At 42.1% G+C, this 62,563-nt stretch overlaps 3 protein-coding genes across 6 annotated transcripts; 1 reads left to right on the forward strand and 2 right to left on the reverse strand.

Moving 5' to 3' along the window:
- Positions 1 to 453: 453 nt before the first annotated feature.
- On the reverse strand, positions 454 to 15,331 carry TNFRSF4 (TNF receptor superfamily member 4). 2 transcript variants are annotated; one of them, XM_073316919.1, is made up of 7 exons: positions 13,457 to 15,331; positions 8,775 to 8,897; positions 8,187 to 8,303; positions 7,703 to 7,769; positions 6,571 to 6,785; positions 5,413 to 5,538; positions 3,733 to 4,400 (listed from the first exon to the last, which is right to left on the reverse strand). In XM_073316919.1, the coding sequence occupies exons 1-7, from the start codon at positions 13,605 to 13,607 to the stop codon at positions 4,321 to 4,323; spliced, it is 879 nt and encodes a 292-aa protein (XP_073173020.1). In that variant the 5' UTR covers positions 13,608 to 15,331; the 3' UTR covers positions 3,733 to 4,320. The 2 variants fall into 2 exon arrangements, with proteins under 2 accessions (XP_073173019.1, XP_073173020.1); XM_073316918.1 differs by lacking the exons at positions 3,733 to 4,400; positions 13,457 to 15,331 and adding an exon at positions 454 to 3,693 and having other exon boundaries at positions 8,775 to 9,998.
- Positions 15,332 to 18,342: 3,011 nt separating this feature from the next.
- On the reverse strand, positions 18,343 to 52,102 carry SDF4 (stromal cell derived factor 4). 3 transcript variants are annotated; one of them, XM_073316915.1, is made up of 9 exons: positions 51,963 to 52,102; positions 50,819 to 51,229; positions 49,123 to 49,197; positions 47,601 to 47,970; positions 37,506 to 37,642; positions 35,883 to 35,996; positions 26,478 to 26,636; positions 22,071 to 22,246; positions 18,343 to 18,617 (listed from the first exon to the last, which is right to left on the reverse strand). In XM_073316915.1, exons 4-9 carry the CDS (start codon positions 47,906 to 47,908, stop codon positions 18,441 to 18,443), a joined length of 1,071 nt encoding a protein of 356 aa, XP_073173016.1. In that variant the 5' UTR covers positions 47,909 to 47,970; positions 49,123 to 49,197; positions 50,819 to 51,229; positions 51,963 to 52,102; the 3' UTR covers positions 18,343 to 18,440. The 3 variants fall into 3 exon arrangements, with proteins under 3 accessions (XP_073173016.1, XP_073173015.1, XP_073173017.1); XM_073316914.1 differs by lacking the exon at positions 50,819 to 51,229; XM_073316916.1 differs by lacking the exons at positions 49,123 to 49,197; positions 50,819 to 51,229.
- Positions 52,103 to 53,757: 1,655 nt separating this feature from the next.
- B3GALT6 (beta-1,3-galactosyltransferase 6) lies at positions 53,758 to 60,008 on the forward strand. Its single transcript, XM_073316552.1, has 2 exons — positions 53,758 to 53,870; positions 54,963 to 60,008. The coding sequence occupies exon 2, from the start codon at positions 55,463 to 55,465 to the stop codon at positions 56,501 to 56,503; it is 1,041 nt and encodes a 346-aa protein (XP_073172653.1). The 5' UTR covers positions 53,758 to 53,870; positions 54,963 to 55,462; the 3' UTR covers positions 56,504 to 60,008.
- The last annotated feature ends 2,555 nt before the right edge of the window (positions 60,009 to 62,563 follow it).

Genomic DNA, 62,563 nt, shown 5'->3' on the forward strand with positions numbered 1-62,563 from the left:
ACATCTCAAACCAATTGCTGATTATCTCTCTTAGGTACTTACATGGCCCCCAAATATCATGATAGCTGAGTACCTCACGATCATCATTGCATTTATCCTCACAACATCCCTGTCTGGTAAAGAAGTGCTGTTATCCCCAGTGAAACTAAAATGCATGACTTTCAATGAGACGTAGGCTCCCAAGTCATGTAGGAAGTTTTGAAAAATGTTATCCTATGTGACTTTGGAGCACAAATCCTAAAGTCAATGCTCAATACTCTCTAGGGCCCAGGTCCTCAAAGGTAACTACATGCCTAGCTCCCACTGGAGTTAGGTGCCTAAATACCTTTGAGGACCTGGACCAGGGCTTCTTTGAAAATCCCTCCCTTGACCTTCATCGTGATGACTTGCACCAGGCTACACCAGGCATGTTGAAACACCCTAATTCCCCTGTTTTGTCTAGCCAATTATACAGATTACACACACACACACTTTAGACAAACGTTTTATTTTAAAAAAAATTCCTCCATTTACGATAGACTATAATACAAAAGTTTGTATACAACGTGTATTTCACTGTAGGAAATATTAATTACACTATATGTATAACATATAACAATACATATTTTTTAAAAAACATGTTTTCAGGCAGCTGTTGTGTTCTGGAATACATTTGCCACATTTTGGCACATGTGGTGACTATTTTGTATACAAAATAAATATTTCTTTTTAACTACATATTGAAGAGGCATTTAAAATGAAAGACTTCTCAGCTTTGCTATAGCATTTGGATTTTTTCCCTTCATCTATTTTATACACTCAGGCATACGAAATTACATCTGAAGCTATTTACAGGAAAATATATTGCAAAATCGTGTAACACATTATGGGTAGGCCAAACTCACTCCAGGTACGTCCACGCTGCAATTAAAAATCCATGGCTGGCCTGTGCCAGCTGACTTGGGCTTGGGCTAAGGGGCTGTTTAACTGTGGTGTAGGAGCCGGGGCTCTAGGACCCTGTGCAGTGGGAAGGTCTCAGAGCCCAGGCTGCAGCTTGAGCCTGAGCATCTACACCACAATTAAACAGCCCCTTAGCCGGTGTCGGCTGGCACGGTTCAGCTGCCAGTGTCTAACTGCAGTGTGGACACACCCTTACAGGCATGTTAAATATTGTGATCATATATATAAAAATCACGTTTTACATGATTGTGAGTATACATGTAAAATATATTATAATATATACACAGAAGTACATACACACACAGTAAAGCCCTGATCCTGCAAACACTTATGCACATGCTTAGCTTTAAGCACAGAAGTAGTCTCTCTGGAGTCTAGTTTGTATATGTAATAAATTATACCCATTTATATTAGACAAACCAAAATATGTAGGGCATAATTAACTTATTCATTTGTACAGTGCAAGGGCAGATCCTTTGCTTTTGACGCTGTTGAATGCCAATAACAAAACTTGTCACTCCTCAGTTTTCAAAGAGCTCTGAAAGATTTTTCAGAGTACTTCAAACATGAACCCTCACCCACACGGCCAGGAGGGAGGTAAATATCACCACTCCCGTTTTACGGACAGACATACTGAGGAACAGAGGGATTCAGTGATTTGCCAAGACCAGTTTCACAGCTTGTATTTAACAGGGCACTTCCCATTAACTTTAAAACCCATTCACCCCCTTGAAAATATGATGAGCCAACGAGAAGACGCGCAGCATCTCCATTACAGATACACTTGGCAACCAGTGTACCATTTGTTCCTGCTCCAACTGAATTTAATTGCCAAACTCCTATTTATTTCAACCGGGAGCAGGATCAGGTCCAGTGCTTGGTCAGTTCTTGAGTGTGAACTCCCGCAAAGCGTTCAGATACAGGATGGCAGCCTGTGTCTGGATTGTCTATCCATTACCGGCAGGATTCTGCATAGTTGTACTGTAATGCTACCTGCAGAAAGCCCTGGGTGTCACTACTGGAATATCAATCCATTGGCTCTTCCCAGCCAACGCCACATTTCAAGAAGAAGAAATATATCTAGGAGGCCTTGTGTTTTCTGCATTGTTTACATTGTCATGTTCCGCCATGCTAGCAAGACAACACCTGCATTCCGAGTGGGGTTTGCGGAGGTTACTTAGCGAATAACGATAATCCTGTGGGCCCAGAAAGGGGTTCAAAAGCAACAGCGGAAAGGGGCAAGAACCAGTGACAGGGGAGCCTGATGGTTTGTGAACCTCCAACTATTTGGAGCTTTGAATAGTTGGCTGGAGTTTGATTGTAATTTCGTTCCGCATGCTGATTCAGTTTAATTGTAATGTCAGGGCCAGGAAGGCCTTGAAAGCTACGCCGTACCCATGGGGACCAAACACACAATGTAGATATAGGCAGTAGGCCAGATCCCCAGTGGCACACACGTAGTTCCACTGAAGTCAGTGGGTTAGGATCTGGCCCAATAAATACTATCTATGCTTTCATTGGAAGTTCTCTATTCCTTCCGCTCCCCTCCCTTTTTTCATAGTCTCTGCATTTGCTTTTCATGCCGTCTGTTCCCACCTTTCACCTACTTTTTCCCATTTGCAAACACTCATCTTGACAGGATGTTCATTGTGATGCACATGAACATAAATAGGAAGCACAAGAGTGGGTGTGCACTGGGCATGCAGGTAAAGTAGCGGTGCAAATGCCGAGTCCTAAAGTCTGAAATTGAGACAAGTTGCATGCTTGTTCTCTTTGAGCGGCCGTCTCTTAATCTTCTCCTCACGTATCTGAATTTGCTTTCTCTCCAGGCTGTGAATATAAAAACTCTGCCCTTATACATAGACACACAGATTTGGACTACCCTCTAATAAGGGCTATTGGGATGGTATGAACACACTGGTTTAGCTTAACAGGTGTCTGACAGGCAGAGAGGAGCAGAATGGCTCCAGATCAACACCTCTCAACAAATGCTTAAAAACGGTTAAGAGGCATTGCTGGAGTTATTACCTTCCATGATTCTGTTTCCATGTCTCCAGACGACCTACAAAATGGTTTTGACCAGGAAAGGCCAAGGCCCACAAAACACAAGACAAAAAAAGGATACTAGCAAGGTTTAAAGGGGGCCACTCTCTCAGGAGGAGGGAGAGCCAAAAGGGAAACCAGACTGGAATGAGACTCGGACAGAGGAGCCACTTGGGGGTCTGCAGAAGCTAGGCCTGCCTAGGTCACCAAAGGATGGTAGGGGTAGACTGTTGTTTTGAAATCCTTTCTTGAATGCATTCTACTATTGCTAAATACAGTATTTTGGGTTCTAAAAGGTCTGCTTACCTTATACCATTGGTCAAACTCCCAAAGGGAAGAACGGTAGGTGCCCAAACTCAGTTGGACCTGCTCGGTAAGCTCAGTTGATACCCATGGTACTATAGCCCACGTCTCAGTCTAAGAGTGGGAGAATCACAGATTCCACCCCGAGAGAGGAACAGGCATGAGGCCTAAGACCTGAATGGGTGCACTCAGAGACCAGAAAGGAGACAGAGGTGCAGTCAGCCCTGGAACGAGCACCAGCACATACAGAATATTCCTTTACATGGGGAGTATTTGTTGCATTGCTAGGTTCCTACTGTCTGGCACAGATGACAGTACACTGTAGTATAACAGGGAATCAGTTTTTGATGAGGCTGGAATTGGAGTCGACTTGCTCTTCCTGGATAGGAATTCGAAAGCTCTTTCCATCTGAAAAACACAGAGTACAGAAACTTTGTACAGAGCAGGAGGGGAAAGAGAAGCAAATGGCTCTTCTGGTTCCACACACACACGGGCGCACAGAATTACTCCGGCAGGGAGCGACTTCTAGATTACTGCTTGCTGGTCTAGCCGATATGGGGTATCTAATAGAAGTGGGATGGGTTAAGGGAACAATGGGAACCTATTTTATTGGGGCTGTGTAACGAGAGGAGCAGGCAGCAGAGGGCTGAACCAGAACCACGCGTATAATTGGCTTTGAATTGAGTGCCCGCCCCCTGGCCAGTCAAACAATTCAGTCATTTGGAAGAGGTGAATGAAAGACCCTGCAGCAGCTCATTTGTACATGGACAGAAAAGGGTCACACCTTCAGCAGGCATCTTATAAGGTTGCCCGGCAGAGTGGCAATTTTTTATTATTTATGTATTATTGATTCCCCTCTCCCCAAGTAAGGGGGAAAGTAGAAAAGAGATAAAGAAAAAAGGAAGAGGAGTACAAAATTGCACATAGAGGGGGAAACACACGTGCTGATGGCGTACGCAGACACAGTATATTTCAGCCAGGCTGGTCCGGTGTCACAGATTCACTCAATGAGTATATGAAGCTATGTTATTTTTTTCAGCATGCTGTATCAATCCAATCCTTCTCCTCCGCGAGCTGATCTCCGTGGTGCGGGTATGTGTCAAATATTTTGGTAGCTATAAAGCCATACAGAAAAGAGAATAACGAAGTAAAGAGAAAAAGGAAGGAAGGGGGAACGGTAAGCAAGGCAGGAGGAAGAAAAGATAAAGGACTGGGAAGAGAAGGAAGGGAGCAGAGAGGGGAAAGGAGAACATCTCAGTTCCTATCCACTAGGGGTTTATTAAAGCCTTCTAAAAAGTTAAACCAAATCTCTTCAGATTTGTCTGAAGTCCCTCCTCTCTGAAATACTGTCTGTCCTTTAGCTACCAGGTCATCCCGATCACTAAGTCAAGCTTTTACCCCTGGAGGCAAATTTCTCTTCCATCTAAGCAAGCCATTTAGCTACAGGCACTGCTCTAGAAAGCCAAGCTTTCTGTGAGCTGCAGAGTTTCCAGGGTGATCAGATACATCCCCCAAAACAGATCTTAGCTCTGGCAGACCCGCACCTCCAGCAACTGACTGCACTGGCCAGACCCATGCATTATAACTTATGCAGGGACCAATATAAAAGAAAAATCATTTTCTGCTGGATCAGCCTTAAAACATAGACCACAAGCAGAGTTTTTAAATGTTTTTCAAGGCACTCTCCCATTGGCTAAGGGCCAGGGATGTATGCCAATCTTTGTTCAAGGCCCACCACAGATCATTTAAATTAGAGAGTCATGCAGCGAGAGAAAACTTTACTGTTCACCAAACTTGACTGTCCAGAGGACAAGCAAAGTTGATCAGTAGGATTGTGAAATATTTTTGGCAGACTCCAATGGGGCTGTGTCTACACTGCTAAGCAATAGGGTTGGAACCCTGGGTCCCGGCTTGACTCAGGCTCGGACACTCTACCCCATAGAGTCCTAGGATGTGAGCCCTGGGTTAGCACAATGTGTGTTTAGTTGGAAGGGGGATTAGGAATTGAGCCTGAGTTTCAACCCTGGGCCTACTCTGCAGTGTAGCCATACCCTGAGAGACCCAGGTTATCCACCCATTCTCTCCAAATTAATAGTGTAGAACAGCAAGCTTTTAACAGAGACTCACCGAGTTGTCCATTCACAGGAGGCCTCTTTGTCTTATCCTTTTTGGTCGTCTGGATAGTCAAGAGGAGGATGGACATTCCAGATACCATGAGCAACGTTAAGCAAATCAGAATGAGCGATAAGGACCCTAGGAGAAAAATAAAGGAAGAACATTACATATGCACGAGAGAGAGAGAGAGAGAGAGAGAGAGAACACACGCACTGCTGAGCCCCTGCGTTATTACCATCCCAAGTTACATAAGATGTAGGCACTCTGATGCCATGATGATGAGCATTACATAAAAACTTGTTAAATCAAATAAGATGAGGAGCATGGAATCTGGGAGACTGAATGCATGAGAAAGTGATGATTCCAATAAGGATAATGACATAACTGTGGCAACCTCACAACCATGAAGGGAACCTATCGCCCTACAATTAAGGCTACATTCATGTCACAGGAGTCAGAGTGTCCACGTTTCCCATAGTTTTTAAAAGCTAACCATGACTGCAAGTGGGTAGGTGGCTACGATGGTAAGAGATTAAATCGTTTCACTGAGTTGACAGTTCATGTGAGCTGCCAAATTCAAATCTAGCACGTACATGAAGCTAAGGAAGAGCAGGAACCAAATCAACTGGGGAAGTGGAAATGAGCTCATTCTTCCTGCCTGAGGAGGGAATACACATGGGAGGTTATGGGATGCCTGGGTGGTACAATCACCTTGTTAATGCCTTGATTTATTTTTTTAAAGATAGAATTATTTATGTGTATATACAGGATGAGAGGAATGCTCATTGAGAGGCTGTGGGAAAACAGGTCTGAGGAGGAGAGGGGGGCTGCATGGCATATAGGGTTAGGAGAAGGCATCCAAAAGCTTGGGGAAGGGACAGAGGAGCTTGTGGAAAAAGGTAACAAAGGGGGCATGCAGAGGAAAAGAGGAGGCTGGCAGGCAACAAGTGATAAGATGTTGGCACCAACAGAACTGTGTGGGGAGTTTGAAACCGCTAAGGAAGGTGATGTGGAATCTGAAGTGACTGGTTACAAAGGGGGCTGATATAGTTGGAGGAAGATGAGTTTGGCAATGGCATTTTGGATAGACTGCAGGGGAACAAAAGAGTTGTTCAGAAGAGCAGGCAAAAGGAGGTAACTACTAGAAGACAAGACTCAGCCTTCCCTTACCCCAGTTAATCTCCTTTTTAACAGGAGTGGTGGAAATGGTGTCTTTGGATGTGAAGGGGGTGGATGCTGTAGTAGATCCATTGCTTCTGTGGCTGATGAGAGAGAGGTACAAGGTGGATGTTTGGAGTGTGGTGGCCTGTTTGTCCTGGTCATCGCAGATAGCATCTTCTGTTTTTGTCCCAGGTTTCAGAGTCTTTTTACCATAAGCGATGCAGCTGCCAGTGTAAATAAATAAATGGAATTACTTAAACAGCTTCAATGCCAAATATAAAGGTGACCTGCACAGGAAAAAAGATGGAGCATATGCACATTTTTGGGAGGGTGTGTGTGGGGGGGGGGTGGGGGGGGGCAACGACTTCTTTATGTTGTATAATGGAGGCCTGGATTTTTATTTCATTTTTTTAATTTAAAAAAAAAACAACAAATCTTTTCCTGCTTACTTGAACATTGGAAATTCAGATGAACCCTCCCAAAGTGGAGCATGGGTTTCAGCTGTATTCCCAACTTCTGCTCAACTAGAGAGAACACCATGGGAGGAGACAAAAAAGAAGAGGGGTGAAGAATTGCTCCCAGGGAAGAAAACATCATTGTTTCAGGCAATGCATGCTGGGTTAACATGAAAAGACTCCGTGCTTGTAAAACTAAACTGGCTCTTTACAAAGAAGACTGTTTACATGGATGTCGGGACATCAGCTAGCATTCTCTAGTCATGTGCACACAGACCAATTTCCTGGAGCCTCCTCCAAACTCTTCCCTCTTGCAAGCTGTGGTCCTCCCTTCAGCTTCCATGTAGTCTGCTACAATCACGAATAGCTTCTCTGTGTGAGGTGGTGGAGCCCTTTCCAGTTATGTGACATTTCCACTTGGCCATCTTTCTACTGAAACCATCATGGTGGAAAAGGGAAAACGCAGGATACCAATGCATCCCATGAACTGGCACATAGCCCACTTGCAGGCATCCTAAGAGTCATCATGAATACAAGTCTTACTGCGTTTGTTCCTGGCTTATCTTCGGGAATTCCATATACTAACTTTAGGGAAGGAGATAGAAGGGACTGCTGTGAGCAACTCTTAACTACTATGCAAGAAACAAAAAGTTTAAGCTCAGTTTGTTTGGGTGAGGGATACGTACTTGACCCAGGGCCGACATCTGTCATTGTTTCCATTGGAAAAATGCCCATCAGGACAAGGGAAGCATTCTGAAAAATAGATAATATTTTAAAACTATGGTTGTTTGATACAGATTTGGAGTAGCTGTGAACATCCTTTGGATAAACCAGGAGCAAGAACGATACATGACCATTACGACGATACCTTACATGTATAAAACAGCTTCCATTCCAGAGTGTCATGCAAAACCAGAGTACATACAACAGCACCACTGAAATTGCAGTCAACATTTGGATATGTACAAAGGGAAAGTAGCATACTGAACAAGTACAACACCCTTTTTATTCTGTTTCCTGGTGAGGTACCTTGCGTTTCCTGCAGCATTTTGCACATCCCCCTGTTAGCAGTGGTTGTCTTGGAGACGGAAATAATTTACAAAACAGCCAGCAGGTGCTTTTCACTAGGAGGAATACTGTCATAATTTTTTAAAAAAGCTAATTACTCACCTTTTCCTGACGGGGATTCCTCTGACGATCTGCTGTCGTATGGGGTGTAACCCTTCATGCACATGCAAACTGTATCGGATATCTTATCACACTTCTTCACCTCCATGCTTCCCCTATCTAGGAGCAAAGAGTTGGGGAGGTGGTAGGGAAGAAAGGAAATTAATTAAAAGCACAAATGAAACTGGCCTAGTGCTCATTGTTCTGCACTGGCAAACGAGAGACATGGAGGTCAATTCTAGTCTCTTGAAACTCTGTTTGCATGCAATGGATTCCCTTGTGCCATTTAACAAGGTAATTAAAGAGCAAATGAATGGGTTCAAGTTAGAGTCTTTGACTTGAAATATGAAAAAAAAAAGCAAAATTAAACAAAACCATTTTTTCCCCAGTCAAAATTAAAAAAAAAAAAAAATCCACCAGCTCTTATAATGGCTTGAAAAAATGAGCAATTTTTGTGTGTGCAAAAACTTTGTCTCCCAGCCCTTTGGGGAGTAGGAAAGAGAAGCGGGGCCTGAGAAGAGCACCTAAGGGCTTTAGGGGGATAGTCTGGGGACCCCTTGTAAAGAAGTGGCCACTGCATAGCTGACTTACCTGTGTCACAGACGGTGCAGCTTTTGCACGAATAGTAGTTATGCTTTGAGTTATAGTATCCACGTTGGCAGGGGACACACTCCGTTTCTGATGTTGGCGAGCAGCGGTTTTTCATTTCCTCACCTAGGACAAAGAGCACGTATGGGAGAGGAATCCCTTTGTGTCACTGTCCGGGCATTAACAGCCATGACCCACTTCTAGACACCGATTAGCCTTCTGAAAACAGACAGGAACATCCATCCCCTTCACCAATGCATCTCAAACAGCATTTTTCTACAATGGAACTTTTTGAATTATTTGAATGTCAGGGTATGCAGCTGAGGTCACTGACAAGGGTCAATTTGCCACTACAGCTGTGATACAAGAGGCTGATATCTGTACAATACTGTGGCTTTCCCACAGTACCTCCACCAAGATAAAAAGTCATTTGAACTGCCTTAGTAGGGACCAAGGGGCAAACAGATGCACTGGATGCTAAAGCAGGTAGGTTGATAGACCTATTATGACATGCAGCAATTAAATAGTTAATATGAATGTCTATAGCATCTTTCTCCAGGGGGATCTCAAAGCACATTAAACATTAATGTATTAAGCCTGACAGCCTCCCCTCTGAGGTACTGATGCATCCATCCAAGCTCTTCTATTGGCACTCATCATGGTAGCAGATATTGTCGTCCCCTTTTTTTAAACAGGAAAATAGACCCAGAGAGAGCAAGTGACAAGGTCACACAGTAAGTCCGTGGCAGAGCCAAAACTCGAACCCAGGAATACTGCCGCTCTTTAATAGAGACTTGCAGCAGGTGGATGAAAGTACAGATTCTCCAGGCAGGAATTCCCAACGCAAGGAATATTTACACTGACACATGACTCATGATCTTGAGTCAATAAAGGGCTCCTATTTGAAACAGGGAGGTTGCTACAAAATTGTAAAAGAAGTTTCAGTAAATGGATAAGCACCTTCAGTTGAGCAACATTGTGCAAAAGAAAATGTTTTAAACCCAATCCTGCATATTTCCCTTGACTTCTGAGCTTGTAGGATCAGCCCCTATAGCCCAGATCCTCAAAGTTATTTACGCATCTGACTTCCATTGAAATCAGTAGACCATATGAGTCTATATAACTTTGAGGATCTGGACATACTTTTCTCAGTCTTCTCTTCAGAGCACTTCCCCCTGGCCCAAACTGAAAATACATTGACATATCCATAGAACGGGGGGTGGGGGGGGGGGGGAGGGGGGGGGGCGCGGAAGGTGTGGGAAATTAACTCTTCACACAAATGTTTCAGTTTTGTTTTGTACCCAAATCAGTATTAGCTCTGCCTTTCAGATTTGTGGTTTGATAGCACTGAAGTCTTTCCTAGCGTCATCCAAAGGTGGACCACCTCTAGGAGTTGGAAATTGATTCAGCCTCTCTCCTTAGACACAGGTGCCAACTATGATAGCAGTGTCTAATATGAACACCAATTCATTTCTAACATGCTCAATTAGCATGGCGTCTGTCCACTAAGAACTTGATTAATGTCACCAAAATCATTTCACTTTCACCAAAACAGCTGTCAGAGTAGTCTGGATTCAAACCACTAATTCAGGAGTGACAGGAGATGGCATCATTTCCCACAACTGAGATCAGAGGAGTGGAGTTCTTCAGCGTTTCGAGCATTGGTCCCGAGTTCTAATTCTGGCTCTGATGCTCATTTCTTCTGGCATTGGGCTTAAATGTTCTGTTTCCCCATCTGCACTATCCCACTGTTATTTAGCCCACTCACAGGTATGTCAGGAAATAATCAAATCACATTTGTAAAGTGACATAAAACACTACAGCACGGCTCTCCTTCTATTCTAGAGATTGCTGCTATCTGCTTTACTCACGGCTGTTACAGGCAGCTAGGTAACAGATCTCATGTGTCTCTCTCAGAATTAGAATTCCCCCTTTGAGGAGTACTTGTTTTAGATACACACGGCATTATACTAAAGGAATGCCTGAATGGACAGGAAGTGCCCCCTGTTAACTGTTGGTCAGTTGTGCCCTGAAACTTGCATATACTCCCCAGAGAACTTGCATATAATGGGTAGGTTTTTTGCAAGAAATGAGGCACACTCATGTTGCTGCAACAGATAGTGCAACAATACTGTACTTTGTACTTTCAGCTGAGTTCAGAATGCTTTTCAAACATTAAGTTTCACAACACTTTTGAAGTAGGTAACAATTCAATCTAGTTTGTTTTGTAGACAGATAATGAGGTGCAGGGATTAAATGACTTGTCCAAGGGCTAACAGCAGTCAGTGGCAGAACCAGGAATAGTATCAAGAGGTTCCGAGTCCCATCTTATCCTCTAGGTATCGAGACACATTTCCTGTATCTTGCTAATGGCCTAACATACAGTATAGGCCAGTGGTTTTCAAACTTTTTGTATTGGTGACCCCTTTCACGCAGCACATCTCTGAGTGTGACCTCTCCCTTATAAATTAAAAATGGGGGGGGGTAATTTAATGGGGGCTTGGGACTGTCAGCCTCATGGAGCTGACAGCTGGCGACTCCCATGTAACCACCTTGCAACCCCCTGAGGGGTCACGACCCCCAGTTTGAGAACCCGGTATAGGCTACTTGAAAATAAGGAGCAAACATTTTTATGCTCAGTACTTTTGAAGTCCAGCTGTAATTAATTTTTTATTCTCCCACCCTTGCTCTTGGAAAATGAGGATCACACTGTACTTTTTTCCACCCCACTCATTCATTTTCTCTAAGTTTCACTGGGTGCTAACAGCAAGCAGTTCTGAGAAAGGATAACTCATTATTCTCACAGCACTAAAACCCATTAACTCATTATCTTTTGCTCATCCTACACTCTCAGGAAACAGACTACTCTCCTGAATGCAGAATGTTCCAAGAACTGGCAGGCAAAATTCAGGGCATTTTCTGAGTAGCTGGGAGAGAATTCATTTGAACAAAACCACAACACCCACAATCAAATGACTTTGTATCACAGAAGATACTGTCTAGATCAACTATCTTGACTGCTGCATTTTCATATGGCAATTACCAAAGAATATATATCTCCACTGTTTTACCTCAGTAATTAATTGCAAGACATAGGAATATATTTGCCTGCGGAGACAGGAGGGAGAAAGGTTCACCCCCCGTCTAGAACTGACTCAGTAGCTTCTAACTAAGCGACAGCCAGTGGAAACTCCCTCACCACATTAAGGAGAAAAGAAGTAGCATGTGACCCATGAGGGATTGGCTGTACCCACTTTCCAGGGGTGGGATGTATCCCAGAATGAGGAACTCAAAAACCCTCATAATTCAGTAGCTTTGTGAATACCCTGAGAGGGCTCACGCAGAAGCCAAGTCTCAAGAATGGGGATCTGTTACAACCAGGATCTTTGGAAAAACACTGGTTTCAGTTTTCGCTGCAATAGCGAATGCAGTACAAATTTTCCATGGACAGGTGGATGGAACCGTGAAGAAAGAAAGAGCTCTCATTTGGAGATGCAGAGACAACTCTGTACAGGATTTTTTTTAAACGGAAACCTCTTGCAAAAAGGTGCAGGCACACAATCTAATCATCCTGCACAGGTGAGAATGTACCTTCCCTTCCTGTCAGCCCTGAACTCTACATGCAACTTTCTATTAACAGACTGCCCAGTGTGGTGTCACATGCCAGTTGTGGTTACTCTCGGTTGTCAAGTAATTTCTATAATCATATCCAACTAACAGTGCCTGTGTATTTTTTTTTTGCACTTTTCCACTTCCTCAGCTCTGTCTGCAGAACTGTCATTCTGCTCTAACAGCAGCTGCGACAAAGAAAAAACAGACAGAGCAAAATTCATTCAGTTTCTACCAAAAAGGAGAAAGTGGGAGGAAACAAGTACTCCGTTTGCTGCCACCTATGGTCTTGCCAAATTGTGCTCATGAATTACGTGAAGCAATGAGAACTAGCTCTCTTCACAGGGAGAAGTCCACATGGCATGTGGATCATGCCTGCAGAGCCATTTAAAAATCCAAGGATGCCGGCCATCCATAAATCTTGATTTTTCCAGGGATATTTGGCACGCCCTGTTCTCTTCAATAGGACAACATATGGTCGGTCAATCGACACTTTTTTTTTTTTTAAACAAAAACATGTAAGCTTTAGCTACAGTAAACGCTGTTTCAACGGAAGCAGCTTTAAAGACATCTTGCACAGTCTTACCCTTAACTTTACTAGACCTATTTTCTTATGACGACCCACCATCGCAACTACAACGTAAGTATTAGTGCCAACAAGGCTTCTATGTCCACCAGCATTTTAACCAACATGGCATTTCCTCCTAATCAGAGCCAGGCTAGACAATAGGTTAGTTAAGGTGTTGGCAGCCAGTCTGTCTAGCATCACGGACCTGCACCAGTGGGAAATTTTAGGAAAAAGAAGCCAGCGTAGACGAGCCTTTGAAGATTTCATTCCGTAGAGTGACGCATAGAGTTTCTCACAGTTACCCACTTAAGTTACAGAAAGAGTTTATTGCAAACTAGACAGAATTCTAGACATCTTATAAAACAGTATTTTACAGTTCAGACTTTGTTTCCTACATATCAGTAACATTTTGGGTTCACAAGATTATTTCCCCCACCCCCACCTCATAAAGTGCTGGACTTTACATCTAACAAGGACTGTCAATATTGAGTTGATGATGAGGACTTACCAGGAGCACAATCCCTGCAGCATCTTTTATGTAAGGGATATTCAAATTGTCCACATATCAGCCCTGAACACTGCATAGCAGAGAGCAACAGGAAGAACAGAACAGCAGTAAAAGAAGAGAAGACAAATTTGGCTAATCCTCGTCCAGCCATGCTGACTCTCCACTTCCCCTGCAAAAAAAAGTAAACTCTAGGACAGGTTGAACCTAGACTGCGGAAGAACAGGAAGGCAATTCATATGCCTGCAATGGGGAAATTCCCAGCCATGTACCACCTCTTTTCAGCTCCTCCTCTTTCAGCTTTCGGGTTCCTTCAAGGAAGCAGGGAAAATAAAGTTTTCTAAATCAATTCTATGAAAGAATTATTTTAGGCCCTAAAAAAAGGGCCACATGCCATTTCTTAGCTTAAGCTTTTATTAGGAACGAACCACGTCCTTCGTGAGAAACCCCAGCCTTAGCCTCCCATTATGTGAGCTGAAGTGCTGTCACTCATTTTGAAAGCCAGAAGGAGGAACAATAGTTTTACAAGAATTCTGGTGAGCAGCTTTTAAGGATAGTGGTTAAACGTCACATATTAGCCTCATGCTTTGCAAGTATCACTTCAGCTAGTGTAAATGGGCAGGGCTTTAATGGAGGGAGAAATAGGAGACAGTGTCCACCATTATTAGGACAAAATTAACTCCTAAGTACTAAAACTAAGAGTGTGGTACATCAGGGTACAGTGGAAGTGAAATACGGACTGTGTACATGCTAATTCCACAGGGGCTAGGTGCACATGGAATCAGCCCCTTTGCCCTTAGTACAACAGTGGGGCTACTGCATTAGAGCCACAGTAGCTTCCACATCAGCTGCATTGCTCTAGCCAGGGGAGTTTGGCCTATACACGAACCAGCTATTCTGACCCTTCTCTCAAAGCCTTCCTGTGCTCTATGGGAAATGAAGCACCCTGCAGAAATGTTTCCCTTAGGGCACAGGAGATGAGGAACCCACATGGATGTCCCTTAGCGTTGTTTGGTGTCCTCCTGTACAGCAAAATCACACCAGTTCTGTTCCCTTCCATGACTGAGGAGGAGGACCTGAAAGAAGGTGTGCCTGGGACGTGGGAGGGGGAAGCCAGCAGTAGTGAGAAGTGTGGGAGAGGGCATCAGCTTGTTCTCCTTCATGCACTAGTACAGCACAGAAAGGGAGAATGAGACCGATGACAGAAGCAGCAAGGTTTCACCTACATTCATCATTCAAGTTTTATCAACAGGAGTTAGATACACAGGTTTCAGGGCTCCCAGAATCTGCTTAGCTACCCTAGTGATAATGGCCTCTAAAGGTGTTTAAGCCAAGGCCCAAATTAGAAGACAATAGTCAAAAAGGGATTTTATTTGATTTTTATTTAAAATTTGTCAAGTGTTTTAGAACCAGACTTCTAAGCCTTGGCATTTCGGATGTCAATTTACAGTTCACTTGCAAGAAACCACCACCAGGCCTCTATTGAAGGGAAGTAAATTTGGACCTGAAATGAACGACGTCCCTTATAATCTGATACAGTTGAGAGGACTGCAGAGCAATTCTATTGCTGTATTTTATTTATGCTGTTCCCCTAAGGTCTCTGAATTTTTAAAGACATACCCCAATTTTTTTCCAGTCTATAGTCCTCTCCAAATAATTGGAACGTTACAGCATTAGTAAAGCCGTTCCTTTCAAAAGAAACCAGAGCTGCAGATTTTTTTTTTTTCATTCCAAATCATCTTTTGCTCTACCTGCAATGAAAAAAGAACATGACCCACGCTGGTCTGTACATAGGAAATACAGGGGCCTCAGTCTTGCTAGGTAACATCACTATAAAAAAAAAATCAGGTAAATATAATTTTATATTTTACTGACTTATTTCTTCCCCTTGCAACTTTTGATCAAATTCAATGGTCTTCCTCCTCCTTTCATAGCAAGTAGCAGGATCTGTTTATTCATTTGGAAGGGAATCAGAACAAAAGACTTTGATGTGGATGAAATTTACAAACAACATAAGGTTGGAAATGTGCTAAACTCATTTAAAGCAAAAACAATGTAAACGCTGATGACTATGTATTCAGATGCTACTTCATTACAATTGAATGCTGGTAAAGTATCATTCAGTTGGTAAATACTGTTAATGTACACACTTTACATTGCAGTTTCAGGAAGTTGTAACTATATGCACACACCCTAAGTTATATCACACAATGAATAACTCAACGTTAGTCTACTAAAGACCAAATAGGTTTCATTTAATTCCCCCCACCTTTCCCCAAAACACAAACCCTCCCACCTGCCATGTGCCGGTGATAGCTTGGCTACCAAGCACTTTATAGCAGTAGGCAGACTGCTTTTATGTTATGAACAGTGGTAAATGACCATGGATAAAAGCTAAAAAAATCAACTACTGTAAGTAGTGCTAAATGGAAGAACTGGATCAATAGTAGATTACTGGCAGATGAAAACTGTCCTGTGGATAAAAATCTGACAGATGCAGAAATTGGGAAAGGCAAGATTGGAAGTAGAACACTAAAGAACCATAGGATGATTAAACAGAATGGTATCTGAACTTAGTTTCCTTCTTTGTAAAATGTGGAGAGAGGAATCTGAGTCTCTCCACACAGCCCAGTTGCCCCCTCTCTTCCACCAAAAGGGGTACTAGTTCTTGAAGAGGGGGAGGAGACAGAGATTGTGTAGATCAAGTCTCAGTTTCTAATCCTCATGATGGCAACTGAACAGATTAATCCACAATGAAAAAGGTAACAGTGATGCCAGGGTAACATCAGGTGTGAGATAAAAAAAAAAAAAAAAAAAAATCACATCAGAGGTATTGTTTCAGGCCCTGTCTACACTACAAACCAACCATGTTTAAACAAAACCCGAAGTTGGTTGCAAGTCCTAGAGTAGTTGAGGTCTAAGTCAGTCTCTGGAGACTCATTTTAAAAGGAACATCCAGCTACTTTTGATTATGAGTAGAACATGAGTAGACTTTCACAATTTCCCCACTCTTTCCCCCCTTCTATTTGACTTATTTTCACTTCATGATTCAATTTCTTTAATCTGAGGTCTTAAATTAGTTTGTCTTAACAAAGAATCTCAATGCTGGAGCATTTCCAAAGCACAGAGAAAAATATTTAATGCAAAAAAGATCAATGTATATAAAAATACTTTGATACAAGCCATTTAACAAAAAAAGGGGACATTTTAAATCAAAACGAACAGCAATCTCTGTATTTACATTATATTAAGAGAATAAACTTGATCAGATAGAACACACCTTAATTGAAATTTCAAGCAATCCCCCAAAAGATGGATTTTTTTACAGCAAGGGTAAGGCTAGAATAAAGTGAAGCATTTTTTATTTTAAACATGAGTGGCTATGACCATGGTGTTACACGATTCTCCATAGAGATTACCGCCAAAACAGATTAAACCAAAAAGCTCAAGGACCCTTAAGAAGTTCTGAACTGCCTCTGCTAGAGCACAGTACAGCTAGAGAAGAGTGGGACATACATTAAACCAGTGGAGGTTGAGACCAATCCTACTTGTAGGGATTAGCTTGTGAGACCTAACCAAATAGTTCCACTCATTTAACTAGTTTTAACAAATTTAACCAGACAGACAGAGTGAATTCTAATTAGTTGCAACACAGCTCATGATTCTAAAAGCTGAATCCATTTTTTCTCCCTGCAGCTCCCTGAACATTCACAGGTTAAGACATTCCCCTCTCTGTATTTAGATATGTGAACAGTTTTGAAATGAAAGTGATTAAAATGAGCTTCTCGTTCCCACAGCTGCAGAACAGCACAAGAGTGGAACTTCTGTGACACTGTAGATCAGTTTCCATTCTGCTTTAAATCGAAAAAAGGATTTCACTTGTAAAATTTCAAACACTCCTGTTTAAAAAGGAAAGTAATTTTTCAGATTGTGAAAGCAGTGTTGGAAAAGCAGTTATTTAATAGTCTCCAACACTGCACACCCAATATCCAGACTAAAACGTATTGTGAAAAACGCAAGAAGAGGAGGAGGATGAACCAAAAAAGTACAGATCGGGTTGGACAGCCTTTAAATCAACGTGGTTGCCATTTCCTTTCTCATGGCTGTCTGTTCTTTCCAGCCATATGGTTCCTGTCAGCAGAGTGCTAAAAGAAAATACTTACTCTGTTCAAAAACTTTGACTCAGATGCAGCAGGCTTCTCATTCGTATAATGGAATGCAACGAAAGCCATGCCTGTCCAGCCAAAAGCAATGGTGAATATCAATAAGCTCCTCAGCAGTCAGAATTCAACTGATGGAGCCTTTCATTTAGAGTGAATATTTTAAGAGAGTGTTCAAATTTTTCTTTTCTTCACCCAGCTAGTGGCTGCTCTAGTACATTTAGAAGTGAGTGAGGTGAATATATATTAAAGGCAGCTGAAAACACAACCTAATCAGCCCACCTGCATTAAGACAGCGTGCACCTCTGATGCAATTTACAGCTGACATTCATGAGCTGAAAAGTACATATCCACACCCCTAGATATAAAGGATCCTGTGCTGAGCAAAACCAATGCAGCTTTTAAGCCAACTAATTCCTTGCTGGATTCTCCTAGAATGCTGTCAGAAAAGAAATATCTGAAACGATCCCCTTTAAAAAAAACTAAGATCCTCCAATGTTAATGATGATTTTCATAGATCAGCAGCTTCGTAGGCAAGAGAAGTTAGATATTTAAAGATGCCTTCACAAGGCCTAAGCTGAATTTTCAGCTATAATAACTGCACAAGGTAGTATGAACTGGTTAGTCCAGATCTTGCCTTGTTACTTACAGCCCTTTCCTTCTTTATACTGAAGGTTAAAGGAGAACTGCAGTTCTTTTATATGGACGGGGTTTTTTTTTAAGTCTAGGACAACACATCATACACACACAACACATATAGCAGCAAGGTAACTTTTTGTTTTTGGAAAGCAAGAAGGTGCTTCAGAGCTCTGCAGAGATGAGCATGATCAGAACTCCTCATGAACATTACGTGCGTAGTCCATAAGCTTGCTGCCAGTGAAGTATTCGCTGTATTTCAGGATCTCCTCCAGCTCCAAGTGATGGTTCTGATTCTCATCTGCCACAGCTATCATCTGCTTGGCTTCATTTAAGGCATTGTACTCATTCATAGGATCCATGTATTTCTACAACAGATAAGAAAGGATTCAATTTCTGCCATTGGGTGCAGTACAGCACATGCCTCGAAGCCAAAATTTGGAACCCTCAGCCTTTGACTGTTTGAGAAAATACTGAGGCCTCCATTATTTGACCCAAAAATGAATATAAATGATAGAAAGTACCAAAATACGTCAGTCTGCCCAGTCAATAACTTTCCTCTCAAAAGGTCCTTCCAAACCCCATCCCCTCCTTGGTTCTACCAAAAGTCCAAAACTTCTCTGATGTTGGCTGGTGGCTGACTGCAACTGGTATTTCTACAATTTGTTTGATGTGGAAATTGGCCTCCAGCAGTCTTAGTCAGTGACAGAAAGTAAGAGACGTCTGCAAGTTTCCAGACACCAGATTAGACCTAGAATCAGGCAAGGAAAGATCCCACACAAAATAAAAGTAGTGGTTGCTCAGGCCCCACTAGACAACTTTGGGGATCTTTTTTATTTTTGTTTCCTCCCAATTTCTTTTTCCGAGGAAAATTACACCTGCAAGTAGAGAGGCTGAGTTAAGGTCTCTTTGATAGGCTAACCCTCAATCTTTTGGATTAACACTTTTCTGCATAGGCGTTTATTACAAGACCTCTTTTACAAGTAAAGCTCATATGACTGATGAGAGAAATTATCTGAAACCCACTCTGCATCATGCTTTGTTCACAAAATTGCCAGGAGATGCAGATGCCTGCTATCTGGTTGTTCATGAACTGTAGGAGACATTAAGAATACAGCTTGATTTTTAGAAAGCAAGTTTAGCCTGCAGTGCGGGTAACAAACAATATCTTTGATCTTCTAACCTGAGCAAATGTGATCAGGAAGTCTCTGATGGAAGCCCTGGATCCATTTTAAAGTCACTTCACTTCCCAACTCTAACAAATTCTATGAGCATGTGCGTGAGACACACAGGCACAATAAGCGTTCTGTTGATACTGGTTTAAGGAATCTGTGCCCTGACAAAACGACCAAACCTCAGATAAAAGACACCCGTTGCCTCTTCATTTAGACTTTCTTAAACAATGTAAAAAGAAAAGGAGGACTTGTGGCACCTTAGAGACTAACCAATCTATTTGAGCATAAGCTTTCGTGAGCTACAGCTCACTTCATCGGATGTATAAAAGTGGAGAATGCAGTGAGGATGCTTTTATACATACAGACCGTGAAAAAATGGGGTGTTTATCACTTCAAAGGGTTTTCTCTCCCCACCCCACTCCACTCTCCTGCTGGTAATAGCTTATCTAAAGTGATCACTCTCCTTGAAGTGATAAACACCCATTTTTTCACGGTCTGTATGTATAAAAACATCCTCACTGCGTTTTCCACTTTTATACATCTGATGAAGTGAGCTGTAGCTCACGAAAGCTTATGCTCAAATATATTGGTTAGTCTCTAAGGTGCCACAAGTCCTCCTTTTCTTTTTGTGAATACAGACTAACACGGCTGCTACTCTTAAACAATGTAGATTTTCATGATAAAGGAAGGTTTTTCTTTCAAAAGACAAAACCCGATTTTTTTCAATTTAAGTTATTATTGAATAGAATTTATCAGTCAGACACCACACATGTGGAAAGTAAAAACACAAGGCATTTGTAAGGACTCTCCCCCATTCTGAACTCAAAATATTCCACTATGGAGAGAAAAAAAGGATTCCATTCATGATATAGGTAAAGCTCTTCAAGTCAGATAAAGCAGCAACAAGTTCTACCAGAGTAATTTCAAGGTGCCAATGGTTTCTAAGACTTACTCTCTGCCTGGCAGATTTTTGTAAAATGGAAACTAGAAAGATACAAATTAAAATCTCTCACAATGACTAACCCAGAAACAAAAAACACATCAACCAAATGTGATCACCTGTTTTGATAAGATTGCTAAGAATGTCCCATTTTCTGTGATGACTTAGTTTCACACAAGAATTGACACTATTAAACTTTGGCTCTATTGAACATTAAAACGGAAACAAATTACAGAAGTTTCCACGACATCAGGCTTTGAGTAAATGAAAAAAATATAGATTAAGTTGTAAGAGGTTTCTTTTCTTGCATGATTTATGGGTGTGGGCACTGGTGGTCACTTTTAGGAGGAAGCATTGCTTTACATGCACTGAGGACCTGGGACAGGTGAAGCGAACAAATCACAATATTTAAAATTTGAGATGTATTTGTAACTATCAAATAACCAGGATTTCTGAAGGAAACTTTTGATCTAGATAGCCTCCTCCAAACCCAGTGTCAAAAATGTGACATGCAATACTGTGACACTAGCAAACCAGATTCCAACTTACACCAAGGTCCCCATGCTCACTTGGATACTGACAAATACATAGCTGGAATCAGTCTGGATCACCTGTGTGTTAGTACTGGTAAAACAGGTACCCAAGTTATAAAAACGTCTTTAGCATTTAGACTTTATTGAATGCTTGTAAATTGCTGCATGCATTAATCTCACATACAACATCTGTATCCCATGTTATAAGGCAACGGTGGGCAAAATTTTTGGCCCGAGGGCCACATCTGGGAATAGAAATTGTAGGGCAGGCCATGAATGCTGAAAAAAATTGGGGTTGGGGTTTGGGAGGGGGTGAGGTCTCTGGTTGGGGGGTGCGGGCTCTGCGGTGGGGCCAGAAATGAGGAGTTCACTTTCCTCCCTACTATTCCAAATTTAGATTTTGGAACTCAGAACTTTTTGCACATGTTACTGATTACTCCTTTAATAAGCATCTAAACAGAGCATCTACCTTCTGGAATTTTGTTCTCTTATTGCTCACTAATCTTATTCCTCCCCGCACCCACACACACGTGACCTCCCTTAGACGGGAGAACCAGTGAGAAAAGACTCATTAACTCTAGGACTCCTTCACATAGCAAGACAGAGCATAGTCTGCCTAATCTGATTCATCTCTAGTTTTCATGTTTTTAACAATCCAGTCTTTTCAGAATCAAAATCTCTTAAACAACAAATGCATGTGGTGAAGTCGATGGCGCACCTACTTGGCAACTTTTACAGGTAAGTGACTTTTGAAAAAAGTATATTCACAAATCATGGTTCTCACTTTTTTTTTTAAATGAATTTGAATACACAGGTTGTCAGTTACTCACATTCAGATCAGAAGTGTGCTTCTACTCCTATCAATGATTTGGTTTTGTGCACTACACATTTAAAAATTCCTATGCAAGGCAATATGCAAAAGCAAAACAAAAAAACCCCCCAAAAAACAAAACAAAAACAAAAAACAAAAACCTGGCATGTAAGCTAAAGTTACTCTAGCATCCTTCTATGTTTGTACCTGGTTATATTATGGTCCAAAATGTAAGCATAAGAACTGCATCTTTTCCATCACCCTTCATTTGAGGCCAGGTTTTGGCTTCCTCTGGGTTTGGAAAGTGCTGTCATATTTTCAACGATATACATAAATAAAATAATGATTTCAGAGTCACCCACCTCCAGCTCTTCCATGGTGACAATGCCATCGTGGTTGGCATCAATCACTTCCTCAAATTCCTTCTTTCTATCTTTCACCCAGTCATCATCAATATCCTGAGCTTGCTGGTTCTCTACTGTACCAACAGGCAAGGAAATGAACTCTGAAAGGGTGAGTTTCTTATCTCCATCTTGATCTGTAATGCAAGCCAAAAAACAACTGGAGTGAGGAGTCTACTTACAAGTGTCCATTAAGAAGTAAGACATGAACAATTCCTAGAGTTCAAGGCTCTTGGTGGTACCCTGTGGTTCCAGCACAAGTGTAAGTGAGGAAATTATAAAACTGATTCCATTTGTTCCTTATAACAATTTTATCCGGTCTAAGTTATGTTTCCAGTTAAAGTAGAAAACGATCAGTCAAGAAAATGGCTGGCTAAGTGAGATAAACCCTGTGTTTCAGTGTTGACCTTCTGGTTATAGGCACAAACCCAACTCCCTAGGTGCAAGAAGTTCTGTAGTTCATACTGCTCAAACTGCTTATGCCTAGGGGTGATCCATGCCATCTCTGATCTGAAGCAGAGCAGCAGAGAAAAATGAACCATATACTGCTTACACTACCCCTCACCTGCAAATAAAGTGACAAACAGGAACCAGTTCTTTCTGAAAGGACACTCAAAGGATATTAGGCCAAAAAACTCACATGCTTTAAGAATGATTCAACTGAGAAATCTTGACTTGCAAGTTATTTCATTTTTCCAACCGAAGAGAAAGTTAAAAAAAAAAAAAAGAGTCATGCAACGTACTGTCAATTAACAGCTCACTATTGTGTGGACAGTAGAGGGCTTTGTGCACCAGCTGGTCAGCCAGTCTGGCTAGATGTAGAACACAATTGTTCCCTCCACTTCACCGCCACTTTCATAAACCATGTGTGTCCTTTCAAACCAGCTTCTGGTTTATGAATGATGACAGCATGTTTTTAATCCTCGCCAGCATGCACACAAATTGGCCACAGTGTTTTAACCTGTTTTTAAAAGAGTCTTCACAATGTACACTTTTCCATAGTTTGTAAAGGTTTATAGTATAAATTCCCATGCATATCTTAAGGCTTTACTTGTACTTATTTGAAAATTATTCCAGTAAGTCCCTTACTGAAAGACATACAAGTTGAATTTCTTCTTGACATGCAATTTGGAAAAATGAGAACTCTGGGGGTCTCCAGAGCCCTGGACTTGTGACATTTTAACAACATTAATTTAATGCAGTAGGGATTCTTAATATATGTGACAAGTGTTTCCTTGTCGATGTTTGAAATGATCTTTTCTTGATATTGTAATCTTTGAAGTGTGCGATGTGCATTAGAAGAAACCTACAGAAGGATTTGCAGTAATATTTTTTAAGACTTACTACTGATGATTGTGAATTTGTTTTTGAAATAATGAATTGTTCTAGCACTATTATAAAAATACATCAATCATTCTAATTAAAATGGTGACAGAGGAAAGTTAAATATATGAACCAGACTCTATTAGTAGTCCAATGAGAGGTATCACAATTTTATTTTATGTATTTGATGTTTGCCTGTGAATGGTATAACGAAGGTTACGTTTTAGTCATGGGTATTTTTAGTAAAAGTCATGGACAGGTCACAGGCTGCAAACAAAAATTCATGGCCTGTAACCTGTCCATGACTTTTACTATATACCCCTGACTAAACCTGTGCTGGGGGGAGGGGGGGCAGCCCTGGGGGGCACCATGGGTACTTGGAGAAGTGGGCAGGCCTGGGTCGGGTTCCCAACCCAGCTCCTGAGAAACCAACCTCCAGCTTCTAGCTCCACCCCAAGCCCCAGTTCTACAGCTCCCATTGGCTGGGAACCACGGCCAATGGGAGCTGCGAAGGCGGTGTCTGTGGATGGAGGCAGCATGTGAAACTAGGAGGTGAAGGAGGGGAGTTCCTGTCACCCTTCTGGGGAGCCCCCCCCAGGTAAACACCGCCCTGAACCCCAAACCCCAGCCCTGAGCCCCCCACACCCAAATTCCTGCTGCTGGAGAATGGGGAGGCCCGAGACTGCCCCAGCAGCAGCCAGTGCAACTGGCCAGGAGTGCCCGAGCTGCTCAGGTGGCTCCCGGGGATCAGCTGCACAGGCTGCTGCAGAAGTCACAGAATCCGTGACCTCCGTGACATACACAGAGCCTTAGGTATAAGTGATAACATTTAAAGCTCATTTGTTTTGATATAACTGTAAAGAAGCATTGACAACCATCAAATCTGGGCATGCCTATCCTAGATAAACAGGAACATCCATCATGCTTTTAAGATATATTCCAGAACCGACACAGACTCTTGCATTTAAACAGTTTTTACATTCCAACAAGCAGAGAAGTTATTTTGCTGAACTATTAACAAGTTAAAAAACACAGCAATGATTTTGTGGCAATGAACACTTGTTGAGGTATTAAGTTCTTAGAAATATCGACTATTTCCTACTTTAACATGCGTAAAAGGTATGATTTTGGATAATCTACTAGTGGTACCTGGAAAGGACAAAGTAGTTAGTTTCCACAGCGTCCTTGTCAAAGGGCAACCGAGCTCAGAACACCTCAGTTTTCCTCCTTCAGACTCTCCAGTAACTCCATGTGAACTTTCTTGACTCACTAATACCCTCTTTGGGGCTGGTTTATTACTAAAACATAGTTCAAATAATCCATAACGAAAGTCCCAAACGTAGTTCATTTCTCACACCCAGCGCATACCATCCTCAGTCTCAGATCCTCAAGTTCAGACACAGCACATACTATGTTCTAGCGTCTTCCACCACACCCAGGCTCTTTGTCAGTCCTCTCCTGTCCTTGAACCAGGACCGCCACCCCAGCCCTTCAGCTCGAGTGCGACCCCGCTCTTCCGAGCGGAGCGTCCCCCACCCCAGCTTCTCTTATGGGAGTTAATCCTCCTCATGGGAGCATCTGTCATGCCCTCTATTCTGTTAACTGTTTTGTCTAAGACAGGCCAAGAGGTAGACCCTTCCACTGTTCCTCTGGCTCCAGCTCTCTAGCGTGGAGTCATCAGTGGATAAGCTTGTCTACTGCACCCCTGCTTCAACCCTCTCTGGCCCTCAGTTTTGATTCTTAGGTTTAAAAGTCAGCAAACAACTCCCTCTGCTGCTCTCTTGCTTTCAGCCTTCCCCCAGGAGCCACCACAGCTTCCTTCGGGGAACTCCTCCAGTGTCCTGATCTCAGGCTGCTCTCACTTGCTGATATCTCCCCCTTTAGTGCCCAGTGCCCTCTTTTAAGACTAACTGGAGTCAACTGACCAATCATGGGTGCACAAGCACCTTCCCTCTTATAGGGCCAGTGTCACCCTGTGAGAGTCCTTCATGCCATTGAATCATAAAATGACGAGAACACGCATCAAATCCATCTATGCTACAATCTACCAGATTGAGTGACCTTGTAGTAACACAGCAGTACCCAAACATACTGTAGTATGGTTGGGTCTTGCCCGTATACAATGAACCAAAATCTATAACACCCTTAGAGTTAGTATTGTGTTACAGGCAGAGTTCACCACTGATATAAGCAGGAGCAACTCCATCGAGTTGCCTCCAGAGCTGTACCCTGATGATAGCAGTTTGGTCCCATCCACACATACAAGATCAAATCATGTTTCAGTTTGTTCCAGGATGCTACTGTTAAGGAAAAGTTAGCACATGTGACTCCATTTTGGTTTGGAGCCCACCATTGTTTAAATGCCAGCACATCATACACCAGGAGGAGTGATCCTTAGATACTGATCCTTAGATACTGAATTCCTGTGAAAATTCCCCTCCTTGTTTCCAGCCTGCCTTGACTCCCAGTATCTGGTTTTTGTCAGTCTCTAACTCCCTGTCTCTTGGCCTTGACGTGAGGCCTCCCATTCTGATAATAAAAGTTACTGATGCATGGCTTTAGGACCATGCTGTGTAATTAACATACTGGTATAGCACGAGGAATGCACCAAGCAGGGATAGGTGGTAGATAAGACAAGGGTTTGTTTATTGGCTAAGGTTTCCGATGCACGAGGGCAACATGCTTTGCTAGAAAGTATATAACCTTTGTATAATCTATATTCGTGGTCCCCCCTGGCTAGCAGGGGGGCACCACGCTCGAGCGTAATAAACTTAGTGTTTTTTGGGAACTCTGCTGTTGTGGACTTTGTTTCTGTGCCTCAGCCTAGATTCGAACTGTGCGTGTCCTACCAGGTGTAATTCGCAGCATTGGTGTGCGTGTCCTACCAGGTGTAATTCGCAGCATTGGTGTGCGTGTCCTACCAGGTGTAATTCGCAGCATTGGTGTGCGTGTCCTACCAGGTGTAATTCGTAACACTACCATGATGTAACATGTCCCCAAACAGTAAGTTTTGTAGGGTACACAGGTCCCAAATAACTGACATACCTAGATCACGGATGATTTCTTTGACCATAAACTTCAGCATCCCCCTACTATGCTCCGGATGAAGAAAAGACAAGAACTCTTCCTCATTCAGTAACAGGTCAGCAGGTGGATTGTCAGCTTGGTACCAACGGTCTTTCAGGTTATCTAAAACTTCCTGTGCTAAAAAAAAAGTGTAATAATCAGCCCTGTAAACTTAATAGTAGTATAATATTCTGTATTTGGATAATATAGATTTTATTTACAGTTGTTAAAATACAACACAATTTTTCATGAATGAATTTATGTAAGATAGACTGACCTGTTAGCTGGAACCTGGTTTAATACTTCAGGGTACTAAATAAGTAATCTCTTACAATGATGGAATGTTTCACTCCAAAATATCCCCAACTATACAAAGAAATCATTTCCTATGCCACTGAAATATAGCTACCTTTGGGACAAAAATAATTTTAGCAAACACTAATACTACAAAACAATTTAGTACAGGACATGGAGAGTATTGAGAGAGCCAAAACAATGGGGTTAACACTTCTTTGTTTGAAAAAGAGTGCCATGGTATCTTTAATGGCAACAAGTTGTCAGACTCAGTATTTTGGTTTTATGGCTTATCTAAAAGATCATCTTTAGCAGCACAATACCCCCTACCACCATGCTGGTAACTGGTTCAGAAAAGACAAAAGACTGTCACCTACTAAATCACAAAAACACTACACCGCTTAAGTGTTCATTGAATGTCCCCAATCCAAACAGACTTCTCTGAACCTGATTTGCTCTTATAGATTTTTCAGCGTATCTACCAAGTTAAGTTATTGGTATTGGTACTCTGCTGGTATTCTGTGCAATCCTTACATCAAGATTTGAGGACTCCAGTAACTCAGAAAGAGGCTATGGGCCTATTACAAGAGTGGGTAGGTAAGATTGTGTGGCCTGCGACATGCAGGAGGTCAGGCTAGATGATCATGATGGTCCTTTCTGATCTTAAAATCTATGAGTTTATGAAGAAAGTCATAGGCACTCTCAAGGATCTGTTCCTTCCAAGTTTCTAAATTCTATCAATTTCAAACAGCTAGAGCCATACTTAAAGTTTGATTAAAAGAAAAAAGGGGGGGGGGATGGTTCCACTCCACCCCCCCATATGTACCATGTACCACAAATGTACCTTATGTCTGAATCATTTTTGACTCAGCCTTCAAAAACAAAAAACAAGAACACTCCAAAGACCTTGGTCAAAGACTAAACCTGTGAAATTTCAGCCCAATAGATGAAAGTTTTGGAAACTTATAAAAGACTTAAACAGCTTAAAATGGAAATGCTGTGGCAACCTTAACCATAGTCATCACTCCAGCTGCACAGTAAAAACTAAATTTACATTTCAATGAGTTTGGAACTCCTCTCAGTAATCCAAGTGTTCTATATTAGAATTGGAGTATCTGAGAATGTTTTATTTAAAAAAATTGGTTGTATTATAGAGCCAAACCTTGCAAATTCTTCAGTTATGGTTAGAATCTAGTAAGTGGAACATTTTTGCTGTAAGGAGCGGATGCAAATTTAACCACACATGCACAGAGTTATATCGGAACAAAAAAGGCCAGCTTACGCTTCTGTTCCTTTCATTTTTTTGCACGTGTCATATGGCTGACAAGCATTTTTTTTTTTTAAACGCGGATGTTTTCCTGAATTTGACTGACTGAAAAAAATTACTATCCGAACAATAGTTTCCACTGCAAGTACACTACAGAGTTGTTTTTTAATCTGCAATATAATTTACAATACACATCTAGACAGTCTGGGACTGAAACTGAACTTGAAGGGATTAAATACATAACGTTTCTCTCCTCCTATTTTGGGCATTTTTAAGGACAGAAACACTAGAAGTCCAGCCTCTCTCTCACACCCACCCACCATGCCAACAAACATTTAGCAAGACCCAACAACATTCTACATAATCCTGTGATGCAAGTCCAAAATTAATGTGTAAATTCCTTGTGACAGGGATCATGTTTTATCTGTTTTGGGAACTGTCTAACACGCTTTTGGGTGCTGTTAAATTATAAATAAGGAAGAAAGTATCAGTTGCCTCTATAATTCTAGAGCCATTTCACAATTAATGATCTTTCCCCAGAATTTAGAACAGGGTTTATCACAGAGGGCGGGAGGAATCCTTCAAATGGTCTTAGTATGTACTCCAACTATGGGGCAAGTTTGGAAACAAGCACAAACTACAGTTTACACTGTTTATTTTTTAAACTGAGGTTCCCTCTGTCCATTTCTTACAACAAGTTCTCCTTCCAGCTTTAGAACATGCTAGTCAGAGTAATACCAGGAGCCAGCCAGAAAGGAGTTAAAATAACCAACGCATATTTTGAAAAGGAGAACTAGAAAATCCAAGTTTCCTGGGCAACTTTCTTGCTCTCAGTAAGTGCCTGATCCAATGACTATTGAAGTTAATGAAAAGACTACCCACTGACTTAAATGAACTTTGGATCAGGCCCCTAAAATAGATTCTGATGTGCACATGGCTGCTCATAAGCATCACTGAGCATATATTCGTTGCAAGGTTTGCTTACAGTCTTATCATTGACAACCCTAAATATTTAAAAATCACGAGTCGGGCTCCCTCTAAAATCTACATAGGAAAAGGGCAATTTTGTCACAGGTGAAGTGAAATTATAGTTTCAACCTAGTCTGCCGCACCAAACTACCACCCAGTGCCCTTACACTTTGGATGTCCCAGTATCAGAATGGCAGGGATGTTGCAGGTCAGCCCTATGTTGCATTTACACAATTAGTGAGTAAGAGTGCCATCCTTACACATAGCCTGGACCTTCAGAGCAACATGATGAATATTTTATCTAGACTATCTAATCAAAATAAGATATTGTACAGAGAGACTAAATGAAAAGTAATTCTGCCTGTCCTCATCCTCAGGAAGTGGTAGACAATTAGCTTAATTTTCTCAAACAAAGCTCAGTTGTCTGTTGCCCAGGTACTAAAATTAACTGTACACACAATTTCCTTATTCAGCAAATCTTAAAACATTTTTATCTGATCAGCATTCCTGTAAACTGTAGTTAACCACAATGCCATAAGATATGGCAGGGAAAACACCTGTATTGCATAAAATTCAAAGGCCTATTTGCATTTTAGTTGCCTTTTGATGAGTGGAAACATAACCCACTTTCAAATGACTAATTCCTGCAAGGAAAGACTAACAGTAAATTTAATACTTTTGAGACAGGAAAAGAAATTACTCCTTAAACAGTAACCATGTTTAGAACAGCAACAGGTGGGGTTCAACACAAAACTGCAGAATGGCACAGAGCAATGTTCAATCTCACTAACCTGAAGAATCTCTTTTTGCATAATATGGAAATGAGAAGGCTTTGAATTGATCTGATTTTGCCGCTATATTTGTAGTATTCGTTGAGTGCTAGGCAGACAGTATACACTTCATATAGTTTCTTGCATATATTTTGTGTTTATATATAAATGATAATGTTCTGCAAATTGCAAATCCCACCCTCTCATCATTTTAATAAACAAAATCAACAAAAATATTGCAATAGGACTGAAATTGCACACTGTTTTACTAACTAATCAGCTCGCTATGCTATATATTTGTCCACAAGAACAGAAGAGCAATGGAAGCATTCAGCACCAAAATGGAGAATGTTTTCTGGATTTGGTCCTCATAAGAGAAAGAGACCCAAAACCCTGGCTAGTAACAGGGACAGTGTTAGTTCAAACCCACCGTTATCCTAACAGCTTTGACAGATCTTCTGTTACCAAGTCTTAAGTATCTCCTAAGAAAAGACCACCCACTATGCAAAAACTGCAGTGGAGGAGGGGCATGTCACACTGTCTGGAGTGGTTGACTGAGAGTGCCAACCTGTCAGTTAAACTTGGCTAGTCGGAAAATACCTGTCTGTGATGCTTAAAAGGGGCTAACATTTCTTGCTTTGGGGCTTTTCAGACCCTCCCACATCTCGGTGCTCTCCAGAGGAGTCTCTTCCTTACTGTCCCTGACCAAATCAATTAAAGGGTCAGTAAACGTTCCCTTATCAGCACAACAAATCATAGTCACTCCCATCTCCGTTTTGTGGTAAGCTTTCCATCTATTGACAGGTACAGTTTGTACAGCTCCCTTGCCATGGGGCTTCTTGACAATGCTTCCCAACAATTGTGCATTTTGTTTTTCCTCACTAGAATCTGCACTAACACCAAATCACCAATATCACATGATCTTTCTTCAGGACGCCTATCATACCAAGCCTTCTGCGATTCCTGACTTCTTTCCAGGTTCTGTTGCAACAGATCCATCACAGCTTGTAAATTCTCTTTAAAACAAGTGACATACTCCCCTATAGGTTGTCTTGTCTCCTCAGTACTACCCTCCCCAAAGCCTCGAATTAAATCTAGGGGTCCCCTAACCTGTCTCCCATACAGGAGATCAAAGGGGGCAAAGCCAAAAGACTTTAGGGGGACACTTCTGCATGCAAATAGCAAATAAGGGAGTAACGCATCCCACTCCTTCTCTTACCTGGTGCCATACATTTTCAGTACAGCTTTCAAAGTTCCATTAAATCTCTCCACCAGACCATTAGTTTCTGGATGATAGGGGGCAGCCTTTAAATGCTTCACTTCAAACAACTCCCACAACTTTTTAAAGACAACAGACATGAAGTTTGCACCATGGTCTGACAAGATGAAATTCAATAAGGACAAATGCAAAGTACTCCACTTAGGAAGGAAGAATCAATTGCATACATACAAAATGGGAAATGACTGCCTAGGAAGGAGTACTGCGGAAGGATTATAGCGGATCACAAGCTAAATAAAAGTCAGTGTAATACTATTGCAAAAAAGAAAAAAAAAAGAAAAAAAGATCATTCTGGGATTGTTGTAAGCAGGACACAAAAAGTAATTCTTCCATTCTATTCTACGCTAAGGCTCAACTGCAGTAGTGTGTCCAGTTCTGGGTGCCACACTTCAGGGAAGATGTGGACAAATTGAAAGAAGTCCAGAGGAAAGCAACAAAAATTATTAAAAGGTCTAGAAAACATGACCTAGGAGGAAAGATTGAAAAAACTGGGTTTGTGTATTCTGGAGAAGAAAAGACTGAGGGGGGACATAACAGTTTTCAAGCACGTAAAAGGTTGTTACAAGGAGGAAGATGAAATATTGTTCTCCTTAACCTCTGAGGATAAGACAAGAAGCAATGAGCTTAAATTGCAGCAAGGGAGGTTTAGTTTGGACATTAGGAAAAAACTTCCTGTCAGGGTAATTAAGCACTGGAACAAGTTACCTAGGGCGGTTGTGGAGTCTCCATCATTGGAAGTTTAAAAGAACACGTTAGACAAACACCTGTCAGCAATGGTCTAGGTTATTACTTAGTCTTGCCTTGAGTGCAGAGGACTCAACTAGATGACCTAGTGAAGTCCCTTTCAGTCCTACTTTTCTTGGATTCTATGACAATTTCCCTGGGAAAACCGACTTGCTAAAAATGGTGAATAGGGCAGTGGCTACCATCGGAGCTTTGATATTAGATAAAACTGCGGCTTCAGGATACCTGGTGGCAGAATCCACCACACCAAGTATATATTTCTTTCCAGTCCTGGAAGGCTTAGATACTACAATATCTGCAGACACTCTGGTAAACACCTCTTTGATTATAGGCAATGGCTGTATAGGAGCCTTGCAGGGTCCCTTTAATCTCTTACACTTCTGACCATAAGTCAGAACTCTTACAGTAATTTTGTAGTGTCTCAAACATGTGAGGGCAATACAAATTCCGTTTACACCTGTCACAGGTTCTTTCCACTCTTAAGTGTCCTGTGAATGGACAATCATGAGTTATCTGCAGCAACTCTCCTCTATATTTCTCAGGCACAACTACCTGCTTGCAAACCTCACCAGTATGTCTCCTTCTACCAAAAAACAAAAACAAAAAAACTATCTTTTTCTTCCCCAGCAGGGGTATTATTCTGAGGCGCAACCCTCTCTTGGTCCAGAGAAGGGTCGGCTTGTTCAGCCTTCACAAACTCCTCTTGAGCCTCACTTAAGTTCAGAGCAGATTCTGGCCACAGCAATGGCATTTTCAAATTCCTCCTCTGAAGAAAAGTTATTACACTCAGCAAAGAACTGAGGGCATTCCCCCAGCCCCTTTCCAGTCCTCCCTGCTTTGTCTGTGGACAGAGGAGCCCTCTTTCTGGCTGCGAGTTATAACATTAACCTGCTTAGACATGGCTAAAATGTTACTACCTATTAAAATATCAGCAGGAAACAAATTCCTGATGCTACCATGACCTCACCCTTAAAATTCCCCTGCTCAGGGTGGATCTTAGCCAGAGGCACAGTCACAGAGAACTCAGTCAAAGCATTACACTTAAACTCTTACAGGGAGTTTTGTCTTCCTCTCACCAAACTCTCCTTAACCAAAGTGACTTGGGGATGCTGTGTCCCTCCAGCCCTTACAATCTATGACATTTAACTTAGCATCCTTAATACATTTTTCATTACCTTCCCAAGACTCAGTCCTCAAATAGTTCACTGGCTCTTCCTCCTCCTCTACTGCTGAGCCTGGGGCAACGGTCGTGGCACTAACACCAAGGGTTGGGAGTGTAAATTGTGGGGGAATCTAAGCTTTGGGTAACTTGATTTTATATGGCCGGAGTCGCAAGGCACCTCATCCACTTTGCCAGGCTCAGAGCTTCCCTCTCTGATAGTGGGAGTGGCCTGGAATAAATCAGCCCCACTCTGGATGGTGTTTATTTTGCCACTTGGGGTTTATTTCTCATTATTTTTGAGGTAGGTCTCGGGGCAGGCCCAAGTACTCCTCCACCAAACAAAAGAAACAAATTCATAACACAAAACAAAGGGGAATATATTTTATTACCCCCTCTCTGGGGGTGGGGTAGCCTTGTTATTGGCCCCAAGGTGCCGGTCCTTCCCCTAAACAGGCAGTTAGGTAGCTTTCCATGTAGGAAGGAGTGCAGCCTCCTACCCTAGAGAAATCTTTCTCCCTACTCCCACTAGCCCTTCAGCAGCTTGCCTCTCCTCCTCTCTCACAAGAGAAGTGGTTTTTAAAAGGTCCCAGGCAGCCTTTAACTGGACTCATATGTCCCTAGTTGACCAGAGGTAACCCCTTTTCAGCTTATAGGGAAAAGGGCTTTTATCAATCTAGAACTAGTATACCTGCCTTCCATGGAGTGTGTTGGTGATAGGAGTGCTTTCCTAGCCATCTCCAAGAGTTTTCTGTCTTAAGAATGAAGGTCTCATCTGTATGGGTGGTAGCCCTGAGCTTTGACGTTCTGGACTGGTTCTGGTCTTTGTAGTTGAATGTGGCAGGTATACAATAAAAACCTGATTTGGCTGGGACAAAAAAACAAACAAACCACCACTCTCTTTATAACTGTCCAGCCTAACTTCATCACACTGGGAGCCAAGCAGTGTAGCAGACTACCTGCCTTGCCTTTGGGTAAGGGGCTTTAAAATCTGGCCTTCCTTGAGGTTTTTTTTTTTTTTTTTTAATTAAAGTTGGGGTTAGGTTTATTTCTAGACTCCTCCTCCCCCCTCTTAACCTGGGGGACAGGGGGATTTCCCTTCCCTTGGGATTTGCCCCTACCCCCCTTGAAAAGTCCTGAAAGGATAGCTTCAAATCAGCAACTGAGAGCTTTGTGCATACATTTTGACTAGGCAGCAGGGAAAGGAATAGAGGTGGGGCACGAGTACCTTCTGCCCCAGATGCCAGAGCCACTGACTGGTACAGCTGAAGCTCCGGGCAACCCAGGAAGAACGTGAGCACCAGAGACTGATGGTGGAATTGCAGATCAAGGAGAAGACGGAAACCCAGGAGGAGGAAGCTCACGAAAGATGCATGGAACTAGAAGCTGAGGAGAGAGCACACCTGAAACAGATGGAAGCTCACACACTGCAGCTCAAAGAACTGGAGCAGCAAAAGCAGCATCCCCAGCGAGTGAGTATACCTCCACTCAGGGAGAAAGCCTGCCCAATTTATCAAGAGACTGACTGTACAGAGGAGTTCCTGTCCATCTCTGAGCGACTGTATGGTATCCACAAGATTTCAAAGGATAAGTAGATACCAATCCTCTTGACCAGAATAACTGGGGAGGCAAGACGAGTTTTTAATGATACAGAGGAGGGTGATGCTAAGATGTATAAGAAATTTAAAGAAAATATATTGAAAAGGTTTAAGATTACATCTGAGTCCTATCAATTTGAAGTATAGGAATCTTAAAATGTTTGACAGTATCACTCATGTTGATTATGTGCATAAAATGTGTAATTTTATGAAAAATTGATAATAGGATCAGGGGCTATGAAAAACTCATCTGATGGTACAGGAGCAGTTGTTATGGGTAGTTACAACCTTCCACAATTATGGAGGCTGCAGAAATTGCTATTGAATATGTTGAGTCAAGGGGTAAGGAGGTGGGTACGCAGAAACATATAGATGATCTGGTCTGGTTTCCAGCTATGAATTTGTCAGTACTCAGCTGACACCTATAGACTTGGTAAGAGCTGGCCCCTGGTTTGCCAGCATCACAGGGCACACTGGATGAACGAGGACAAAGTTGAGACTGCCTAACCCACCTTCACTTTGGACAAAGAATTTGACCTTAAGTCTTCAGAAACAAAAAGCTATTGTACCAACCCAGCACACAACCCAGCCCAGGATAGAGAAAAAGAATTCACAGTAGAACTCCATTTATCCAACCCTCCATTATCCAGCTCTCGCAGAGGTCCAGAAGCAGGCACTCTCTCCTGTGGCTGCTAGATGGTGCTGCAGTGTTGCATGTTCCCATTCTCCAGATTATCCGATCTGGTCCCAGTCCCCATTAGACTGGATAAATGGGGCTATGCTGTATTTCTTTTTTCACACGACCATTCCTACTTCTCAAAGTAAACAATGACCTGGGCTAATCTGCACTTGCTGTAGAATACATTGGGCACAATAACCAATTTATTCTGCCTTCCCCCCCACCCCACCCCTCCATCTTGCTGTTCTATTGAGAAGTGAATTTCCCAGTTTATAAATCACAACTAAAAAGGTGAAAATTGCAAAACTGAAATCTAGTGATCCTAAAAATGTAGGGCCCAATCTTTATAGGATTAGAGGGCTCTCAAGGACCTGATCATGCAAGGTGGTGTTTAATGTTCAGCTCCTTTCCTCTCTTCATTCTTGGCAGCAGCTTCTGTGGCATTTCACCTCTGTCTCCTTTCAAAGCCAAAGCAGATGCAGTCTTACAGCTGGAACAGTAGTCCTGTACTGAGTCTTGATTTCTAAGCTGCCAGTTCAGCCAATTTACTGCTCGTCAAAGAACTGGAGCAGTACAATGCTTTTCTTAGCAAAATATGCTGGTATCAGCAACTGAAAATACTTACTTTCTTCATCAATTTTTAGCTCTTCATTGTTTTTCATCTTCTCTGCAATCTCTTTTTCATTAAAGCCCTTGCTTGCCAAAAACTTTATTTTATACTCGTCCCAAGACACATGGCCTGTAAGACAGAGACATATCTCAGACGTCAAAAATAGTCTAACATTTTAAAATCCAAGCTTCTGGTCTTGTTTCTTTTGAAATCATCTATTAAAACCCTTTACGCATCTGCAATCTGTAAGAACCACATCCATTCACATTTACTCATAACCACCCAACACTTGTAAATTTCATTGGGAGCAGTGATATGGCAAAAATACCTCCCAACCAATCCTCCTCAAAGTGGACTAGGGTTCCTTTCCACAAAGGTAAGGCCTGAAATATTCCTATGGTTGTCCATTCTAACGGTCAAAATTATGTCTTTGGAGGTCAATGAGAGCTCAAACGCATCACCAAGGGCAGAATTTGGTCCCTACATTATTTTTAATGGGTAGGACTGCCTAAGGATTCAATCTGACTCAGTGACAACCATTTTAATTTTCTTTTTAAGTTCCTTTTAAGTCTTTTCTATTATAAACTAAGTAGCTTCCCAAAGAGTGATCAAAGATCTAATAGCTACGTTTATCTGGTTAACTATACTGCTTTTGCCTTACCTTGTTATCATTGAATCTGCTCTCTTGAAAGAAAGCAAAGTCAATAAAACACCAACTCTAAGGCCCTGATAACCCTGGGGATTTTTTTTTTTTTTTTAATTTCCGACCGTTGCCAACACCAGCACATCTCAGCCAGCATTAGTAATGTTGGAAGCCCCAATACTGATATGCGTTTTTAAATAGAGTCAATTAGACCTGCCCTGAGCAAGGTTACATGATATACATGACGTTAAAAGTGACTGTGGGAGCAAATGAGAGCTCCCAATATTACTAATGTTGGTAAAGCTGAACCAGAGATAGCAATCATGGAAAATATTAAGAAAGTTTCTCCTAGTGCAGTCAAGTCTTCAGAGAAGAAAAATCCTCTATTGTCCTCCCCAGTGAATGATACAAATGTAAAGATGAAACTGGTCTCATGGACTTCAAAGGGACTAGGACAGGGGTGGCCAACCTGAGCCTGAGAAGGAGCCAGAATTTACCAATGTACATTTCCAAAGAGCCACAGGAATACATCAGCAGCCCCCACATCCCGCGCCCTGAGCCTTCCACCCACCAGCAGCCCGCTGATCAGCGCCTCCCCCACCCTCCCGATCAGCTGTTTCATGGCATGCAGGAGGCTGGGGGAGGGAGAGCGAGGGCACGCCAGGCTCAGGGGAGGGGGTAGGAAGGGGTGGAGTGGGGGCAGGGCCTGTGGCAGAGCCAGGGGTTCTGCAGTGTGCACCCCCAAGCACACTGGAAAGTTGGCACCTGTAGCTCCAGCCTTGGAGTCGGTGCCTGTACAAGGAGCCGCATATTAACCTCTGAAGAGCCACATTGGCTCTGGAGCCACAGGTTGGCCACCCCTGGATTAGGATTTGGCCTATGATGAGTGCTTCAGAGCAATTAAATGTGCAGCCCATAGTCAGTTTGACCTCTAGCTATAATGTTTTTAGATGCCCTAGAATGACTATTTCACAAGATAAATGTTGTTCTCCTACCATCACCATCAGGGTCCACAGCTCGGAAATGCATTTTGTTCTCTTCCACAGCTTCCTGGAAATGCTCTTCTGTCTTCTCCATGATCCAACGCTGCATCTCTTTAGCGCTTATTTTTTTGTCCCTATTAATGTCTACCCTGCAGAGGAAGATATGAGAACAGTTAAGAGTCCAAAAATACCCCAAAACACTAGACATGTCACTTCACTGCCCACTAACAAGAACAGAAGACAGTTAAAACAGAAGTGAGATGGTTCAGTTTAATTACAGAAAAAAATATTACTCACCACTTGAGTAATATATTATTTAACACTGAGCCATTGACTGAAGAGTAAACATTTCAGAGACAGCTATAAAGTTACCTGGGAAATTAAAAATGGCTAAATGTAAAGTCTGAATAGATGAGTGGGCAGAATGAGACAAACTCCCTTAATAGGATCAGTTATTTTCATTTTAAGATTATTTCTTTCACTGTTCAGGACGGCCATCGTGTTCTAAGTACGCCACGCTGTTTTCCTTCAGTTGCAGCAGTCAGCCTTTTTGCTCTTCTCAAGTGAAGAATAATGTTCGTGGGACTGCCCAGTGAAGTAAGGTGCTTAATTATCTTTCATTATCCTGTAAGTTGGCAACATCTACCCAGCTTTTAAAAACTGCAAAGTTTTTTTTTTTTAATAAAGAAATCACAGACAGAAGTACACTGCATGGTCCATGCTACGCTAACTCTACCTTTCCTAAACTTAAAGTGTAATTGTTTCTGATTTTTCAACTTGCTTGCTATTGTAGACTCTCACTAGTGCAGATGTCTCAGCATCTTTTACTTCTTGCTTCCTTCTAGATCCTTTCTTCCTCTGAGTTCACTGCAATATCTCAATTCAGTGTACTCCCAAGATTGTCTCCTGCTGACTTTCAGGATTTAGCATTCTTTCCCCCTCCTTTTTTATTATTAAATTCATAAACTCTCCCTCATTTACTGGGAAGATGAGATGTCCCTTATGCTTAACCATTTATTAGAAAAAGCTATAGTCATTAAGAGAATGAAAATAAAGTGAAAAACCTTGGTGCATGAGCCTCTAAAAAGGTTTCTCAATTCCTTTAATGTTATTGCTGTAACCTTAAGAGATATCCAGAAGGTCTTCTAACAATTATTTTTTAACCCTTGATCCATGAAGACGACCATTGTTTCTACATGTTTATAGGATGGTTGACTGAAAAGCGATCTTACAAAAGTTAAAACTGAGGTAATGGACATCTGCTCCCTGTGAGTCTCGCCAGTCACATCTGCTTTCCTTTTTTAGTACAAAGACAAGATATTTTTATGTTCACTACTGGTCAAGTGCAGAACCATAATCTATATTACATTCAGACTCATTGACCAAATTGCAAGATATGTGCTAATTGTAAAGTCTGTTGGCAATGATGGATAAAAGAGCAAGAAGTTTGCTCAGTTTTTAGAGAACAGATGAGACTGTACCATTGGCAGTTAAAATAAATCATATTTCAGTTACGCAAATTTAATATATCATGAAATGAGAATAAGTACGATCACCCAAATGTCATTTTTAGAGTCCCTTTTCTGAACATATCAACAATCCAAATGTAAGTGAGCATCAAAAACAGAGAAGACATTTTGTTGACATTTAAGAACCTATTTAAAGTATACCAAAACCACCCATGTTAAAATTTTAAGAAGCGTATACAGACACAGGCTTTACTTCATCTTTTTATCTGTTTTCATCACTATCTTAAGACTTCAAAAATTTATCATTGACACTTAGGTTATTTAATACGTTCCTCCACCTTTAAATGTCAACTCAAATGTTACAGTTAGAACAACCCAAACATCTGATCTTTTTTAAATGTTCATCTGTATTAAAAAGTGCAACATTAAAGTTTTTAATTACTGTACTGTTTTCTCACAATGTAAGTACATGCACACACAGACTATCAGACTCACTGTGGCAAGCAGTAATTTAGAGCTGACAATAGTAAAATATGTTCATCACACTTGTACATACATTATAGTTAAGCTATCCGAGTAATGATATTTGTGATATTTTGGTACTGAATAAGTAACAAAATGGCAACAGAAAGGTTTATCCTTAACTTTGACACCTCTCAATTGCATTAGACCAGATCAGAAGCCTACAGCCACTGCACATGACCTCTATTCAATATAGAAATGTAATAATGGCTCCCAAATAAGACTGTCCATTTAGTGATTGTAAAAAGGCAGCATTCTTGCATTTGCCTCTATCTAGTGGCCCATTAACCCATTCCTCAGTTCTCTATATGGTATTGCTTTTCTTCACCACTGTGGTTCCCAAGAATCATCCAGACATATTGATTCAATGAATTGGTACACCCAGTGGTAAGGCTGGCCATATTCCTTCTGACATCTATAAAGCATCATATTTTTTAGGCAAACAGTGCGCTTACAACTGTACAGAACAAGACATGGTCCCTGCTCTGAGCTTATAATCTAAGAGGCAGAATGGACCATCAAAATAATAGTGCGTGAAGATATCTTATTTAGAATGGACTATTGAAAACGATTCCCAGTAATAGTAATGAAAGGTTAGCTACTGGGTAACATGGGGCTAAAGCTGTACAAACAAAGATGACAAATGATACTAGTACAGCCTACAATTCACGAATATTTAAGTAATAGAGAAAGTTTTGCTAAGAGCTCTGAGAAGACGACAGCAAAGTGTTCAGCTAAAGGGGAAAAAACCCAGATCTTAGTTCAGAAATAATGTATATTCCACAGAACTGTAGCCTACATGATCTTAAGAGAATTTAAGCTTCCATGTAAAGTGAACAAAATATACAGAAGAAACATAACTCAGCGTAGACATTCCTCAGTTGTCTCTGGGTGGAAAATGCCTGATGCAGGATGATAATCTTTCGACACTTTGCCATGCATCAGCTCTGATAAATACATTGGTTCCTCTTGTTCTTCAAGAAATACCATTAATATTACAGCAAAAATTAATGTAGCATTTCATAAATTCTGTAGAAATCTCTCCAAGAAATTCCAGAATAAGAAGTCAGACTGAAACACCTTCCTCTGACAATAATCCTGAGTTCTCAACAACATAAAATACAAGACAAATGATATTACATTATAGTTCACTAAACTGTGTGCTTTTTCCACAAGAAAATTACAGATTTCCAAAAATAGATGGTAGCTGCTGCAATATGTGATAACTGTGCCATGGTCTGAATGCACTTTAGTGACATCCAGTGTAATTCACAAAAACTGTTACAAAGACCATTACACTTAATAAGCAAACAAACCCAGTCAAGGTTAGCACTCTTAACTGGTGGCAATAAGTTTAGGTATAAGGGAGAGTCAGGGAGTACACATGTACCATATTTCATTGTCCATGCACAGCAAAAATAGTTAAGAAACATTAGTATTAATGTTTATATCGGGCCTTTAAAGATAAACACAGTATTTCTGTTAAAAGGAACAAATGTGGCCTTACTACAGGTGTTCCATAGGAGAAGGCTTATTACAGAAATCCAATTTATTTGTAGTGAATCAAGCACAGTACTGACCAAAGTAACAAAAACCAGCCACCAACTGAGAGTTACCTAGTGGCCTACATGAAATGAGCTTGGTGATCTCAGCCTATTTTCCGCCCAGCAGGAATCCACATCACAAAGCATCACAACTGGACCTTTGTGGCAATCTCAGCAGACAGGTCAATGACTGAACTCCCTTCTTATAACTAGAGTCCATTCCCCACATCAGGTTTCCAGGCACATTGACATAGCCATTTGGGGAAGACTGCATTGCTCCTGCTGTATATATTAAGATTGTCAGACTAGCAATTTCCATTAGCTCTAAATACAGTTTATTTAAGAACAAGACTATTCCCATTGCATACAGATAATGAAAACCAGACTCAAAAAGGTAATATTTAATAATGAGAACAATGTCATTTATTTACAGTTAAAGTGATATACAAGAGTTTGCTAGACAACTTCTTTAAATCTCTAGATGCAGCATACTTTAAAAATACACAGATCATGACAAATAGGACAACTATCAAGGTAGGTAAGGTTTTTAGCTAAACAACCCATCAAATCTAAAAGTCTAACTTCATAACAACAAGCAAGCTAACATGTCCCCTGAGCTTCATTCTACTTTCAGTATAATTGTCCAAATCTACCACTGCTATGGCTATAATCTCATCATCTGCCTTCCCTCACAAAAGGATAGGCAATGACATTATAAATGAAAATTGTGATTAGGTATACCAGATGTACTTCAACATTATCCCCAAATTATGCCCTTTTTAACTACTACATTAAAACACTCCATTGGTTTTGGCAATCCCCAACATAACCACTCCCCTACTTCTATTCTGAGCGATAAGAATAATAGACCTCAAATGCTATGAGAGCTTACAAGCATCACTAAAGTTCAACCTCTTCCCTTTCAGTGCTTGTACGAACCCCACATGCTCAGCCTCAAGAAGGAGTGAGCTCAGGAGTTTCACAGGAGAAAGAGGGAAACAACCTTACCCCTACACATACTGGAAGCAAACAGGATGCAAGTTTTCTGGCTAGGGACCCCATGAATGATTAGTCAAGGACTGGCATTCAATTGCCAAATGTGTGTGCTTATAAGGGGTAGGAGATATCACCAAAATATGAGAAATTAAAAAGGTGAATACTCACTTTCCAGACACGCACAGTGGTAGATTATTACCACAAAGACATCCTGACAGGAAACCACATGTACTACATTACTGAAATGGAATTACAAAATTCAAACTACAAAACAGATTTAATTTAATTAAACTAAGAAAGCCCACCCTTTACAACTGAGATTTGTGGTTTGAATTCTGGCATCCAGTCTAGTCTATGGTAATTCATGGTATGGCCACACATTGAATACTGAATATCTTAACACACTTCTTGGCCCATCAAGTGCCCAGATACTCACCTTCTTACAGAAAGATAAAAAGATAAGCAGATATGTTTATATGTTATGATAATCTTATGTTCTTATGATATGCAGCAGGAATTTCTGCATGAAGTGATCATTTTTGGCCAAGACTTCAATGACAGATGTCTTGTCAAAATTAGCCCTTATCCCACTGTACTTCCACCAGAAAACAATTCAGAGGACTTTTTTGCTGTCGTTGGTTTTAGAGACAGATAAATATGGAGTTTTTTGCATTGACCCAGAAATTCAATTTAGCATGCTTTTTCCATAACAAGAATAAAAAAATTAAGTAGTTTGTTTAATAAAAAAAAAAAAAGAAAAAAAGAAAAGACTACTTAACATCCAGGTTTCAGAATTTATGAAAATATCTCAAGTCTTTACAACAGGCAAGTTACTGTTTAAATCAATTAGCCCATTGGTATGTCTGAATCTTGAAGATCATACCCTCTCAGTTAATTCCCCTGTGGAACCTGATAATTAGAAATAACTTTGCTCTTATCACAGGGAGAAATTGAAGTTTGCTGTACCTCTCCCTGCTTTCTCTCTCAGTAATTGGACAGAGAATGAAGAGCCTTTTAATACCAGATTCACAGGGTTTTTTTACTTCCCCATACACCCCAAAAAACCCAGAAAACACCACCGCCCCCTGGTGATGCCACCAAAAGTACTGGAACAGTCTGTTTTTAATACATATTAGTCACTACATTTAGAATGACTTTGTGCTAGCGGGACATCTTATCTCCGCTAAGTGAGAGTAGCCTCAGAAACAGAAGCCAAGACTGTTATGACAAATACCTTACTCTCTTCAATTACATAATCTTATCTATTCCAGGCTCTCGAAAATCTCTGAAAAGAAAAAAAAAAAGTTTATGAATGTAATTCAAAGAAACCTAAACTGTATCACAAGGAGCACAGCCTTAGAAAACCGTACAGGCTAATATGAGAAGAGGACTAGTTAAAATGCAATGAGACTGCAACTGTCTGTGCTACATTGAACACAGAACTTATCACCACATTTTGTCTAGCTCACCCCATCATTTTTAAATATTACATAACGTATGACTGTTGGAACAGCTACAACAGTGAGACATTTCATAGGCATGTATTCTTACTTCTTAGGTCTAGTTTGTTATAGATGGTTGATGTGCAAAATCTAATCATATTATAAAATTTGTATTTTTCAGATCTGAAAGTTACCTTAAGTTCCATTTAGATATTCAGCAAATTACATCATTGGGCTTACCCCACAAGACAAACGGCATTTGATCAAAAACATTAATTACTGACCACAAAAATGTCAGCTACTATTTTGTATGAAAGAATGGCTGTGTCCCTAATTAACTTGATCAAAGCACACTTTGGCTGATAAGAGTGATACCAGAGAATAACAGACAAGGCCAACCAAATTTTCTGGTATGGGAAAAGTCAAGTAGAACATGAAAATAACACATTTATTTTAATATATTTAAAGAAGAGTCAGCTGCAGAACACAGCTGACAGATCTACTTTGGGCACAGTTTACTCTAAACACTAGTCCATTAAAGGGGCTTTAGTTGTACTTCGCTAAATATAAAAAATTCCAGGCTCAAAATTATAGAAAAAAAATTCTAGTCCCCTGAACTTTAGTCACTTCAGCCCCATTGTTGGTTCAAAGACCGCATCAGTTAAATATCTAGCTATTGGGTCAAGTTATCCATTTAAAAAGACAGCATCCCCCAATTGTACAAGACATGGGAGGATGCAGGGGAGCCGGGAACAGTCTCATCTCCAATCTCAATCTCCATCTTTATGTAAAACTGGACCTATACAAGATTACTCCCTCATACAGCAACTGCTGCTTTTACCCACTCATCTCAGAGTTTCAAATTTCTGTCTCAGTCTTTAGATTTGAAAACATGCCTCTTTTGATAAGATCCTAAAAGATCCAATAGATACTAATTTATCTAGAAGAATGTGGATAGGATAAAAACTCTACCTCTGAGTTACTATTCCTTTTTTGGAAAAGGTATAGTGTCTCACCTTGTTCCTTAATCACCCCATTAGACAACATGCTACATACTTTGAGGGTACCATTCCAAGTGGCATATAAATAGATCCAGGAACTTTAGCTGCTGCTCATTAAAAAAGAAAAGTAATTTTTTTTAAAAAAGTCTTTAAGAGAGGCATTTTCCTTTTCCCAAAGACTCCTTACCCCTGGTGAAAGGAAGGTCATTTTTATCTTCCAACTCAATCTTTAGGAGTACATCTGGAAAACAAGCTTAATTCCCTAAAGAATTTGGCAAACCTTCTAATCTGATCTCTCCGAGGGAACACAATGTGGAAAAGCACTTGAATTAGGTCGATAATCATTTCTAAGGTCAGGACAGAGGTGGCCAAACTGCTTTTGACCTACCAAGGCAGCCTCCATTGCAACAAATAGATAAAAGCAAAGGGAGACTGCAATTTGTGATTTACAGAAGTCACTAATCAACATCTGAATCTGCTAATCAGCTTTCAGTTTCGTTATTGCCAGATGTTTATTTGATACAGGCTTAACAATAAATCCTTAATTTGTAAAACTGTCAGTGGAGTGATTGGTTGAACAGATTAGCAATAAATGATTTTAGTTTAAGTGTAGAAGGGTAAGCCAGGATAAGTATACAAATTGGTTAGCATTTGAAAAATAAGCTTTGTGTTAACCCTTTCAGACATCTGCTGTTGAGAATACAGCACAGATACAGCAGTGTTTTTCATTAGTAAGTTATGTTTTCAGAGCTGGGTTTGTTGCACTGGCTAAAGAGACAAAAAGTTTTGCAAGGTTCTAGTCTACCATGAAAAAGAGCTATGATCCAAGCAAACCAGCCGATGAAGTGAGCTGTAGCTCACAAAAGCTTATGCTCAAATAAATTTGTTAGTCTCTAAGGTGCCACAAGTACTCCTTTTCATTAGTTGCCAGGAACTCCCCAGTCTGACACAAACTCTCTTTAGCCTTGAGCAATCCTCTTAACATCTGTGCCTCAGTTCGTCCCAGGTTTAAAAGTAGAACAATAAGTGACCATCTCATAGGAGCGCTGTGATAACTAAAGTTTAGTTAGTGATACAACATTTTAAAGGTGTAATATTAACTATTACAAAATGCATTTCTTATAATGATAATTAGAGTCCTGTAAATCCATGGATATTTGCTTTATATCCGTTGAGGCAGCTATCCGCAGACCATTTTTGCAGATTGGATGCGGATACAAATTTTGTATCTGCACAGAGCTCTAATGAGAGGGGTGGTGTCATTACAGCATACCACAGAACTATCCTGCTCCCAGGAATTGCAAATCAGACATTTCATGGAGCAGATTGCTTTGTTTGGCAGGGAGAACTGAATGCTAAATGAGGACCTTAAAAAAAAATAAAACAACCACCCTCAATGGAGTTGCATTGACAGCACCTACTGAAGAAGCAACACCCTGTTTTCCAAGTGTTGCAGTGGCTAAAGAATAGAACTGCTGCATGGTGATAAACAGAAATATCTGGGGAAATCAGCAGTCTTCAAAATTGCAAATGCATAGTCACCTCCATCATTGCCAGATACTCAATTACAAACTGTTCCAATAAAAATTGATTTCAAAGCCTCCCTGCCAATTCCAGCATAATTAAACAAAATGAAAAAACTTCACATATTCAAGATTTTTTTTTACTGCCACCAGAATTACCTACAAATATTAGAAGTACCAACTCAGTCCACACTGTTATAACAAATAAATCCACGGTCACAAAACACAAAGAGAAGCAACTCTGCCATCTAGTGGTAGTGACAATTCACTGTGGTTTTATTCTTCATATGTTCTAGTCTTAAAACTTACACAAGTGCACTTTACTGCACTGATTTCCATGTCTGCTAAAATAGGAATTTATCTAGTTATTGATTTAAGCCACTCCTAATAGAACAAAAGGTGCTTTATAAACAAATACAAGAAGTGGGCACATTTTTATGCTTAAAATAAGATTTTTTTTTTGTTACATTAGAATAAAAGCCCATCTAGTCTGAGGACCTTCAAGTAATGATGTTTAGCATGGTGTCATAATTTAAATATTATACCTTATCTTTCATTATACTTCCCTTTCTAAGCTCTGGGGAGTTGCCTACATATGTTTAACTGCAGCAGTAACAGAATTTTATAAGCTCTTCAGGAACTCATGAAGAATGAAGAAAGGGAGAGAAATTATTTCAGTTTATAAATACTTGGGATGGACCAAGATACTAAGGTTACAGGAGTTATTTAATCATTTAAACATATAAAATACAAGGAAAAAAAAGAGTCAGACATAGTATCAACTTCAAGGGGCTTTTGAACAAAAAGGGACTATACATGCTATGGGAAAGTGAGCTTTTTGCTGAGTTTGTCTTTTTTCTTTAGTCCTGATTCTCTCCAGAATATTTTCTTTTCCACTGATAGTATTTCTGTGGATCATACCAGAAGGGAAGTAAACCCAGGCCCAACAGCACCTCTAAACAACATATATTTACACATTGATTAAAACAGAGTAACAGAGAAATGAAGCGACTTCCCCAAGGTCACAGTGCAGGTCCAGTGGCAGAGTATAGAATAGAACCCATGTTTTCCAATTCACAGTGCAGTGCCCTATCCTTTGGAAAATTCTACGACACTAATGCATGAGACTAGAAAATGAGCCTGACTATACCCAAAGCACTCAAAATCCAAAAAGTAAACAAGCTGGGAGGGGGGAAAAACCTCCTAAAATCTTTCAATTTTAGTAATCCAAGAAGTTACTTAACATTAATTTTTTTCACGTGGGAATTTCATTTTCTGTGGTGGATTTTAACAACAATCTAAGGCCCCAACCCTGAAAGCTGATTAAAGTGGTTCTGCATGGGCACTGGAGGTGGGGAGAACCGCACATATTAAGCCCCACTGATTAGTTTAAAGGGTCAGGGCCTAAGTTAGTTGAATACTTTACTAACATAAATGTAATGCTTTAGGCAAGGTTGCTCATTCCTCTCATTGTAATCATCCTTCAAAAAAATCTTTCAAGCTTGTTTTTCAAAGAAGTTTAATTAACTGAACATAGAGGAAGTAGAGAAAAATATAAATGCAGCGGGATTGGTTGCATATTTTTCTTGATACACTACAACATAACTTACTTTGAAAATATGGCCATAAGCTTCCTTCTGTTTCTTCTTGGTTCAGAATCTTCATCAAACTCTTCCATCTCCTTTCCTAGAAAAACCTCTTGATGAAACTCCTTGTTAAGATGTCCATCCATCTCCATTTTGACCCCATTCAGGTGGTCTGGGGGCAGGATCTCATTATCATCTTTGCTGTCAACAGCTTTCTCTTTTAAGACAGAATTATTTGCAGGCCTGGCATAGACATCCATCAGCAGGAACACAAACAGGAGGGACAAATAGAGAGAGCCCAAACTGCAGAGGAAGGCTTGTTTTGACATCATTGTTGTTGTTCTTGTCCAAAATATTAACAAATTAATTTATGGTGAAAGAGAGATTAAATGACCTGAAAGTAGGGGGGGAAAAAAAAAGCAGAAATAAGGAACCTAAAATTGTAAAGCTACAATTTTATTTTAAGCTCCAAATCTAAATGTAAAAATCCAGCATATTCTGTTGGTCAACATTAAAAGCTTATCTTAAATGACAGAAGCCTGTTTTGCAATTAGAATAAACGAATGTTGTACAAGTAACTAGAGTAAGAAACAGGTTTTGCAAAAAAGTGTAGTGCAGTTGCAAAAGCAGTTCCAGCTACCAAAAGAAAAAAAGGGAGGGGGGTAAAATCTGATGATAGGGAATGTCGAGAAGTTCAATGTATGTCTGTTTCAGAAGAGCACATGTACAGATCAGATGACAAAGGCTGAGGCAAAATGTTACATTACCGGCATAATTCTAGCATACATCAGGCAAGTCTGAGACATATGAAGCTACATTCCACAACCAACAGAGAAAACAGTTCTTTCTAACATGGGGCTTTGCTCTGAGAAGTGTCTAATTTAACAGATCTCATCCCTTTATGGAGTCAGAATCACATCAGCTTGCTGCTAAGACCCCCCCATCCTGCTTTGGGCACCATGTAGGCCAGGAACGGGCAAACTACGGCCCATGGGTCGGATCCGGCCGTTTTAATCCGGCCCTCGAGCTCCTGCTGGGGAGCAGCGCCATGGCCCCCCTCCAGCTCCTATGGCTTCCTGCACCCCAACCCCTGCCCCAGCCCTGATCCCCCTCCTGCCCTCCGAGGCACTCAGTCCCAGCCTGGAGCACCTTCCTACACCCCAAACTCCTCATCCCCAGCCCCACCCCAGAGCTTGCACCCCCAGCCGGAGCCCTCACCCCCCTCCCCACTCCACTCCTCCACCCGGAGCCCCCTCCAGCACCCTGAACTCATTTCTGTCTGCACTCTGGAGCATGCACCCCTAACCAGAGACCTCACCCCCTCCCACACTCCAAACCCAATTTTTTTGAGCATTCATAGCCTGCCATACAATTTCTATTCCCACATGTGGCCCTCATGCCAAAATGTATGCCAACCCCTGATGTAGGCAGATGCTTGTGCCTGCACAGAGTATCACTTGTGGTTGATTATGGCATTGCGTGGTCATAAAACTCACTGAAGAACTAGGACCTAAGGCCCCAATCTTGCAAACACACATATACGTACATAAGAAGGGTCTGACCATTGGGTCAGACCAATGGGTCCAGTGTCCAGTCTTCCAACAGTGGCAGATACCTGGTACTTCAGAGGGAATGAACAGAACAAGCAATCATCAAGTGATCCATTCCCGGTCATCCACTCCCAGCTTCTGACAATCAGAAGTATTTTTACAAATACTTGTCTAGTGAATCAGGACCTGAATTAAGTTTTTACTCCTTTTACTAACTTTATTTCAGTGAGCACTCCAAATCCAGTTCAACTCTAAGAGAGAGAGCTGATTCTAACCTAGAGTGTGTGCCAACAACAGACTGTTTCAAGACTTTTTGTGAGCAGCGCATGACCAAGTTCCCAAGAAATGTTTCTAGGGCTGGCAGGTAGGAAAGAATCTTTACTTAGAACTGAGCAAATCTGATGTGGAATCAGTGAGAAATGAACATGGAACATCACAATGCTTTTTTTTTTTGTTTTTTAAATAATTTTTCAGACTAAAACAACATTTTAAATCTCAAGAGATAAAGTGATTACCAAAAGTGAATTTACTAGAACATCCTGGTAAAAGGAGATATAGCTAATTACAGAAGTAAGTTTCTGACAGAATCCTGGTAGAGTCATAAAAGTATTACAAGTTTCAGCAAATATGATGTAATAATTTAAAAAAAAATTTTAAGGGATAAACAGTGGAGAAACACTATACAGCACCTACTAAACCTGCGCTATTCGCTACTGAGGGAAGATTTAAGAAGAATATAGATATCTACCTGGATAATTACAACAGACAAGCTTAGGACATTTGCTCAGAGGTTTGAGGAATATCAACCATAATGTTTCAGAACTTAATACGATCACATTTAAGATTAGAAGAGGACATTTCTCCTTCCTCGCTGAACTACCCAATTAAAATCAACCTTGTAAATTTCTGTTTGCACACCTACCTGGACAGAACTATTATTTTGACATGTGAGAAAATCCCCACCATCACCATTATACAAGGACAATAATATCAATTTCAAGCATCACTTTTCCATCTGAAAATTTTGTATCTACTATTGTTACCAATAATCCCTAAAATTACTGTAACTGCAAGAGATTGAAAAAAGAAAATATTTTCTCTAATTTGTTCGTGCATTTGACATAACTTTGTGTGTAGTGAGTGTCACTATTTGTTGACAGTGGATGCCATTATCCAGCCACTGCAAGAGTGTTTACACTAATTATGCAAGGAAGCCGAAATTGAAAGCGAATAGCTAGCTATGCATCAAGAAGGAGAGGAACAAGAGTCCAATAACATTTATTATTATTACTCTCAGGCCCAGCCAAAAGATCTTTCTAAACATGGGGGGGGAGGGGGGCGAGAGAAGGTTTAATGATTTTGTTTTTAACTAAGGGAAAGCTGTTTAGATGGCACTCTATTTTTTTAGTCAATTAAAAAAAAAATAAAAATCAAGCTACCAGAGTCCCATCATCATGGTAAATTTAAGCAAATTCTGTTAGGGCTGATACAGTTTCATGACCATTTTTACAAAGTTGAATTGAACAAGTCCATTTCGAGTTTCCCGTTTTGCAGGCTAACCCCACTTTCTACCAAACTCTGTTATTGAACCTTCACCTGCCCCATCCCACCCAATAGCTCAATTATACAGCAACAACTTGAAGAAAAGCTGTCAGCATGCACAGACTGTACACACTGTATACAGTCACTTACTCCTGAGGGAATTCTGCAGCACTGTACAGTGCAGAATTTGCACAAAGATCAGTGCTCTGTGCAAAATTTCCTTCTTCACCTGCAGAATTGGCACTGCATAGCTACTGGCCACCACTAGGGGCTGCTGGACCCAGCAGATCCCAGCTGGCAAACAGCCGACATTGCTGGAGGAAGGGGAAGCTGGAGGGATCCAGGCATTCCCTGAAGGAAGGAAGCCGTGTGCAGGAAACTCAAGCCTCGGATCCAGCGTCAGGCAGTTTCTCCATCTGTATCCCTGAGTGGAGACAGGGCACGCAGCTGGGCTCTGGGGGTAGGGGGCACCTCTCAGCTGGGTTGTGTTTAATTTGTGCCAGGGCTGAGTCCTGGCATCTCTAGGCTCCACAGTTCATAGCCCCGGCACCTCTGGGCTTGCTGCATCAGTTATGAAAGTAAAAAAAATTGTTTGAGCCCCGGCACCTCTTTCATTACAAATGAAGCACTGGGGAGGGGGTGTGGGTGTTTGCCCCCCCCCCAAGCTGGGATCTGGGGGAGAGGGGGCACAGCAACAAGAACTGGGCTGGCGCAGGGGTTTCTTTAACTCTCCTCCTAGGGGAATGTTGTCATCGGTATTGTTACAGGTATTTTGAAATAAATTACCAAAACAATTGAATCCGGCATGATTCTATAGGGTCATTTTGACAAATAAAAGAGACAGATTTTAAAATACTGTGCACAGAATGTGCCATTCTGGGGGCGCAGAATCCCCCCCCCCAGGAGTAAGGGCCACGTGCACGAACACACAACTAGGGGCAGAAGAGACACTGGGGGAAAGGGAGCTGAAGGGAACGGACGAGGGTCGTCGAGCGACAAGGGGGGGGGGGGAGGAGCCCCTGACACCTCCAGGTCCCAGCGTTGCCCCCCTGACCCACACGGCCATCTCCAGACGCCAAGTCTCCATCCACCCTCTGTCTCAAGGTCCCAGCGCAGCCCCCCCCCCCCGCCGTGTAGGCCCCTTCTCCCCCCCCTCCCCAGGTGGGTACAGAGACACTCAGCTCCCTTCCTCCCCCCAGCCCCTCAGAGCTCCCAGCCCCTCTCCTTCGCCCAACGTCGCAAGCGCGGGGGGGGAGGGGGCTCCGCGGCAGGCAGCCCACGCCAACGCCGGTACCTGTGCGGGAAGCGGCCAGGCTCCTCATGCCCACCCCGGCCCGGGCCCCTCGGTTCCGCTCCCCGGCGCGACCCTCCTCCGAAACCCCCTCAGGCAGCGACGGCTGAGAGGGGGACAGGAAGCCGGAAGCGCCACTCAACACTAAGGCAAGGACCCCGGGGCGTCCCACCCCGCCTGAGTGGATGGATGGAAGGAGCCACAGCGCGGGGCCTTGGTCCGGGGGCTACACACACGGAGAGGTCGCGCTCCGGAGAGGAACGGACACCCGAGCAATGCCACGAAAGAGCGAGTGCAAAGCAGGCACCGTCAAGGCCACCTTTGAAAAAGGACCCGGGGAGTGAGCGACCATCTTGGATTAGGGGAGGGAAGGCGCTCCCGTAGTGGGCGGCCATCTTTGTTTAGGGCAGGGAGCCGTATAGTCGCTATTCCTTTGCGTGGCTGTGGGCGGCCATCTTTGTTTGGGGCAGGGAGCCCTATAGTCGCTATTCCTTTGCGCGGCTGAGGGCGGCCATCTTTGTTTAGGGCAGGGAGCCCTATAGTCGCCATTCCTTTGCGTGTCTGTGGGTGGCCATCTTTGTTTGGGGCAGAGAAGCAAATGTTATCTGAATACCGTTGGCAACCATCTTTGATTGGGGCCAGAGGACCCTCTATGCAGCTACCAGGTGACACTGGTCAAGCTGAAAGAACAGGAGGACTTGTGGCACCTTATAGACCTAACAAATTTATTTGAGCATAAGCTTTCGTGAGCTACAGCTCACTTCATCGGATGCATTCATACATGATAATATAAAATAGAAATATTAAGAAATGGAATTGCCCAGCTCCCCTTCTTCTTCCTAAACTTCCCAGTTCCTACTGCTCCTCATCCTTCCTCTACCCCAAAGTAACAACAAATACAACAGCAAAGTGTAATTTACAAAACCCTTCCATTTCATCCTCATATTCATTTACTTCTCTGCCATATCCCTACCCTCTACCTCTTGTCTGCTCTGTTTCTGTCAGATGTAAGTCCTGACTGCACTGTACATATATAAGAGGCAATCGGACCTCAATCCCAAGTGGGGACTTGGGGGCTATCATAATGCAAATAATTGTTTACTACTAATGCTAATTTTCAATAGATGGGGAATCTCAATAGATCACACAAATATAATATAAGCCAGTTTTTGTTTTGCAAGAGGGTGGCAACTTTTCTATCAAATCAGTACCTTAGCGCCCTTCTCCAGGCCTTGGTCACCTTGCCTCTCAGAGTGATTGTAGAAGGGTGTCTGCCGACTCAGGCAGACATCGCTGTGTCATGCTTAGTTCACAATGTGCAGGTTATCTTTGCCAGCCTAGGGGCAAGAGGGTTAATTTTTCCTTTTCTTTAAGTTTAGTTTCCAAAGTACAACATGGAAGTCTCCAAATAAACTGCTATTCCATCGGAAAGCATTCCAATGCAACCCCTGACTGGGAAGCCCCGGCTGACCGTTTCTAAATTACTTCACATGGGGTACTAAGGTGCCTAATTCCCACTGATTTCTATGGGAAGGGGAGTTAGGCACCTCAATACCTTTGAGGCTCTGGGCCTTGGCGTTCAGAGTTACCGGTGTCCAAAGGCCCCGTGTCAGCCCCCAGCTGCCCACCCTCCACCGCCTTCCCACAGGAGAACCCCGGGCGCCCGAGTCTCGGAGTTTTTACACGGGCGGGCTAGGGGGCTCCCTCCCCACAAGCGGGGACATCTCCCCGCGCTGCCCCCGCCACCCGCGCCGGCTCCGCAGCTCCCATTGGTGGGGAACGGCGGCCAATGGGAGCTGCGGGGGCGGGGCCTGCGGGCGGAAGTCGCTGCGGCGCCCAGAGCCACCTGGCCTGTCCTCTGCCTAGGACCCAGAGGGGGGACCCCCGCCGCTTCTGGGGGAGCCGCGCGAGGTAAGTGCCGCCCGGCCCCGGAGCCCGCGCTTCCTCCCGCGCCCCAACCCCCCCTTACCCCAGCCCGGAGCCCCGGCCTTGCAGCGGGGGCCGGAGCCGGGGCCGTGCGCCCCCGACCCGTGGTGCTGGGGCTGCGCGGGGAGAGGGGGGCCTCGGGGTTCCAGCCGGGAGGGGGGAAGAGAGGGGGGCTCGGGGTTCCAGCCGCGGGGCGGGGGGGAGAGAAACAGAGGGGGGGGCTCGGGGTTCCAGTCGCGGGGCGGGAGGCAGAGGGGGGGGGCTCGGGGTTCCAGTCGCGGGGCGGGAGGCAGGGGGGGGGGCTCGGGGTTCCAGTCGCGGGGCGGGGGGCAGAGGGGGGGGCTCAGGGTTTCAGCCGCGGGGCGGGGGGGAGAGAGACGGGGGGGGCTCGGGGTTCCAGCCGCGGGGCGGGGGGCAGAGGGGGGGGCTCAGGGTTCCAGCCGCGGGGCGGGGGGGAGAGAGACGGGGGGGGCTCGGGGTTCCAGTCGCGGGGCGGGGGGCAGGGGGGGGGCTCAGGGTTCCAGCCGCGGGGCGGGGGGGAGAGAGACGGGGGGGGGCTCGGGGTTCCAGTCGCGGGGCGGGGGGGAGAGAGACAGAGAGAGGGGGGCTCGGGGTTCCAGTCGCGGGGCGGGGGGCAGAGGGGGGGCTCGGGGTTCCAGTCGCGGGGGGGAATAGAGAGGGGTTTCAGCCTGGGGGAGGAGAGGGGGGGCTTGGGGGTTCCAGCCTGGGGGGCCTCGGGGTTCCAGCCGCGGGGGGGGGAGAGAGGGGGGGGGGCTCGGGGGGGGGAATAGAGAGGTGTTCCCGCCGCAGGGGGGGCCTCGAGGTTCCAGCTGTGGGGTGGGGGAGAGAGAGAGGGCGGCTCGGGGTTCCAGCTGCAGGACTCGGGGTTCCAGATGGGGGGGAATAGAGAGGGGTTTCAGCCTGGGGGGGGGGCTCGGGGTTTCAGTCTGGGGGGGGAGAGGGAGGGCTTGGGGGTTCCAGTCTGGGGGGGGGAGAGTGTGGGGGGGTCCACGTGTTGCCCATCTCCCCCCCCCCCATGTGTCCCGATATTTTAATTCTTGCATCTGGTCACCCTAGGTGCGAGCCTCAGCCTCTCCCCCGTCCGAGTCTCTCCCCTGGCACAGGGGCAGGCGGCCCCGCAGCGGGTGCTGCTCACGCTGACTCGGCAGCGAGGGAGTTGCTGGCACGGCTCCGTGAGCGAAGAGAAAGAGGTGGAGGGACCAGGGCATGAAGCCGCCGCTGAGGGGACTTGTGGCGCCCTCACTGTGCTCAGAGAGGAAGAGTCTCCCAGCCTGCTACCCGCCCCAGACTCCATCCAGGACATTCTGCGGGAAGGGGGCAGGACTGCTGCGATTCCTGCCTAATCCTCAGGGCCGTGCAAGGTGCTGAGGGTGGGGCCTGTGGCTGAGGGGCAGAAGCCATTGTGGGGGCCGAGGTTTGCCCTGCTCGCTCGGGAGGAGGGAGGTGTGAGGGCTGGGCCTGGCCTGGTGCTGCTCTAGAAGGGGGTGCCCATAGCAGCCTTGGGCCTGGTTCTCGCCTCGGCCTCCGAGGAGGCGTCGGTGTCTCTCCCTGCCACGATGAAGCTGCTGCGGCTCCTGTGTCGCCACAAGACAGCGCTGGGCCTCGGTGGCCTGGCGCTCTTCGCTGTAGTCCTGCTCTACCTGGCCAAGTGCACCTCAGAGAGCCTCAGGCCCTTGCCAGGTCGAGGTCTGCCCCACAACCAGGCACTGCAGCCACCCCGCGGTGGAGTGGGAGCCGGGCCGCCCCTACTGGCAGCCCCGCTGCCCCCTGAGGAGACGGCTTTCCTGGCTGTCCTCATCGCCAGCGGCCCCAAGTATACAGAGCGCCGCAGCATCATCCGCAGCACCTGGCTCTCGATGGCTGGCCGGCCCCCTCAGGATGACATCTGGTGTCGTTTCGTGATTGGCACAGGCAGCCTGGCTGGGGAGGAGCTTCACAGCTTAGAGTTGGAGCAGAGCCGTCACCGAGACCTGCTGTTGCTGCCTGAGCTTCGTGATTCCTATGAGAACCTGACTACCAAGGTCCTGGCAATGTATGTCTGGCTTGATCTGCACTTGGACTTCCGCTTTGTCCTCAAGGCTGATGATGACACCTTTGTACGCCTGGACGTACTCGTGGAAGAGCTGAGGGCCAAGGAGCCACGTCGTCTCTACTGGGGCTTCTTTTCTGGCCGTGGTCGAGTGAAGTCGGGTGGCAAATGGAAAGAGAGCACTTGGCTCCTATGCGACTACTACCTGCCTTATGCCCTGGGTGGTGGCTATGTGCTGTCTGCAGACCTGGTGCATTACCTGCGACTCAGCCAAGACTATTTCAACATGTGGCAGAGTGAAGATGTCTCGCTGGGGGCTTGGCTGGCTCCTGTTGATGTGAAGAGGGTGCATGACCCACGTTTTGACACTGAGTACAAGTCACGGGGCTGCAACAATAAGTATATTGTCACTCACAAGCAGAGCATTGAGGACATGTTAGAGAAGCATCAGACTTTGGCCAAAGAAGGGAAGCTCTGCAAGGAGGAGGTTAAGCTCAGGCTATCCTACATGTATGACTGGGGAGTGCCTCCTTCACAGTGTTGCCAAAGGAAAGATGGCATCCCCTGAAAGTTTTGGAAAAAGGAAGGGCAAAGTGTCAAAGGATAACTCTCTGGGCTGGATCAGTGTCATATGGGGACAACCTTGTATGTAAAGCTTAAAAATTATTCTGAGATTTTACATGATTCATACGTCAAGACTGTGTGCAGGACCAACATAGCACCATAATTCATAAAAGCTACTGAAGTGCTGTGATTTGTCTACAGATACACAAAATACAGGAATAAAGGGGGAAGTGAGGGAAAGGTTATATGATGGAATTTAGTGCAAAGGGGGGAAAAAAGAAAACTTTTTTTTAAATAACTTGGATGCAAAGCAGGTTGGAAGATGTGCCCCAGATTCCAAAGTTTGTTTGTTGAGAACGTGTCATGCCTTCACACCATCCCCAAGATTGTGAAAATAATGTCTACTGTTTAATTTTTTCAGGGAAAAAATGTCATTTTGGCCAACCATTTTGGCAAGTTTTTAAGACTGTAATAAAGAGATAGCAAATCAGTTGCTAGTGCCAGTGGAAGCAGGTGGCTGGCTAGAACCACTGGCCTGGCATCTAAATGAAGGGAAGTGTTGTTGAGATATTTGCACTGGTTACTTTATACTCTCAATGAGGGGGAGGATGGTGTGTCCAGTCTTTGGAAAGAATTCTGATTTAATTATAATAGGTCTTGGGTAATATCCCTGAATTTAAATCTTCAATCATTTTTTTTAAAATAGTTTATGATGTACTGTGTAATCTGGATGATCTGGCAGCTACTAAATAGGTCTGTATTTGGAAAAGTGTATGTGTTATGCCATATTGCAGTATTAGGGTAGGTTCTCAACTATCTTGATTTGGAAGTAAACATTTATGCTACAAACCTAGCACTCGGTTATTGGGATTAGAAACTGCTCTTGTATTCTCCAAGTGCATTGTGTACAAAGAAATCTTAACTTCCTAATTTTTACAAAAAATGATCCCACTAAGAAGTATATGATCTAATTATGCAAACAATAGGACTACTTACATCAGTAAGGATAACCTATGTGAGTAAGAGTTAGCAGGATTAGACCTATAACGTCTCAGATTGGAAGTACAAAACTTTATCAAGTTATCTGGACTAGATTTTCAAAATAAAGCAATAGATCTGTTTAAAAAAAATAAATCTGAAGAATTGGCTATTTTAGTTGCTAATATGGTATGTAAATGACTGGGGTTTATTTTTTCACTTCTCTGTAGTCCTGTCTACACTACAAATGAATCCATTGCTGACAAGGATTGTTGGGCATGTTTGGTGTGTAACTGAGAATATAAATGGGCCACTTTTAGCACAGTGACAGAATGCATTACACTCTCAAATAATTCTAACACATTTTCTGTGCAGACTTTTAGTTGTGTGACTGAATAATCCTGATATCCTGTAATGGTGTTGAAAATGGTTCCATCTGTGCACACAGTTACACCTTTGTCCACACTGGTCCAGGGGGACTCCCTTCTGAAAACCCTTGTCAGTAACAGATCTCTTTTCTAGTAAAGACACATCAGCTTTAAAGTTGATGCCTAAAGGGCATGTTCACATTCTTCAGTCTTTCTTACAGTTTGTTGCACAGTGCACTTTCATACTATTATTATTTCTTTCTCTCACTGGACGGTACACCTTTCTCTTACCTGTGTGGAGGGAGACTTCAACTTCAAATAATAAGATTTGGTGCTGATATCATAACATTTTTGCTTTTCAGACCCAACTTAGTAATTTATTCCAAAGGAATCAAGTGTATTTATTTTCTCGTCATTAAAATCCACTTCTTCTATCTAGTTTTAAACAATTTCTTGAGAGGATTAAGTGGAAAAAAACTCTTTTTGGAAAGGAAAACAACTCCTTATTTACATTAAGTATTTCAACAAGACATTCTGTAACTTTCCTTCTAAAAACAAAATTAGCTAATGAAGACATCGAAAAAGTAACTTATTTAATCTGATGCATCCAGTCTTTTGTACTTTGACATAGTGATGCTTACTGCAGATGTGCCCTTAAGTGGAATATATTCCTGCAGAACAAAAAGTTTAAGACTTCACCCGGTTGCAAGACATTAAATTGGTTTCAGTAATCCTTTTAAAGTCTGTATGTCTCTTTGGTCTTTGGGCTAAATTAGTATTGTACACACATAGTTCAGTGTTTGTAATTGTGATAATTTATTTATAAATATTGTAAATGTACTATGTATTGTTAAAAGTTTAAGATAGCTAAGTATCATCTTATTTTATAATTATTTAAGAAAGTGTGTTAAGTTTCACAAGTATTATTTGTGAAATGCTTTAATTTATTGATGTACAGTTCCTAATTTAAATAGGGTCTGAGTTGTAGATCCAAAAATCTGCTGCATGACTCTCTTAACCTGGTAAGAATGTACTAATCACCCATTTATCTAAATATCAATGTTTATGTAAGTCACGGGCATTGTCGCTTCTTTGTCGTTTTGTTTTGTTTTTGGTTTTTTTTTAAAGGTTCTCTTTTCAGAGCTTTCATGTGAGGATGAGAATTTGAGGTTCAGAAGAATGGAAAATTATTTGTCACATCCCAAGTGACATCTGGATGGAAGAAAACATACAAATGCGCACACACACACTGATGGTTAAATTTTTTGTAGAATGCTGAGTTCTTGCTGTGCCCCTGAGTTCCAAGAATATTGAGCTTCATCCTACAAAGTACTTACTTAAACATATGAGTAGTCCTCTTGATTTCATTGGGACTATTCCCATACTTAAATTAAAATCAAGACCAGAGTGCCCAGCACCTTGAAGAATTAAGTCCATAAATTATTGTGGTAAATATAGTTCTATTTGAAATCTAACAACAAATTTGAGTAACAAAGTCCTTCTGGTCTAGAATTACCTATGTTTTGCCTCTCAGTTCAAAAATTAATTGTTTTGGAAGGTATGACTTATGTAAGTTGATCCATTTTTTATGTTTCTGGAATATAGAAAAAACATTTTCCCACATGTTCTGATCAGAATATTTATGCTTGAAAAACTCTCAAGTGCCTCAAGACAAAAGAAATTCAAACCTGTCTGACTTCGTAGATCTGATTGACACTTTAAAAATTCCAAAGTTGAATTTTTAATGACTGCTATTTTGCATGTTGGATGCTCAGTCAAACTGGCAAAGTTTGCAAGATTTGCAAGCCAAATAAATTGCAGTTCAGTGAGTTTAAAAAGTCTTTTAAGGTTGGTTCTGTTAGTCAGTGGGGCAGAGAGTCTGCTGAGTTAATCAGCAAAGAGAACTGGTGACCCAGAAGTCATTATTATAAATCCAGGATCATTATCAGCTTCACAAGCCAAATAACTCAAGAGTTGTATTTCTTTAATTAGAAAGTCACATGTAAAAAACCTATTGTTAATGCAATGTTAAGGTTAAATATCAAGTAACTTTATGCAGGCAATGTTTTATATTGCTTGACTTTCAAGTGCTTGATGTTTCAACCCTAACTATTGCACTAAAATGTTTTGTTTGCATTTAATTATGAACCTATATTTTAAAAATTGCATTTAAGATCCCAGATCCGGAACAGCACATGCATGTGCACACACACACACACGTATATAAAATATAGGGTTAAACGACAAATATATTTTAAAACAAAAGAGCTGAAAATCGTTTTTCTGACCTTATGACTGAGTTTGTATTTCTTTTACAAGGGATGTTGACATCAGAAAAATTTAATGCAGTATAAGGATTTCATGGTTTAGGTGATTAGACGTCCTGTACTGCTGTTTGAAAAACAAAGTGAAAACCTGGCCCTGTTGAAGCTAATGGGAAAGTCCATTGTCTTCGTGGGGGCCAGGATTTCACCCAGAGTGCCTAACTTCTGCTCCTAACAAGTAAAAAGTATTTTGGCCTTTCCTTAAAGATCCTTGTATTGAAGTTAGTGGGAGTTTTGCCACTGATTTCAGTAGAAGCAAGATCAGGCCCAAAATATATTCATTTGTAATTTTTCATGTCTGTGTTAAATTAATTATATGGAATCAAACTTTTATTAAATAGCATTTCAGTTGACTTCTAAGGGAGTTCCTCATTTAAAAAAAAAAAAAGTCAGCCATTTATACTTGTTACTATTATGGTGTTGCAGAAAACGTCCACAGGACTCTTCCCTGGAAGACAAGAGGAAGATGGCTCACCTCAGTTGACCTAAACAGTTTTCTAAATATCAGTTGATGTGGGCTGCAAGTCACTGTTTATTTGAAATATTATATTAATATTACACTTGTGTTCTTTGCAGGGCTATAGTAAAACTGTGCTGTTTGACAGAACATTAAAAGCATTTTTAACTTTTTTTTTTTTTTGTTATTCACTGGATGATTTCTTTAATAGTTTAATAGTTTTCAAATTGTACATATAGAATTGTCTGTCATCCATGTTAGAGGTTGCATGCCGTAAATTAGGTCCTTTATAAAATCCTATTACCACGATAGTGTTTCAAGTACAAGACCGAAAGATTTTGGTGCACCTATTGAATTCCTCTTAAAATGGTAACTCTGATATAAATTCAAATAGAAAAACAGAAATTTTGCTTTCCTTTGGGTGATTTTTAAAATGGCATGCAGAATGATTCGTGATCTTGTTTAATGTGTAAAAGTGAGCTAGCTGAGTCTTATATTAAAAATTTAACAAATCAGTTAAAAATAGTTTTGCTATTTTAAAAAACATATTGCCCTTTCAGTAAGGGCCTGCATCTAGAAGTCAGTTACCTATTTACCTAAACTAAATACTCTTCTTGGAGTTGCAAGAAACCGCTACCAGGAAAAACAAACTTCCCTGCTGTCTAATCTTGTCCATATAAAGAATGCAGAAGTTCGGCATTAAAATGTGCTATTTGTGGCAGATATTACATTTTATATACTTACATCAGTTGATTTTAGCCTTTGAACTGCTGTAGGAACGATTTCATGCCACAGCTGTGTTAGCCTTAATGCCAGGAAAAAGAAATTATTAAGAAAAACATTAGGGGTATTGGAAGGTGGTTATGCTTTGCTCTTCTATGAATTTCTGATCAACTCCAGAATCATAGCTGAAGTAGAATTTAATGTCGCTGTATACTTGACATAAGCTGACAATTGAGCATGTACAGAAATGGTTATTTTGGATGTGCTATCTAGAGTATTCCTGCAGGTGTTCCTTCATATACCTCTGTGAAATATCTTAAAACTATTTCATTCCTGGTATGCTACTTTGCTAGTTAATTCTTATCTTCTAATACAGACCACCCTCCGTTTTTATCCAATATCTAGTCAGCTGTGGGAGTGTATTAATTTACTTACTGGACCTTCTTGAAGCTGGAAGTTGCTGGTTATAAAGTGTGCCTTTAGAAACAATACAATAGTTGAGGTTTTGTGCCCAGTATAGTCGCCCATTTTCAGCTATGCAGCATTGCCAGTTAGAGGTCACAGTTGTCTGTTCTTTCAGCCTTTGTATAGAGAAGAATGGTAAGAAACTAAAAGTACTCGTGATAAGAAGCATCTTGTATACTGCATGGTATAGCTATCCATCTCCTTAGTTTTATGCCTTTATTGGCCAAAAAATGTCTCTGTGCTAGAACTTTTATTAAAATTACTGTTGCTGTCATGGTCACTTCTTGTAGAGTATGGAAAAAAGTCAACTTCACTATGAACTTTGGTTACATTTAATTTTTTTCTATACTGTTGCGAAGTAGCGGTATAGGCAGTTGGCCCAATCATGCAGTCCTTGCACGTGCAACATTTCCATAAATTATGTAATGTTCCCATCATGCCCAGAATCCCAAATCAGCATGCAGGCTCCATTTATTAAACACAATGCAAACAATTCCAAAACATGGCTCAGTGCTTACATCAACATTCTTCCTAGGTTGTCTCTTTTTTCTGCCTTAGCTCTGCAAGATCAGGTCCAATGATATGGACACATTTATACAATAAATAATGTACAGAATACACAGAAACTGGTATTTGGGCAAATATTTACCTTCATTTCTAATTGTTAGCAGGTATGAAAGGGTTTGATCCCAGTACAATGAAGTAAGTAGAACGACTCCCATTGATTTAAATGGGCTTGGGGTCCTACC

The sequence above is a fragment of the Lepidochelys kempii genome, chromosome 18 (genome assembly GCF_965140265.1).
Source record: "Lepidochelys kempii isolate rLepKem1 chromosome 18, rLepKem1.hap2, whole genome shotgun sequence".
NCBI classification, from domain to species: domain Eukaryota; kingdom Metazoa; phylum Chordata; order Testudines; family Cheloniidae; genus Lepidochelys; species Lepidochelys kempii.

Excerpts from the sequence above, each read along its gene's own strand:
- TNFRSF4 (XM_073316919.1), bottom strand. The coding sequence starts at position 13,607 with ATGGCTGGACGAGGATTAGCCAAATTTGTCTTCTCTTCTTTTACTGCT. Across the intron at positions 8,304-8,774 it reads CTGCACCGTCTGTGACACAG|ATAGGGGAAGCATGGAGGTG; the intron begins GTAAGTCAGCTA and ends CTTTGCTCCTAG. Across the intron at positions 6,786-7,702 it reads AGATGTCGGCCCTGGGTCAA|CTGCATCGCTTATGGTAAAA; the intron begins GTACGTATCCCT and ends TTACACTGGCAG.
- SDF4 (XM_073316916.1), bottom strand. The coding sequence starts at position 47,908 with ATGATGTCAAAACAAGCCTTCCTCTGCAGTTTGGGCTCTCTCTATTTG. Across the intron at positions 37,643-47,600 it reads CTTATGGCCATATTTTCAAA|GGTAGACATTAATAGGGACA; the intron begins GTAAGTTATGTT and ends CTTCCTCTGCAG. Across the intron at positions 35,997-37,505 it reads TGTGGACCCTGATGGTGATG|GCCATGTGTCTTGGGACGAG; the intron begins GTAGGAGAACAA and ends TCTGTCTTACAG.
- B3GALT6 (XM_073316552.1), top strand. The coding sequence starts at position 55,463 with ATGAAGCTGCTGCGGCTCCTGTGTCGCCACAAGACAGCGCTGGGCCTC.